The sequence below is a fragment of the Salvelinus fontinalis genome, chromosome 9 (genome assembly GCF_029448725.1).
Source record: "Salvelinus fontinalis isolate EN_2023a chromosome 9, ASM2944872v1, whole genome shotgun sequence".
Taxonomy (NCBI): domain Eukaryota; kingdom Metazoa; phylum Chordata; class Actinopteri; order Salmoniformes; family Salmonidae; genus Salvelinus; species Salvelinus fontinalis.
In genome coordinates, this window is record NC_074673.1 from 60665027 (window position 1) to 60737115 (window position 72089).

Below are 72089 nucleotides of genomic sequence, written 5' to 3' on the forward strand. Positions count from 1 at the left end.
TTTCATAGTTTTGGTGTCTTCACTATTATTCTACAATGTAGAAAATAGTAAAAATTAAGAAAACCCTTAAATTAGTAGGTGTGTCCCAACTTTTGACTGGTACTGTATATAAATGATTAAGTTATTTCGGGGGGTTTATACATTTGCAAAAATTTCTAAAGACCTGTTTTTGCTTTTATCATTATGGGGTATTGTGTGTAGATCGATGAAAAAAAACGATTTAATCCATTTTAGAATAAGGCTGTAACATAACAACATGTGGAAAAAGTCAAGGGATCAGAATATTTTCTGAATGCACGGTATTGGCTACATCCTTCTATGATTGAGCTGAGTTGAGCAGTGTGTCATGTTGTTGGATGATATGAAATATGCCGCCATCAGAGGCTATTTCTTGTATAGCTTGACATTTACATTTGGTATTTACATTTGGTGAAAATTGTTTGTCGATTTCGGCGAATAGCCTATGTCACTCTGGTTGTTGGAGTTATATGTTGTATGGTGAACTTGGGCTTTGTCAAGGTTTATTCGTGAGTAAATCTGGCTTTGATAAAGTAGACAATGCCTAACCAGCCACCGACCTCACCGTACTCACTGGGTGAGACCGGGGCACCATGTACAAGCAACAGGTGGGGGAAATATCAGCCGTCCTTCATAATTATACACAATTTGGTTCTTGTCTTTTATCACTGCTCCGTGATCCCCAAATAACTCTATCTATCCATGATGCTGCACTGCAGGACATTGTGGCACACAGTGAATTAATGAAGTGGGCCATTCTTGGCATTAAACCTCGTAATTTTACTGACTTGAAAAATTAAACAGGGTTTAATTACAAAAACGAGTTGGTTAAAAAATAGGCCTACATAATGTTATATATATATATATCACGTAAGAACTGATAATTATTGCTTACCTTCCAACCTGCTGAGCTATTACTGTCTCCTTTATCCTTAAAATATGGCACGCTCTTCACCATCCAGTCATAGATCTGAGACAAGGTGAGTCGCTTCTCGGGTGAGCTCTCTATCGCCTTGGTGATGAGGTCCGCGTAGGACATATTGCCCCAGGCGTTCCGACGCGACGAGCTGCTTTTCCTCTGCACGGCTGCGGCGGCGGCCACCGAATTCGACCCGACGGGGGATGAGACCGGGGGCACCTGTTGCTGGTGCGGCAGCTGAGGACACGGGTGCTGCTGCTGATGCTGTACCTGCTGTGGATGTTGTTGCTCCTGCTGCGGGTGGATGCAGTTCCCCTGGCACTGAAAATCATTGCACAAAACGAGCGGTTTCTGATCCTCCGGGTAGTCCTCTGACTCTTCTAAAAAACTGAGGTTACTGATGTATTCGACAGGCTCCTGCTTGACTGAAGGCGCCGGTGAAGATGTGTTTGAGCAAGCCGGTTCGATGAACTCTGGTCGAGGCAGAGGCCAGGTGCATGACCGGGGCCTCGAGAGCGGCTCGAAATCCGGGTCTATATCAACCAACTGTTGCGGCAGCGGTAAATCTGCCATCTCTAAAGTAAACGGACAAATAGCTCAACTGTCACATAAAGACACTCAATGAATCGTCCCGTCCAGGCACCAAATGTAAAAGTGTAAAAAGCGTCGTCACTTCTTCATGAACTCTGATTGAAGGCACTAGTTGATAACCGGTTGTTTGCGATGATGGAATAAAAAATACAACTCACTCTGGGTGTCCTTTATCTAAAACAGCGCGGTTACAGGCAAATTGTATCTGTGTTCTGTTCGTCTATCGCGCCTGGCTGTCGTTGTCTATTGTCAATCACAGATCTATTACGTTCGTAAGTCCTACGAAGTCAACTGGTAACACCCACTAAAGACCTTGAGTGACAGTCAGCGGCCACCAATGGTATGTGTATAAGGTAAACAGGACTTGGTTTTGACATAATACCTGTTTCTGTTCTTATTCTAACGTGAACAATATTTCCCACCCTGAAAACGGGGGCCAGGGCAATTAAAACGTTTAAACATGGAAAATGTTGAAGGAAGTGCAAGCGGGTTTGAACAATGTGTTTTCGAGTTATGTCTGTCAAAACATTGTTTGCCTAATTCTTAGGGGAAAGTTGTCTGGCGTGTCAATGTTAATAAGTATAGGCCTAAGATACTTTATATAATGTTGGACAAGCCTTGGATTTATAAAAGTATGAATAAAGTCTATATACTATTAACTGTTATATTTTCTTTATTATATATAGCTTATAAATGTAATAAACATTTTATAGAATGGTATATGTACTAAACAGTTATAACACATAGCATGGCTGGTTCTATCCTTTTGGGGGCCCTAAGTGAGATTTGGTTTGGGTGGAGAGAAATACTGGCAAATTTACAACACATATTCTGCAATTCTACACATTTTGCAATGGGGTGGAGAGACGTTTTTGCCGTTTTAAAGCTAATTTCCTGAAATTCTACATATTTTGCTATGACTTATGGCAGGGGTTCTCAATGTTTTTGGGGCCGGGGACCCCTTTTGTGATAGCAAATTCATCAGGGATCCCCTAACTCGAGTGCGATAGGAATAGCATACAAGGAGTTTTACTATGACTTTGGCAGTGCATGGCCGGACGAACCAGGTCTTAAGACCAGGGAAGGAAGATTTTAAAAGCCCACCTCTTGGCTTAAGATATTTTTCTTTACAGTTTTCAAGCTAATTTCCTGAAATTCTACAAGCCTCTGTTTTAGTAAAAAGCTGAGGGATGGGCCTGGAGAAATATAAACACTCTCAAATTCATAGACAGAACTATGGATGCAAGGACTGACCATCAAACGATATCGAACTTATATTTTTAACAATGTTTTGAGCCTATACAGTGTTTGTTTACATTCAAAAGCTTACCATTTGGGTTCTGATGGGGTACAACAGTTGAACTATGCTCATGAGGCAACTCAGGATTTTAGCTTTACATTACAGTGCATTAATGTTGCCCAGGGTTAAGAACATAAACTGAAGATATAAAATATAATGCAATGTAGTAATATTTAACACCCTCTAAAGGATGAACCAGACTTCATCCCAAGGATGAACCAGACTTGTGGAGGTCTACAATTTATTTTCTGAGGTTGTCACGCCCTGGCCTTAGTTATCTTTGTTCTCTTTATTATTTTGGTTAGGTCAGGGTGTGACAAGGGTGGTTTGTGTGTTTTTGTCTCGTCTAGGGTGTTTGTACTGTCTAGGGTTTTTTTGTAGAGTTGTGGGGTTGTGTTCATTATTGGTGTTTATGTAAGTCTATGGTTGCCTAGATTGGTTCTCAATTAGAGGCAGGTGTTTATCATTGTCTCTGATTGGGAACCATATTTAGGCAGCCATGTTCTTTGGGTATTTTGTGGGTGATTGTTTCCTGTGTCAGTGTTTGTGCCACATGGGACTGTTACGGTTTGTTCACGTTTATTGTTTTGTATTGGTGTTCATAGTTCAGTTTTCTATATTAAAACATGGATACCTACCACGCTGCGTATTGGTCCGATCCTTGTTACACCTCTTCAGAGGAAGAAGAGGAAGACAGCCGTGACAGAGGTCTTGGCTGATTTTTTTTGATTTTCCCATGATGTCAAGCAAAGAGGCACTAAGTTTGCAGATAGGCCTTGAAATACATCCACAGGTACACCTCCAATTGACTCAAATTATGTCAATTAGCCTATCAGAAGCTTCTAAAGCCATGACATTTTCTGGAATTTTCCAAGCTGTTTAAAGGCACAGTCAACTTAGTGTATGTAAACTTCTGACCCACTGGAATTGTGATACAGTGAATTATAAGTGAAATCATCTGTCTGTAAACAATTGTTGGAAAAATTACTTGTGTCATGCACAAAGTAGATGTCCTAACCGACTTGCCAAAACTATAGTTTGTTAACAAGAAATTTGTGGAGTGGTTGAAAAACGAGTTTTAATGACTCCATCCTAACTGTATGTAAACTTCCGACTTCAACTGTATACAGGGCCTATAAAATGGAGGGACAGTTTGCGGGACTTTACCCGGATTGGCAGATCCCAAGTGGACAGCCATACCCTCTGCCTGAGACGATAACGGAGAGCCGGGGTCCGGTGGTGGTGCGCCTATTGTCGATGCCTGGAGGCGGTCTTGAGCAGAGCCAACCAGGCTCTCTTCCAGGTACGGTATCAGCGGCGGACGCACATCTGGGTCGAGGGTATGCTGACCTCTTCCTCTTGCTCTGGGAAGAGCGGGGGCTGATATCCCAGGGAGCACTCAAAAGGCGAGAGACCAGCGGCTGAGTCTGGGAGGTTGTTGCGTGTGTACTCTACCCACACAAGCTGCTGGCTCCAGGTGGTGGGATTGGCAGAGACCAGGTTGCGTAGAGTTGTCTCCAGGTCCAGATTGGCTCGCTCCTACTGGTCGTTAGACTGGGGGTGGAACTCGGAGGACAGACTGAGCGTGCAGAACGCCTTCCAGACTTGGGACGAGAACTGAGGACCCCAGTCAGAGACCATGTCCACCAGAAGTCTATGGATCCCGAAGATGTGCTGCAACATGAGCTGGGCCGTCTCCTTGGCTGAGGGTAGCTTGGGGAGAGGAATGAAATGGGCAGCTTTGGAAAACCGGTCCACCATACGTGTTGCCATCAGATGGGGGGAGACCAGTGACAAAGTCCAGGGATATATGTGACCAGGGATGGTGAAGGACGGGAAGTGGTTGACGGAGGCCAGCCGGAGCTTGCCGAGGAGTTTTATTCTGGGCACACACGGTGCAGGCGGCGACGAACGCAGAGACGTCAGGAACCAAGGTGGGCCACCAAAAATGTTGTTGTACAAAGGCCAGCGTCCGACGGGAGCCAGGATGGCAGGCCAGTCGAGAGGAATGTGCCCATTCCAGAACCAAGGAACGGCCGAGACCGGGACAAACATCCGGTTAGCCGGGCCCCCCACCATCGGACCCCGAACTCTGCGCCTCACGGAACCAGTTCTCTATACACCAGATGAGTGCAGCCGCAAGACAAGAGGTAGCGAGGATGGTCTCGTGGTCCGATGGTGTAGCAGTGCGGCTATATAGACGTGACGGCGCATCCGGCTTCACATTCTTTTACCCCAGGCGATACGAAATGGTGAAGTTGAATCGGGTGAACAGCGGGGCCCATCAAGCTTGCCTGAAGTTGAGATTCTTGGCGATGCGGAGATATTCCAGGTTCTTGTAATCTGTCCATACTATGAATAGGTGTTCCGCCCCCTCTAACCAGTGCCTCCACTCCTCCAATGCCATCTTCACCGCAAGTAGTTCCTTTTCGTAATTTATTTCTGTAGGGTTGAGATGATGGAAGAGGAAAGTGCAGAGATGCAGCTTTTGGTCTTGCGCTGAACGCTGTGATAGGACAGCCACTACTTCGACGTCCGAGGGGTCGACCTCTACCACTAACCTTGACCGATCCGGATGGATTAGGATGGGGGAGGTAGTGAATTGGTGCCTGGTCTGTAGCTGGAGACTACATAAACGGGACCTTGGAAGAGGTAAGCACTGACAGGGGGGAATCCCGGGGGCTGTAGCCACGGATTAACCGGGGCTCATGTCAGCTATCCTCGAGCGATCCGAGGGAAATGAAGAGGGCTGGAGCTCAAAGATGAGGGAACACTGGGAGAGAAACGCCCGGCAGGATCCGGGATCTCCAGCGTAGCGCTCCGGTGGAGGTAAGAGGGGTTCTTGGGAAGCCGGGGTAGATTGAAGAGAAATGCCGCTGGTAGTGGGGTAATTGACAGTCAAATCAAAATCAAATCGAATTTTATTAGTCATCATGCGCCGAATACAACAGGTGTAGACCTTACAGTGAAATGCTTACTTACGAGCCCCTAACCAACAATGCAGTTTTTTAAAAATCTGGATAAGAATAAGAGATAAAAGTAACAAGTAATTAAAGAGCAGCACTAAAATAACAATAGCGAAACTATATACAGGGGGGTACCGATACAGAGTCAATGTGCGGGGGCACCGGTTAGTTGAGGTAGTATGTACATGTAGGTAGAGTTATTAAAGTGACTATGCACACATAGGGGTAGAAGCTGTTAAGGAGCATGTAGGTCCTAGACTTGACGCTCCGGTACCACTTGCCGTGCGGTAGCAGTGAGAAAAGTCTATGACTTGGGTGACTGGAGTCTTTGACACCGCCTAGTCCTGCATGTCACAAAGCTTGGCCCAGTGACGTACTGGACTGTACGCACTACGCTCTGTAGCGCCTTACGGTCAGATGCCGAGCAGTTTCCATACAAGGCGGTGATGCAACCGGTCAAGATGCTCTCGATGGTGCAGCTGGAGAACTTTTTGAGGATCTGGGGACCCATGTCAGATCTTTTCAATCTCCTGAGTGAGAAAAGGTGCTGTCGTGCCCACTTCACAACTGTCTTGGTGTGACCATGACAGTTTGTTGGTGATGTGGACACCAAGAAACTTGAAACTTTCGACCCGCTCCACTTCAGTCCCGTCGATGTTAATGGGGGTCTGTTCGGCCCTCCTTTTTCTATAGTCTACGATCAGCTCCTTTGTCTTGCTCACATTGAGAGAGAGGTTGTTGTGACCTCTGACCTCCTCCCTATAGGCTGTCTTGTCGTTTTCGGTGATCAGGCCTTTCACTGTTGTGTTGTCAGCAAATGTAATAATGATGTTGGAGTCATGTTTGGCCACGCAGTCGTGGGTGAACAGAGGGTACAGGGGGGGACTAAGCACGGACCCCTAAGGAGCCCCCGTGTTGAGGATCAGCGTGGCAGATGTGTTGTTGCCTACTCTTACCACCTGGGGGCGGACAATCAGGAAATCCAGGATCCAGTTGCAGAGAGAGGTGTATAGTTCCAGGGTCCTTAGCTTAGTGATGAGCTTTGTGGGCACTATGGTGTTGAACGCTGAGCTGTAGTCAATGAACAGCATTCTCACATAGGTGTTCCTTTTGTCCAGGTGGGAAAGGGCAGTATGGAGTGTGATTGAGATTGCGTCATCTGTGGATCTGTTGGGGGGGTATGTGAATTGGAGTGGGTCTAGGGTTTCTGGCATGATGGTGTGATCAACCTTTAAAAGCATTTAATGACTACCGACGTGAGTGCTACGGGGCGGTAATCATTTAGGCCTGGTTACCTTCTCTTTCTTGGGCACAGGGACTATGGTGGTCTGTTTGAAACATGTTGGTATTACAGACTTGGCCAGGGAGAGGTTGAAAATGTCAGTAAAGACACTTGGTCCACGCATACCTCACATCGGCTAGGGAGAGCGTGATCACACAGTCATCCAGAACAGCTGATGCTCTCATGCATTTTTCAGTGTTGCTGGCCTCGAAGCGAGCATGAAAGGCATTTAGCTCATCTGGTAGGCTCGCGTCACTGGGCAGCTCTCGGCTGGGTTTCCCTGTGTATTCCATAATTGTTTTCAACCCCTGTCGCATCCGACAAGCATCAGAGCCGGTGTAGTAGGATTCAATCTTAGTCCTGTACTGACGCTTTGCCTGTTTGATTGTTTGTCTGAAGACATAGCGTGATTTCTTATAAGCGTCCGGATTAGTGTCCCGCTCTTTGAAAGTGGCAGCTTTAGCCTTTAGCCTGGTGCGGATGTTGCCTGTAATCCATGGCATCTGGTTGGGAAATGTACATACGGTCACTGAGGGGACGACGTTGTCGATGCACTTATTGATGAAGCCGGTGACTGAGGTGGTATACTCCTTAATGCCACTGGATGAATCCCGAAACATATTCCAGTCTGTGCTAGCAAAACAGTCCTGTAGCGTAGCATCTGTGTCATCTGACCACTTCTGTATTGAGCGAGTCACTGGTACTTTCGTTTTTGCTTGTAGACAGGAATCAGGAGGATAGAATTATGGTCAGATTTGCCAAATGGAGGGCGAGGGAGAGCTTTGTATAAGTCTTTGTGTGTGGAGTAAAGGTGGTCTAGAGTTTTTTTCCTCTGGTTGCACATGTGACATGCTGGTAGATATTAGGTAAAACGGATTTAAGTTTACCTTTATTAATGTCCCTGGCCACTAGGAACGCCACTTCTGGTTGAGCATTTTCTTGTTCGCTTATGGCCTTATACAGCTCGTTGAGTGCGGGCTTAGTGCCAGCATCGGTTTGTGGTGGTAAATAGACATCTACGAATAATATAGATGAGAACTTTCTTGGTAGATAGTGTGGTCTACAGCTTATCATGAGGTATTTTACCTCAGGCGAGCAATACCTTGATACTTCTTTAATAGTAGACATTGCGCACCAGCAGTTATTGACAGATAGACACACACCCTCGCCCCTCGTCTTACCAGATGTAGCTGCTCTGTCCTGCCGAAACACTGAGAAGCCAGCCAGCTCTATATTATCCGTGTTTCATTCAGCCAAGTCTCTGTGAAAACTTAAGATATTACAGTTTTTAATGTCCCGTTGGTAGGATATTCTTAATCGTAGATGGTCCAGTTTGTTTTCCAATGATTGCACGTTAGCCAATAATACCGAGGGTAGTAGTGGTTTACCGACTCATCTGCAAATTCTTACAAGGCACCCCGCCCTCCTCCCTCTTATTCTCGCTCTTTTCTTCTCGCTGATGACAGGGATTTGGGCCTTGTCTTGACAAAGCTGTATATTCTTCGCGTTGGATTCATTAATGAAAAATCTTTGTCCAGTTCGAAGTGAGTAATCGCTGTTCCGATGTCCAGAAGCTCTTTTCGGTCATAAGAGATGGTAGCAGCAACATTATGTACAAATTGAGTAACGAACAATGCGAAGAAAAAACTAACAAAATAGCACAGTTGGTTAGGAGCCCGTACAACGGCAGCCATCTCCTCCGGCGCCAGTTACCTACATAAGCACAATTGTGATAAACCAGTGGCGTGCCGTGGGCCTGGGGCCTGGGCCTTCAGTGAGGTATTACACAGTCCCACCCGAATTAATCCACCTCATTATGATGCCATGGCTCTAGACACTATACATTTAGACAGAAACGCAGTATAACCAGGCGCTGCGTCACCTTGAAATTGACAAATTGACATTTGACAAAAACATGACACAATCAATGAGTCTTTTCAATATTTCCCTTCACCTTTTCATTGTGCAGCTCCGTTGCCCTGCGCGCGTGTTCTTTGAGCTGTAGATCCACTCCGGTGTCCCCAAAAGTTTTCAAAAGCACCATTGCTTGTTAGTGCCCAGCCGTACTTTAGTGTCTCGTTGCTGCCTTGGTTAGACAACTCAAGTTTGCAAAGCCAGTGTGGCTCCAAACACCAAATCGATCACTTGCAAATAATAGGCATTCCCAGCAGTACAGTTTGCAGTGCTTCTCGGAGCCAAGGAGTCATTGACAGCGCTCACCCCATTGACAGCGCTCGTAGTTGAAACTTTGAAAGTGGCGAGCGAACGAAGCCCTTTCCCGCCTGTGACAGGCTTTGTGGCGTCGGGCAACCTCTCCTTACAATGTCTAACTTTTCTTGAAAAGTTCGTCTTGAGAATGGCGTTATAATTATATCCTCGACCAAATCGATATCTTCTCCTCCTTCCGCCATTGTGGGTTGAAAAAACAGCTTAGTAGTACGCTAATTAATTCGTTTATCAAATTCAGTTTCCTAGATCTCCATAGGACCTGCCTCTCAATATTGGTAATCCAATCAAAAGACGTGCATGCACTACGCCTGCTAGCTGGCTCCTGTGTAACACTGGAGCCAGCCAGCAGGCGTGCAATAGCCAACTCTAAAGCTGATTGGTTGACACTAAATTTTCATTTCCATTCACTATAAGCGACAAGCGCCCGCACTGTTGATTCTGAAGGCCTGAGGGCAGATTTTAGACCCCTGGCAACACATGATGGCTGAATATGATTGGATAAAAGATCTAACATAAAGACAAGCCCTCCAAATCTCAACCTGGGGCTGGAAGCAGTGCAACCAAGAGGAAAGCTATGAAATGAAGAGTATAACTCTTACTCTGGGGAATAATTTAATACATATTTGTGGGAAAATATATTTAAAAAAAAATTATATTCTGATGATGTTTAGGCCAGCAGAGAAGGCCTTGCAGGCCCTGACGGCCCACCACTGTGATAAACACTGTAAAGGTTATGAAATCAGTACCTCGATTGTCTGCGGTTATAAAGGAATTCACACATATACATTATCCTCCATACATAAATATGGTTTGCTACAGTAGAAACTATATAACACAATAGACAGAAACTATTATGATATAGTAATGAGATAACATACTTTGATGGGAATGCACATGTGTCCAAAGTTTTTTAATAAGGTAAACAGCAATGAAGGCAATGTGGGCGTCAGCTGGAAAATGCGCCAGGGGGAAAAAGTTAATGCAGGTTCAAACTGGGGGTGTGTCTGCACACTTGACCTGGGGAAACACAGGGGGACTGCTTGGGCTCGAAGAGAGAAGTTTGCCCGGCTCATCTAGCTAATCCTCGCCTGACATTAGCATAGCATGCCTCAAAAGTAAATTGGCTGCCCCGGTAAAATGGGCTACTTTTATGTGCATTAATGAGGAGGCAGAAATCCTCATTTCATACTGTTGTTTGAAAATAAAACTGTTGTTTGAAAACAACTTTAAACATAGCCTATAGATAATTAGCAGGCAGCATGCCTTGGTTTGAGGGCAGTGCAAGATAACTGTACTGTTGCGTAACAATCACATTTTGAAACAAGTGCATTCTGACATCAAGCACATAAAAAAACTCATGCTCCCAGACCATAAGAGATATTTCAAACTCGTGCGTGAAAAGGTTAAAATAATGAAGGGCAATTTCAATATGCAGTGAACAAATGGAAGATAATAAACAGTAATGACATTTACTATAACGGGTGGCCAAAAATACCTGAAAGCCACAACCCCAGTAGGCCACGCCTCCTGAAAATAACCTATGGATTACGTTGTAAAAATACCCATCTGCAGGGTCAAACCTGCATAAAAGTGAATAAATATCATACTGATGGTTAAATTAACCAAGGGGGGGGGGGGGCTTGGGATATGCATAGGCACTTAGGAACTCATACTTTTGTGTCTTATTAAAGCTATAAAAGTGTCAGTGTTCTACCTCAACATGTGTTGACATTACAACAGAACAGATTCACCGGAATGACATTTACTATCACGGGTGGTCCTCCCAAAAAACTACCTGAAAGCCACGCCCCTAATAAGCCACGCCTCCAGTCTTCTGATCTGAGCAGGGCATGGTAATGAGATGGTTGTAAGCCAACTGGCTGGGTCAAAATAACCCAACTTGTGTTCTGTCCAATATTTAACCAAATTAGGTTGTTTTTAACCCAGCATTTTTTTTAGAGCGTAGTAGTCTGGAGACACGGTTTCTTCAGTAAGACAGCAAGAGGAAGTACAGGAGAGTGAAAAAAAGGGAATACAGTTAGCCTGTTTCCAGATCTGTTTGTGCTCTTGCAAACTCCATTGCTCAAAACAATTGTTTTGGCATGACAATGAGTGACAAGGAGTTGGCATGATAACGCAAATAGACTGGCACTCAGGCTTGAATACAGGGGACTGACTCAGAGAATTCAGTAAGCATAAAATCTTTCATAAGGCCTAACATTACCACTGCCAAAGAGCAATTACCTGAGCACACTGTCTGACCACATTATCCTGTCTAGACTCTAGGTCCCAAATGGCACCCTATTCCCCACTACTTTTGATCAGATTATGGCTCTGGCCAAAAGTAGTGCACTATGTAGGGAATAAGTTGCCATTTGGGACTCAGCCTGCCATACAAGTGGTACCTGTCTGTCCTTGTGACTTCTACTGCCCTCACACAGGCAATTACACCATTGGCTAAAATAGTTAACCTGTGTCAGACATCTGAACCTGTATTTGCCTCTGGTCCTTAAACTTGCACACATACACCAATGTACAAAACATTAGGAACACCCTTTTTGCCCTCAGGGCATGGATTCTACAAGGTGTCGAAAGTGTTCCACAGGGATGCTGGCCCTTGTTGACTCCAATGCTTCCCACAGTTGTGTCAAGTTGGCTGGATGTCCTTTGGGTGGTAGACCAATCTTGGTAAACATTGGAAACTGTTGAGCGTGAAAAACCCAGCAGCGTTTCAGTTCTTGACACACTCAAACTGGTGCGCCTGGCTATGTCATGGAAAGAGCATGTGTTCCTAATATTTTGTACACTCAGTGTAGTATTTGGTCCAATCCCAAATGGACCCCTAGAGTCTACACCCTATGCACTTGTAGAGATATGAGAGGAGGTGATTGGTATAAACAATATAGTGAATCTTCAACCTAGCCTATCAGAAGACAAGATGGAGCTATTACCATATTGGAGGTATTACCATGCTATAAACTCTCTCCTGGCCCCTTACACTAAGTCTGAATTTGTCCTGCTAGGTGACCTAAACTGGGACATGCTTAAACCACCTGACCAAGTCCTAAAGCAATGGGACTCCCTAAATTTTTCTCAGATTATTACCAATCCCAAAAGGTATGACTCCAAACACACAGAAAAGGCTACTCTCCTCGATGTTATCCTCACAAATAATCCTGATAGGTATCAGTCTGGTGTTTTCTGTAAAGACCTTAGTGATCACTGTTTTACCGTCTGTGTTCGTAATGGCTGCTCAGTGAAGACCTGTCCTGATTTGTCATAGACTCTTGCTAAAAAACTTAAATGAGCAAGCCTTCCTTCATGAACTGGCCTCTGTAAAATGGTATAGAATCAGCTTGACCCCCTCTGTTGAAGACGCTTGGACCTACTTTTTAAGGAGCAGTTCTCTCTCTGTGGGTCTAACCCCAAACAGTTCTGGAAAATGGTTAAAGACCTGGAGAATAAACCCTCCTCCTCACAGCTGCCCTTGTCCCTTAAAGTTGATGATGTGATTGTTACTGACAAGAAGCACATGGCTGAGCTCTTTAATCACCACTTCATTAAGCCAGGATTCCTATTTGACTCAGCCATGCCTCCTTGCCCGTCCAACATTTCCTCATCTCCCACCCATTCTAACTATCCCCGATGCTTCTCCCTCTTTTTCCCCTGCCCCGCTACAAAGTTTCTCCCTGTAGGCAGTCACTGAGTCCGAGATGCTAAAGGAGCTCCTGAAACTTGACCCCAAAAAACCATCTGGGTCAGATGGTTTAGACCCTTTCTTCTTTAAGGTTGCTGCCCCTATCATCGCCAAGCATATCTCCAAACGTTTTAACCCGTCTCTCCTTTCTGGGGAGGTTCCCATTGCTTGGAAGACAGTCACGGTTCATCCTTTATTTAAAGGGGGAGATCAAGCTGATCCTAACTGTTATAGGCCTATTTCTATTTTGCCCTGTTTATCAAAAGTGTTGGAAAAACTTGTCAACCCTAACCCTAACCCTAACCCATAATCAACTGACTGGCTTTCGTGATGTCTATAGTATTCTCTCTGGTATGCAATCTGGTTTCCGCTCAGGTTATGGATGTGTCACTGCAACCTTAAAGGTCCTCAATGATGTCACCATTGCCCTTGATTCTAAGCAATGTTGTGCTGCTATTTTTATTGACTTGGCCAAGGCTTTTAATACGGTAGACCATTCAATTATTGTGGCCCGGCTAAGGAGTATTGGTGTCTCTGAGGGGTCTTTGGCTTGGTTTGCTAACTACCTCTTTCAAAGAGTGCAGTGTATAAGTCAGAAAATCTGCTGTCTCAGCTACTGCCTGTCACCAAGGGAGTACCCCAAGGCTCAATCCTAGGCCCCATGCTCTTCTCAATTTACATCAACAACATAGCTCAGGCAGTAGGAAGCTCTCTCACCCATTTATATGCAGATGATACAGTCTTATACTCAGCTGGCCCCTCCCCTGATTTTGTGTTAAATGCTCTACTACAAAGCTTTCTTAGTGTCCCACAAGCTTTCTCTGCCCTCAACCTTGTTCTGAACACCTCCAAAACAAAGATTATGTGGTTTGGTACAGAAGAATTCCCCTCTCCCCCCAGCTGCCAAACTAACCCTGATTCAGATGACCATTCTACCCATGCTAGATTACGGAGACATACTTTATAGATCGGCAGGTAAGGGTGCTCTCGAGCGGCTAGATGTTCTTTACCATTCGGCCATCGGATTTGCCACCAATGCCCCTTATAGGACACATCACTGCACTCTATACTCCTCTGTAAACTGGTCATCTCTGTGTACCCGTCGCAAGACCCACTGGTTGATGATTATTTATAAAACTCTCTTAGGCCTCACTCCCCCCTATCTGAGATATCTACTGCAGCCCTCATTCTCCACATACAACACCCGTTCTACCAGTCACATTCTGTTAAAGGTCCCCAAAGCACACATATCCCTGGGTCGCTCGTCTTTTCAGTTCGCTGCAGCTAGCAACTGGAACGAGCTGCAACGAACACTCAAACTGGACAGTTTTATCTCAATCTCTTCATTCAAAGACTCAATCATGGACGCTCTTACTGACAGTTGTGGCTGCTTTGCATGATGTATTGTTGTCTCTACCTTCTTGCCCTTTGTGCTGTTGTCTGTGCCCAATAATATTTGTATCATGTTTTGTGCTGCTACCATGTTGTGTTGCTACCATGTTGTGTTGTCATGTGTTGCTGCCTTGCTATGTTGTTGTCTTAGGTCTCTCTTTATGTAGTGTTGTGTTGTGTGTTGTGTCGCTCTTGTTGTGATGTGTGTTTTGTCCTATATTTATATGTATTTTTACATTTTAATCCCAGCCCCCGTCCCCGCAGCAGGCCTTTTGCCTTTTGGTAGGCCGTCATTGTAAATAAGAATTTGTTCTTAACTGACGTGCCTAGTTAAATAAAGGTTAAATAAAAATATTGAATGCACCTGTCAAATCCTCTCAGATTTGTGCATAGGGTGTAGGGCAGGCCTGGGCAATACGGCCTGCGGATAATGGCCCGCGGAATCATGCTCAGATGACATAAAGAATTTGTGATAGTAAAGTTTTGAAAAATGTATTTGTTATTCAAATTAAAAGCCCACTGAATACTCGCCTTTGTGTAATGATTTAACTCCCAGCGGTTGTGGGACATTTATTTTGAAGGCACGTATAAATAACAACTGTACGAGGACAGACACTTCTAGACGAAGCACGCAGAGAAATATAGGAATATGTCTTCTGAGCAGAGGGCAAGTGCATCGAAAGAGTTGCTTTCTCAGTTGCAAAAGCAGCAGGGACTTTTCACAAAACTGCATTCAGCAAACGACGGAATTGCGAGAGCTAGCTATGTACTGTCCCACAAAATTGCTAAACATAGCAAGCCATTCGCTGAGGGCGAATTCGTTCAAGAATGTTTAATTGACTCTGCAGCAATACCTTGCCCCTGACAAGTAAAAGCTGTTTGAAAATGTTTCCCTGTCAAGACGAACAGTGACATGTTGAGGACGTCGCAGAGAATATGGAACAACAGTTGAAAGACAAGGTGAAGGATTTCACCTATTTCTCCTTGGCCCTAGATGAGAGCAGTGATGCACCTGACAGGGCACAGTTGTTGATATTCTTACGAGGTATTACCCCAGACTTTGAAATTACAGAGGAGCTTGCTTCAGTGCAGTCAATGAAGAGCACAACCGCAGGGAAAGATTTATTGGAGGAGATTAATACGTGTGTTGCAAAAGTTATCGAGTGTGACCAATGATGGGTGCTCAAACTTGACAGGAAAAAACGTTGTCCTTTTGAGCTGAGCTGAAACCAGATCAGAATTTTTTTTTCCTGCATTGCATTATTCATCAAGGGGTGCTCTGTAAATGTGTTCTGAAAATGAGCCATGTTGTGGATACAGTCACTAAAGTGGTAAACTTCATAAGAGCAAAATCTTGAAACCACAGGCAGTTTGTCTCACTGTTGAAAGAGACAGAGTCGGGTCATGCAGATCTCCCCTACCACACAAACGTGAGATGGCGGAGTTTGGCGAAGGTGGGTGCGGGACCTGGGGTGCGGGACCTGAATTTGGAGATTGCTGAGTTTTTGCAAATAAAAGGGAAATATGTGGATTTCCCTCAACTGCAAGATAAAGCAAGGTTGGCTGATTTTGCCTTCACCGTGGACTTCATGTCCCTCCTGAATGAACTGAATTCCAAACTACAAGGGACAGGCCTTTTTGCTTATCAGATGTACAGCCTTGTCAAAGCCAAGGGGAAATTACTCCTCCTGACCTGCCAAGTAGAAGCCAACAATCTCACCAACCTTCCGACACTACTAGTCTGTTCCCTATCAGATGACCAGCGGGAGAAGTATACATCGCTGCTGCGTGCTTTGAACGGTGAGTTTTCTCGTTGTTTTGAGGATTTCAAAGTGTTGGAAAATGACATGCTGTTGGTTTCCTCTCCTTTCACCTTCAATGTGGATAATGCTACCACTGACCTACAACTTGAGCTTATCGATCTTCAATCTAATGCTGTGATTGGAGAACTATTCAAAACAATGACACTGAGAGGTTCTATGCATCTCTCGATGAACAAAACTTTCCAAAGATTAGGAGTCATGCTCAGAAGTTGTTTGTACTGTTTGGGTCAACCTATGTATGTGAACAGACATTTTAAGTGATGAAATATAACAAGTCAAGGCACAGATAATTTCTTACTGACTCTCAACTCTCAGCAATCCTGCGCATAGCGACATCAGAAACTATACCTGACTTCATTGCTCAAGTCAATGCCCATCAGAGACTTCACTCCTCACACTGATTGAGTAGTTTAAATGTAATGTTGAGCTCTCTTTCCTGTGTTTTTGTGCATACCCATTAACAAGAGTTCTGTCCGTGGTGCTGAATGCACAGTGTACTTTTCCCTCTGTGTAGTTCATTGCATGTTTAATAATGAAACTACCTACCAAAAGGAGAACATGGATGTGGTTTATTTCTGTGCATGTTAAAAAAGTAAAATAAGTAGCATATCTGGATGTGATTTACGGTAGATATATCTGTCAACACAGTCATACACATGATGTATAATCCTGTAATATGATTCTGGCCCGCGATGGCAAAAATATATTCTAATGGAAAATAATTGCCCAGGTCTGGCGTAGGGTCTAGGGTTCCATTTGGGACTGGGCCTCTGTCTTTCATGGAAAATTGAGCACAAGTAGAAACGGGATAATGTGCTGTAGTGACTGAGCAGTGGATGACAGAGAGCAGAGCAGTCACTTCAATAGGGAAAATACTGCCACCCTGTGGGCAATTCACAGATTACCTTTTGTGATCGAAACTGAATGGCATAATTATTGTACCCGCAAAACACCAGTCTCAACGTCAACAGTGAAATTTTGAGCCTGCAATCGAACCCACAAATGCTGATGCTCCAGATACTCAACTAGTCTAAAGAAGGCCAGTTTAATTGCTTCTTTAGTCAGGACAAGTTTTCAGCTGTGCTAACATAATTGCAAAAGGGTTTTCTAATGATCAATTAGCCTTTTAAAATGATACATTTGGATTAGCTAACACAACATGCCATTGGAACACAGGAGTGATGGTTGCTGATAATGGGCCTATGTAGATATTCCATAAAAAGTCAGTCATTTCCAGCTACAATAGTCATTTACAACATTAACAATGTCTAAACTGTGTTTCTGATCAATTTTATGTTATTTTAATACACAAAAAATGTATTTTTCTTCCAAAAACAACAACATTTCTAAGTGACCCCAAACTTTTGAACGGTAGTATATATGTTTACATGACTTATTTTATTGATTTCCCACCGTTTTATAAGTCAGAAGACAGCAATCCAGTCCTCTGTCGAATAAACTTGTATTTGACTCCCTCTGGTGATTGGGTACATCATTACATTGATAAATATCACTTCAATGCAACATTACGTCAAAGGGCCTATATGTAACGGATGCGAAATGGCTAGCTAGTTAGCGGTGGTGCGCGCTAATAGCCTTTCAATCGGTGACGTCACCTGCTCTGAGACCTTGAAGTAGTGGTTCCCCTTGCTCTGCAAGCTCCGCAGCTTTTGTGGAGCGATGGGTAACGATGCTTCGTGGGTGACTGTTGTTGATGTGTGCAGAGGGTCCCTGGTTCGCGCCCGGGTCGGGGCGAGGGGACTGACTAAAGTTATACTGTTACATATACTTAGAAGAAATATGTATCCAGCTCGACTGCTACATGGCACAGACATGGCAAAGCAATCACTGAGTTTGTCTCGAGCAGGCGGATCTAAATACATAACTATCATAGCTTTACGATAAAGAATGTGACCTACATACTTTCTCAAACCTAAAATAAGTAAAGAAGTCATTTTGTGCTGAAGTCAAACATTTGTTTAATGTCAGAGGCAGACACATTGCAAATGCTCAGAATGACTAAATCTAGCATTTTACTTTTCTCCCCTTGTCTATAGGAGGGACGCACAATGTTAAAATGGCCCAAATGTTCACAAGTTCACACATTTAACAGCTTTTAACTATCATTAATGTCATGATATGTTTGGTATAGTAATATAGAATCAAATCAAATTTTATTTGTCACATACGCATGGTTAGCAGATGTTAATGCGAGTGTAGCGAAATGCTTGCGCTTCTAGTTCCGACAATGCAGTAATAACCAACAAGTAATCTAACCTAACAATTCCACAACTACTACCTTATACACACAAGTGTAAAGGGATAAAGAATATGTACATAAAGATATATGAATGAGTTATGGTACAGAACGGCATAGGCAAGATGCAGTAGATGGTATAGAGTACAGTATATACATATGAGATGAGTAATGTAGGGTATGTAAACATAAAGTGGCATAGTTTAAAGTGGCTAGTGATACATGTATTACATAAAGATGGCAAGATGCAGTAGATGATATAGAGTACAGTATATACATATACATATGAGATGAGTAATGTAGGGTATGTAAACATTATATTAAGTGGCATTGTTTAAAGTGGCTAGTGGTACATTTTTACATAATTTCCATCAATTCCCATTATTAAAGTGGCTGGAGTTGAGTCAGTATGTTGGCAGCGGCCACTAAATGTTAGTGGTGGCTGTTTAACAGTCTGATGGCCTTGAGATAGAAGCTGTTTTTCAGTCTCTCGGTCACTGCTTTGATGCACCTGTACTGACCTCGCCTTCTGGATGATAGCGGGGTGAACAGGCAGTGGCTTGTGTGGTTGTTGTTTTTGATGATCTTTATGGCCTTCCTGTGACAACGGGTGGTGTAGGTGTCCTGGAGGGCAGGTAGTGAAGGTGAAATATTCTGGGTAGATGTTCCTAAAACAGATCATAACTATATATGGACATATTATAAAGTATGAAAAGGCTTATTCATTCACTTTTAAAAAAATCATATCATCATATTTGTACAGTATATGTTTTATTATACTTTTATTGGGTACTAGATCATATAGCTTGAAAAGTGTTTTTTTTCTCAGACATAAAGAAACAATTCCAGGTGAAAGCCAGTCATAGCTTTCAAGGGGGGGGACACTACTACATTAATAAAATATTGCCCTCTTGCTAGATTGATGACTAAAGCCACAGCGAAACAGTGCAAACGGCTGTCAGCTCAACTAGTTATTAAAAAAAAAAATTTAACCTTTATTTAACTAGGCAAGTCAGTTAAGAACAAATTCTTATTTTACAATGACGGCCTGCTCCAGCCAACCAGACCCCCCCCCCCCCCCCCCCCCCTAACCCGGACAATGCTGGGCCAATTGTGTGCCGCCCAATCATGGCCGGTTGTGATACAGCCCAGGATCGAACCAGGGTCTTTAATGTTGCCTCTAGTACTGAGATGCAGTGCCTTAGCCCCCCTGAAATTATTAAGTTATAGAACGGTGCCATTGTATCGCCAATATTAGAGGACACTACCTTTAGCTAGCAAATTATCTAAGTATCTAGTTAGCTAACATTGTCACAGAAAACCAAACTAGCCAAGTTCTCGCTATCTGAATAGCTATTTACAGACTTGCGACATTCGTAAACGCGACACCGTTAACCTGTCTAGGACTGGGGTGCCGCTAGCGGCACTCCTCCCATATTCCACTGAAAAGGCAGAGAGCGAAAAATATATATATATTTTTTTTTTTAAATATTTAACTTTCACACATTAACAAGTCCAATACAGCTAATGAAAGACACAGATCCTGTGAATCCAGCCAACATGTCCGATTTTTAAAATGTTTTACAGGGAAGACACAATATGTAAATCTATTAGCTAAACACCTTAGCATAAGACACCATCTTTTCTTTGTCCACCAACACCAGTAGCTATCACCAATTCGGCTAAACTAAGATATTGATAGCCACTAACCAAGAAAAAACCTCATCAGATGACAGTCTGATAACATATTTATGGTATAGGATAGGTTTTGTTAGAAAAATGTGCATATTTCAGGTAGATATCATAGTTTACAATTGCACCCACCGTCACAAATGGACTAGAATAAATACATTTTTTTATTTTATTTTACTGTTATTTTACCAGGTAAGTTGACTGAGAACACGTTCTCATTTGCAGCAACGACTTGGGGAATAGTTACAGGGGAGAGGAGGGGGATGAATGAGCCAATTGTAAACTGGGGATTATTAGGTGACCATGATGGTTTGAGGGCCAGATTGGGAAATTTAGCCAGGACACCGGGGTTAACACCCCTACTCTTACGATAAGTGCCATGGGATCTTTAATGACCTCAGAGAGTCAGGACACCCGTTTAACGTCCCATCCGAAAGACGGCACCCTACACATAGAGCAACGTGTAGTACCTAATTACTAATCATCAAACATTTCGTAAAAATACACAGCATACACTAATCGAAAGACACAGATCCTGTGAATACAGACAATATTTCAGATTTTCTAAGTGTCTTACAGCGAAAACACAATAAATCGTTATATTAGCATACCACATGTGCAAACATTACCAGAGCATTGATTCTAGCCATAGAGAGCGATAACGTAAACATCGCCAAAATATATTAATTTTTTCACTAACCTTCTCAGAATTCTTCAGATGACACTCCTGTAACATCATATTACAACATACATATACAGTTTGTTTGAAAATGTGCATATTTAGCCACCAAAATCATGGTTAGACAATGACAAAAGTTGCCCAGCTGGTCAGACAATGTCGTGCGCCATATTAGACAGTGATCTAGTCGTATACATAAATACTCATAAACGTGACTAAAAAATGTAGGGTGGACAGCGATTGATAGACAATTTAATTCTTAATACAATCGCTGATTTACATTTTTTAAATTATCCTTACTTTTCAATACAATTTGCGCCAAGCGAAGCTACGTCTAACAAAATGGCGTCATAAGCGATTAATATTTTTCGACAGAAACACGATTTATCATAATAAATTGTTCTTACTTTGAGTTGTTCTTCCATCAGAATCTTGGGCAAAGAATCCTTTCTTGGGTCTAATCGTCTTTTGGTCGAAAGCTGTCCTCTTGCCATGTGGAAATGCCCATTGCGTTCGGCATGAACTGGAAACGTGCCCAGAGATTCAAAGTGTCTCAGAAATAAATGTCCCAAAATCGCACTAAACGGATATAGATTGCTATAAAACGGTTTAAATTAACTACCTTATGATGTTTTTAACTCCTATAACGAGTAAAAACATGACCGGAGAAATATTACTGGCTACACTAATGCTTGGAAAAAGAGCAGGTCGGTGTCCACCGCGCGTCCGGCGCAGCTGGAAAAGAGTTCCTACCTACACGTTTTTTTGTTTTATAGTGGCTGTGATTGCGCAATCGACACCATTCAAAGCGTCATCACGTAAAGGCATCCAGGGGAAGACGTAAGCAGTGTCTGTATCCTCATAGCATTCACAGTGGCCTTTAAACTGACTCCAGATCAGGGGCCAAAATATGTGAAATCTGACTCCATGTCAGGGAAATTGCTGTAGAATGAGTTCTGTTCCACTCAGAGACAAAATTTCAACGGCTATAGAAACTAGAGACTGTTTTCTATCCAATAATAATAATATGCATATTGTACGAGCAAGAATTGAGTAGGAAGCCGTTTAAAAATTACACGATTTCCAGAAAAAGTGACAACAGCACCCCTAGCCTAAAGAGGTTTTAACTAGCTACAGGCTTGCTTGTTAGCGTTGCATTCCCCCTGCTAGTGTCACGCCCTGGCCTTAGTATTCTTTGTTTTCTTTATTATTTTAGTTAGGTCAGGGTGTGACATGGGGAATGTTTGTGTTTTGTTGGTTTTGGGTGTTTCTATGGTAAAGGGGTTGTTGGGTGTATGGATATGGGTTTGTGTTGAGTACATGTGTCTAGCGTTGCCTATGTATGTTTAGTTGTCTAGGAGAGTCTATGGTTACCTGAATGAGTTCCCAATTAGAGACAGCTGATTTCGGTTGTCTCTGATTGGGAGCCTTATTTAGGGTAGCCATAGGCTTTCATTTGTTGTGAGTAGTTGTCTATGTGATACGTTTGTAGCCAGTGTGTGCACATCGTTGTTTAGCTTCACGATCGTTTTCTTGTTTTGTTTAGTGTTTAAGTGTTTTTGTTTCGTTTGCCTTCTTCACCAATAAAAGGAGATGGCTTATTTTCCTAAAGCTGCGTTTTGGTCCGTCAATCCACCACCCGATCGTGACAGAACTACTCACCATTACAGGACCAAGCGGCATGGAAAGCGGCAACAGGACCCACCTACACAGGATTCGTGGACATGGGAGGAGATACTGGATGGTAAGGGGCCGTGGGCACAACCGGGAGAATATCGCCTTCCTCGTGAAGAGCTGGAGGCAGCTAAAGCCGAGAGGAGGCGATATGAGGAGGCAGCACGGAGACAAGGCTGGAAGCCCGTGAGTACAACCCAAAAATTTCTTGGGGGGGGCCTTAAAGGGAGTGTGGCGAAGTCAGGTAGGAAACCTGCGCCTACTCCCTGTACTTACCGTGGAGAGCGAGAGTACGGGCAGACACCGTGTTACGCAGTAGAGCGCACGGTGTCTCCTGTACGCGTGCATAGCCCGGTTCGGTACATTCCAGCTCCTCGTATCGGCCGGGCTAGACTGAGCGTTGAGCCGTATGTCATGAAGCCGGCCCAACGCATCTGGTCACCATTGCGTCTCCTCGGGCCGGCGTACATGGCACCAGCCTTACGCATGGTGTCCCCGGTTCGCCTACATAGGCCGGTGCGGGTTATTCCACCTCCCCGCACTGGTCAGGCGACGGGGAGCATACAACCAGGTAAGGTTGGGCAGGCTCGGCGCTCAAGGGAGCCAGTACGCCTGCACGGTCCGGTATTTCCGGCGCCACCTCTCCGCCCCAACCCAGTACCACCAGTGCCTCCTCCACGCACTAGCTATATGGTGCGTGTCTCCAGCCCTTTACCACCAGTGCCTAAACCACGCACCAAGCCTCCTGTGTGTCCCCAGAGTCCTGTGCGTCCTGTTGCTGCTCCCCGCACTAGCCCTGAGATGCGTGTCCCCAGCCCGGTGCCACCAGTCCCGGCACCACGCACCAGGCCTACAGTGCGCCTCAGCCGGCAGGAGTCTGCCGTCTGCACAGCGATGCCTGAACGGCCCGTCTGCCAAGCGCCATCTGAGCCATCCGTCTCCCCAGCGCCATCTGAGCCATCCGTCTCCCCAGCGCCATCTGAGCCATCCGTCTCCCCAGCGCCATCTGAGCCATCCGTCTCCCCAGCGCCATCTGAGCCATCCGTCTGCCATGAGCCTGCAAAGCCGCCCGTCTGCCATGAGCCTGCAAAGCCGCCCGTCTGCCATGAGCCTACTGAGCCGTCCGCCAGACAGGAGCCGCTAGAGCCGCCAGCCAGACAGGAGCCGCTAGAGCCGTCCGTCAGACAGGATCTGCCAGAGCCGCCAACCAGACAGGATCTGCCAGAGCCGCCAACCAGACAGGATCTGCCAGAGCCGCCAACCAGACAGGATCTGCCAGAGCCGCCAACCAGACAGGATCTGCCAGAGCCGCCAACCAGACAGGATCTGCCAGAGCCGCCAACCAGACAGGATCTGCCAGAGCCGCCAACCAGACAGGATCTGCCAGAGCCGCCAACCAGACAGGAGCAGCCAGATCCGTCAGCCAGCCATGAGCAGCCAGATCCGTCAGCCAGCCATGAGCAGCCAGATCCGTCAGCTAGCCATGAGCAGCCAGATCCGTCAGCTAGCCATGAGCAGCCAGATCCGTCAGCCAGCCATGAGCAGCCAGATCCGTCAGCCAGCCATGAGCAGCCAGATCCGTCAGCCAGCCATGAGCAGCCAGATCCGTCAGCTAGCCATGAGCAGCCAGATCCGTCAGCTAGCCATGAGCAGCCAGATCCGTCAGCTAGCCATGAGCAGCCAGATCCGTCAGCTAGCCATGAGCAGCCAGATCCGTCAGCTAGCCATGAGCAGCCAGATCCGTCAGCCAGCCATGAGCAGCCAGATCCGTCAGCCAGCCATGAGCAGCCAGATCCGTCAGCCAGCCATGAGCAGCCAGATCCGTCAGCCAGCCATGAGCAGCCAGATCCGTCAGCTAGCCATGAGCAGCCAGATCCGTCAGCCAGCCATGGGTCGTCCCTCAGTCCGGAGCTGCAGTCCCTCAGTCCGGAGCTGCAGTCCCTCAGTCCGGAGCTGCCGTTCCTCAGTCCGGAGCTGCCCCTTACCCTGGTACTGCTCCTTACCCTGGTACTGCTCCTTACCCTGGTACTGCCCCTTAGTTCGGAGCTGCCCCTGACCCTGGTACTGCCCCTTACCCTGGTACTGCCCCTTAGTCCGGAGCTGCCCCTTAGTCCGGAACTGCCCCTTAATGCTATGGGGTTAATGTGGAGGGGGGTCATTTGGAGGAAGCTAAGGAGGCGGTTAGGGACTGTGGTGACGTGGGGACCAAAACCAGAGCCGGAGCCGCCACCGTGGATGGAAGCCCACCCAGACCCTCCCCTAGACTGTGTAATGGTGCGCCCGGAGTTCGCACCTTAAGGGGGGGGTTATGTCACGCCCTGGCCTTAGTATTCTTTGTTTTCTTTATTATTTTAGTTAGGTCAGGGTGTGACATGGGGAATGTTTGTGTTTTGTTGGTTTTGGGTGTTTCTATGGTAAAGGGGTTGTTGGGTGTAGGATATGGGTTTGTGTTGAGTACATGTGTCTAGCGTTGTCTATGTATGTTTAGTTGTCTAGGAGAGTCTATGGTTACCTGAATGAGTTCCCAATTAGAGACAGCTGATTTCGGTTGTCTCTGATTGGGAGCCTTATTTAGGGTAGCCATAGGCTTTCATTTGTTGTGAGTAGTTGTCTATGTGATACGTTTGTAGCCAGTGTGTGCACATCGTTGTTTAGCTTCACGATCGTTTTCTTGTTTTGTTTAGTGTTTAAGTGTTTTTGTTTCGTTTGCCTTCTTCACCAATAAAAGGAGATGGCTTATTTTCCTAAAGCTGCGTTTTGGTCCGTCAATCCACCACACGATCGTGACAGCTAGTATCCTCTTCATTCCGGGAGACCTGTACACCTTGGATATACAATTGACATGACGTTAGCTACCTAGCCAGTTATTTAGCAAGCTAGCCATTTATAATTATGCCAGAAATACTCATATCTGACTATACATTTCTTTGACCCAGCTAGTTAACGTTATCAACCGAAGAGACATTCAAGTCTTAGCTACGATTCCTAGCTGGTTGTCTAATGCTAGCTGTAAACAGCTGAGTTGACAGCCAATCTGCTTGTGCATGTCCTGATTGAGTATGTCCAACAAAGAAGTCCATCTGCCATGGCGGTGGGTAAGTTAAAATGTCTTTCTTTTCTGGCTAGGTAGCAAGCTTTTTTCTTATTTATAATATGTTTTTGGAAGCTATTGTCCAAATCACTGTTAATATGAGTTTTCTACAAGTGTAACTCTAACGTTGTAGTCTGATGCTATCCTCCATTTATTCAATTCCAGGCATTATAATGAGCCTGTCCTCCTATAGCTCCTCCCACCAGCCTCCACTGGTATGGAGCCAAAGCTAGCTAGCGTAATCATTAGAAAAGGAGTCATTCACTTGCTAAGACCTAGCAACTGACATAAATCCAATGATTTATTGATCACCCATTTAGATCTGGAGTTTTAGTAGAAGCATGACTGAAGGTACATTTTTTTAACCTTTTACATAGGATTCTGTGAATATGTACTGGCCTTTGGTTAATGTAAAGCCCTATCTGAACTATTTACAATTGTCTGTCCCCACTCTCCAGGCTGCCATACACTCCCAGTTAGACAAGGTACGTACAGGCCTCATTCAGCTCCATAATGCCCTGGGGGATGAGAAGGACATCCAGAACCCCCTGGCAGATGTCAGCAATGTCTGGAGGCAAAGCATCAACACCATTGAGAACTTGAAGGATATCTCTTCAGGTCACCTCATACAGAACCAATCAGTCGATATAGTCAAGATTTTTGGCATGGTGTCATTTCTTATTTTGGGTGCTAAGCTGCGTCTCTTTTCTCTGGCTGCATCTTAATTCTCCAGGATTCTTCCAAAGTAGTACACCTTCTCCCATGAATTTAAACTTCCACTAGCCAATGGTTACAGCATTTCTATACTAAATACTAGCCAATGGTTACAGTATTTCTATACTAAATCCATAACAAGGAGTGTGCATGTGCACACTTCTGAAAAAGGGTAGAGAATCAGGATGCAGCCTATGTCCTTAAGCCTGAAGTGTGCTCTTGATCATTCACATGAATTCATCTTAAATAAAATGACTGGTGCATTATGGGGGAAAATCCCCCTATCCCTTTGTTTACACCAGTCAAATGAAATGACAATTGGGATGAAAGGAACAGATAGACAAAGCTATTACCTAATGTGGCTTATGTAGATAGACTAGGACAGTGGTTCCCAATCAGGAACCAATATTTGGAAGTGGGTACTTAGAAAGACTCATTTCATATGCCTACATGTAAAATGCACATGAGGGGTGTGTTCTGAGGGCACTCTGGGCGGGGCAAGATGTAATGGGGCGCTACAATGGCCAAAAAAGGTTGAGAACCACTGGACCAGGCTAGTATTACGTAGTGCATTCTAACAATTCCAACAATAATCATCCATTAGACTAGATGCCCAATATATTCCTGTTCCATACTTGAATCCCAAGGATGACATCACCTGTCTCTGAAGCCATTGCAGACTACTTATGTCAATGTGAAGCACAACTTGCTACCGATAACTGTCTTTAGATTCCCTATAAGAAAACAATTAAGTGTAAGCAACGTACCTCCACTAGTCATGCATTATGATTGATAATTGTGTCCCATGTATCAGTTAATTTAAATGTAATATTCTGCATTTAGAATAAATCAAACATACATCGGAACTCGGAAGATTACATACACTTTGGTTGGAGTCATTAAAACTAGTTTTTCAACCACTCCACAAATTTCTTGTTAACAAACTATAGTTTTGGCAAGTCGGTTAGGACATCTACTTTGTGCATGACACAAGGAATTTTTCCAACAATTGTTTACAGACAGATTATTTCACTTAACATTCACCGTATCACAATTCCAGTGGGTCAGAAGTTTACATACACTATGTTGACTGTGCCTTTAAACAGCTTGGAAAATTCCAGAAAATTATGTCATGGCTTTAGAAGCTTCTGATAGGCTAATTGACATAATTTGAGTCAATTGGAGGTGTACCTGTGGATGTATTTCAAGGACTACCTTCAAACTTAGTGCCTCTTTGCTTGACATCATGGGAAAATCCAAAGAAATCAGCCAAGACCTCAGAAGAAAAATTGTAGACCTCCACAAGTCTGGTTCATCCTTGTGAGCAATTTCCAAACGCCTGAAGCTACCAAGTTCATCTGTACAAACAATAGTACGCAAGAATAAACATCATAGGACCACGCAGCCATCATACCGCTCAGGAAGGAGACGCGTTCTGTCTCCTAGAGATGAACATACTTTGGTGAGAAAAGTGCAAATAAATCCCAGAACAACAGCAAAGGACCTTGTGAAGATGCTGGAGGAAACAGGTACAAAAGTATCTATATCCACTGAAGAACACCATCCCAACCGTGAAGCACAGGGGTGGCAGCATCATGTTGTGAGTGTGCTTTGCTGCAGGAGGGACTGGTGCACTTAACAAAATAGATGGCATCATTAGGTAGGAAAATGATGTGGATATGTTGAAGCAACATCTCAAGACATCAGTCAGGAAGTTAAAGCTTGGTCGCAAATGGGTCTTCCAAATGGACAATGACCCCAAGCATACTTCCAAAGTTGTGTGCAACATGGCTTAACAACAACAAAGTCAAGGTATTGGAGTGGCCATCACAAAGCCCTGACCTCAATCCTATAGAAAATTTGTGGGCAGAATTGAAAAAGTGTGTGTGAGCAAGGAGGCCTCCAAAACTGACTCAGTTACACCAGCTCTGTCAGGAGGAATGGGCCAAAATTCACCCAACTTATTGTGGGAAGCTTGTGGAAGGCTACCCGAAACATTTGATCCAAGTTAAGCAATTTAAAGGCAATGCTACCAAATACTAATTGAGTGTATGTAAACTTCTGACCCACTGGGAGTGTGATGAAAGAAATAAAAGCTGAAATAAATCAATATCTCTACTATTATTCTGACATTTCACATTCTTAAAATAAAGTGGTGATCCTAACTGACCGAAGACAGAGAATTTTAACTAGGATTAAATGTCAGGAATTGTGTAAACTGAGATTAAATGTATTTGGCTAAAGTGTATGTAAACTTCTGACTACAACTGTACACAACCCGATGTCACAGGAAGGCTAAAAAGATCATCAAGGACAACAACCACCCGAGCCACTGCCTGTTCACCCCTCTATCATCCAGAAGGTGAGGTCAGTACAGGTGCATCAATGCTGGGACCGATTGACTGAAAAACAGCTTTTATCTCAAGACCATCAGACTGTTAAACAGCCATCACTAACATTGAGTGGCTGCTGCCAACATAATGACTCAAATCTCTAGCCACTTTAATAATAAAAAATTGGATGAAATAAATGTATCACTAGTCACTTTAAACAATGCCACTTTATGTAATGTTTACATACCCTACATTACTCATCTCATATGTATATAATGTACTCTATACCATCTACTGCATCTTGCCTATGCCGCACGGCCATCGCTCATCCATATATTTATATGTACACATTCTTATTCATTCCTTTACACTTGTGTGTATAAGGTAGTTGTTGTGAAATTGGTAGATTACTTTCACGGTCGGAACTAGAAGCACAAGCATTTCACTACACTCACATTAACATCTGCTAACCATGTGTATGTGACCAATAAAATTTGATTTGATTTGATTTAGTAAATGTAAAAATAAAAAAAAACACTAAATGAATAATTGACAGTTATATATTCCGGGGAAACGCTACAGCTAAATAGTAGGTAGTTGTTTTCTCCCCCACTTACCATTCCCATCTTACCGACACACACCATCTTGCCATGTAGCTAGATCATTCGTTTTTCTGGGCTGTGCTTCATATGAAAGACAACTTGGCCAGCGAGATAATTATATTCTGACCTCCTATCCAGTTGGCTGAAGTATAGTGTGTTACATTTTATTTGACCTAATAACTAAACAAAGGTTCTTATTGACGCCAAATTTAGCTAATCCCAGTTTGCTAGATAGGCCTACATTTGTATCCCTTGATCACGACTCTCAGTTTTTATTACATTACACATAAGTAATTGGAGGAATACGTCTTCTTTAGGGGAATTATGTTAAGAGCCGCGACACTCGTTCTGAACATTAGCACGCATCACTTGCAGTACGGTTTTGGAAGCATAAGGATCATATCTTTATTGGCGGGAAAAAATTGTTAAAAAACTAAAACTTAACATAAATCCTTCTATCATATCACATCAAAATAATTTCATAAATGCAAAATACACACTTACTCTACAGTGTTTTAAACAGTTGCAGCCAACAGTATTTTTCAGTGACAACACGTTTCTGGCATCTGTCTTCCGTTGTGAACACACATTTATAAGGTTAGGCTCCCACAAGGCCATATATCCATGTTACAGCGCTTGTTTACATAAAACAGACGGAAGACCTGTTCTAGCTATAAGCGTCTCCGAACACCAGTGTATAAACGGAAGATAGACGCCACAAACGTGTTGTCACTGAAAAATATTGTCGGCTGCAATTGTGTTAAACCCGGTTTAAACACTACATTAAGTGTGTATTTTGCATTTGTGAAATCATTTTGATGTGGTATGATAGTAGAACCGTACCGCAATTGAGAATCGATTCACGTTTAGAATATTTGGATGTTTTGGCTTCCAGAGCCAATTCACACTCTTAAGGATTAGCCCTTTTTTCCCCAATTTTCGCCCAAAATGACATAACCAAATCTAACTGCCTGTAGCTCAGGCCCTGAAGCAAGGATATGCATATTCTTGGTACCATTTGAAAGGAAACACTTTGAAGTTTATGGAAATGTGAAAGGAATGTAGTAGAATATTACACAATAGATCTGGTAAAAGATAATAAAGAACCATTCTTTTGAAAAAAAATTGTACCATCATCTTTGAAATGCAAGAGAAAGGCCATAATGTATTATTCCAGCCCAGGTGCAATTTAGATTTTGGCCACTAGATGGCATCAGTGTATGTGCAAAGTTTCAGACTGATCCAATGAACCATTGCATGTTCAAAATTTTGTGTCAAGACTGCCCAAATGTGCCTAATTTGTTTATTAATAACTTTTCATGTTCAAAATTGTGCACTCTCCTCAAACAATAGCATGGTATTCTTTCACTGTAATAGCAGTACAGTGTAGTTAGATTAACAAGAATTTAAGCTTTCTGACAATATCAGATATGTCTATGTCCTGGGAAATGTTCTTGTTACTTACAACCTCATGCTAATCGCATTAGCCTACGTTAGCTCAACCGTCCGGTGGAAGGGACACCGATCCCGAAGAAGCTTTAGAACATGTAAGGTCCTTGGACTAAGGAGTAACATCAGGCTCCTTTGGTGCATTATTGGGCTAGATACATTTGCAGTCTTGTAGAAATTATTGTATTTTCGTTCCTGGATTTATTTGTATACATTTTATGAAACATGGTTTCTAATTGTCTATCCTGTGATAAGGTAATGGCTAGTGGAGTTCAAATAGTGTATTGTATTATGCCTCATAATCAACAAATGAAATGAAAGCACTGTTTGTTATGTTGGTTCTAATCATAGAATTAGTCATTTATTAGGGTCTCTGCTTCCAATGGTGTTGTTGCTGGGGAGGAACCAAATGTCGAGTCCTCCTTTTCGCTCCTATTATGGTCAAATAAAGGCGGAGACCATACGTTTAGTGACTTCTTAGATAGCCAATAATATGTCACAATGGGTTTAAACATATGACTCTGGGTGTTGCCAATATTGAATGATAGTCCCCTTCAGCAATCAAAACTTGAGCTTTCCAAACCACGTTGTGGTATATAAAACATTTTCGCGGCGTATTCGCCCTTTGTGATAATGTCGGCAGATTATGAAGAGAGGTAAAGAATCCTGCAAATTGTTCCATTATTTTATTATAACCAGATACACATGGCTAGATGAAATAACGCGGTCAGCCCCGCAATTCCTTTATAAAATGAAACATGAATGGTTTCCTTGTGCTGTCGCTTTAGTGCTAACTAACGTTAGCAACTGTAAACTGGCTAGTGGTAGCCGTGTTGGAGCCACTAGCTAGCTGGCCAGGTCTAACTGCAAGACCGTAGTACATTTTCACGTTATACCATGTTAGCTAGGTAGTTGGCTCATATTGTGCCCTGTATTATTGTAAACACTGATTTGCTGGCCAGCCCACGAACGTTAATTGAGTAATGCTCGGTGAAGGCGAACTGCTAACATTGGTTAAGATGGCTAACTAGTTCTAATTTGGCAGGCGAACACCAGACAGAGGTTGCGGGAAAATGGTGGCCTGTCTCACCAGCGAGCCTCGCCATGGTGCAGAAATTCGTTTCTGCCCAGCGGTGTCTTTGGTCACGTTTCGCTACGTTAGCTAACAGTCGTGAACTATTAACACCAACTCCAGGTAGCTAGTGTCTCGCTAGCTACAGTTCTTATCCGACATAATATGCGTACGAGCTTGCTGGGTCGCTTGTTCTTTTGGTGGAGGAACCCTTTCAGCTAACCTTGTGCGCTACGAGCACATGCTTTTCGGTTAAAGGGTTGCCAGGCCTGGTGGCGGTGCGTTATATGTATTTTTTTCTTTATTACAAAATTGAGGTATTTTTTTCTTTATTACAAAATTGAGGTATTTTCTATCGGATGGGCTATCCTGTTGAGTGACTGCTACTTCCAATTAGTGTGGTTAGCTATCCCTGTTGAATGTGTCGTTTTGCTTCTTAGTTAGCCAAAGTTAGTAGTTATAGCATTTACGTTTACCCTCGGGCCTAGCTAGCTAGCGAACCCCCACCAATGTGTTATCCACCATGAGCACTCGGGCCTAACCAGCCAGAGAAGCACCACCAATGTATCCACCATGACCATTATTCTATTCAAAATCTCTCTGAGTGCTAGTAACTGCGTGGGCGTGTTCGAGTCGTCTGCATTGAGAAGACTTAATGAAATATATATATATTTTGAAATTGAATAGCGTCACATTTAGTTGTGTGTGTGTGTGCCCCAACTTCTGCAACGTTGGTCGCCAACACCAGTATCTTATGCGAGTTTATTATACATGGGGGGGGCTTCGTTGCAGTCAATGGCACTCCATGTCATGCCCATTACAATCACTCTCTCTGGCATTAGACCCCTGATACATTTCTGGTTAGAAATGTTTTTGTTCATGATATCATTAGAATTTGCTAATGTGTTATGAAACAAATGTATCATCTAATATTGACATGTGGACGTTTCCCTCCAGAGACCTCTCCAACAGAGACAATGGCCCTGAGGGCATGGAGCCAGATGGCATCATTGAGGTAAAGTTAAATGTTTTGTTTGTGTCAGGCAAGTTTGTCAAAAGTTGGGTGAAGGACCAGTTAAATTGTTGAATATTTGAACGGCATTGTAGTCCAATGGGGTGGAGGCGAAGATGCATACATCTCATGCCCACAATCAGGGTCTTGCTTGGTTTTCCATCTCCTCTGGCAGTAAAACAGTACTGGGAGTCTGTAAGGAGTATAGTATCTGAGTACTATATACACTAACCGTGGTTTGGCATTTTTCTCTCTCCACAGAGTAACTGGAATGAGATTGTGGACAGCTTCGATGAGATGGCCCTGCGTGAGACTCTCCTGAGAGGAATCTATGCCTATGGTTTTGAGAAACCATCTGCCATTCAGCAGAGGGCCATCCTCCCTTGTATCAAGGGTAAGTTCAAGTTTCCTAAAATCAACTCCCACACACAGGATGTTGTGTGTGGGCGACCTCTGCATGTATGTTCGTTTCCATCAACTTATCAAGAATGGGTATACCAATAGTGTTGATGTTTGTTGTGGTCTTTTTCTGTCAATATCTAGCCTAAGTTGTCGCTGACGGAAGTTGCTTCTATACTTAATTAATCCTCTTCATTCCTATGTGGAACATTAGGTTTCCTTGATCATAGTACACTGGCTTTTATTTATTCCATCGCATCCGACGTGTCAGGTTTGGAGACTTTCTCAATCATGAGTCTAAACAGTGAACCAAATGCCTATAAAACTTATCCATGGTCATATTCACTAGGAACCAACTGGGCGGGACCGGTCTGAATTTGTCCAATAAGAAACATTAGATTTTTTTTCTGTTAGTGTTTTGTTATGGTGTCCACTAATGAATACCAGCCTTCCTTCCCCACCAGGTTATGATGTCATTGCACAGGCCCAGTCCGGCACAGGGAAGACTGCCACGTTCGCCATCTCCATCCTCCAGCAGATTGATATCGAGCTGAAGGGCACCCAGGCCCTGGTCCTCGCCCCCACCCGAGAGCTGGCTCAGCAGGCAGGTTACACACACTTAAATTGCCCTAAAAACAGTCCACATTTAAGTGCAACTTCTGTACCCTTTACACACTCTCGTTCCAACTCAAACATACCATGCTGGATCTGATATTTTAATATCGCGTGGGCCTTTCAGCAGTGTTCTAGCAGCCTATGGTGGATGAATAGCCAGCACAGTACAGCTTGACTCTGCTCTATAGTGTGAATCAAACCCTGTAGCCTGATGCTGTGATGTGCCACCCCTGTCACTGGGCAAGGCGGTGTGTTTGAGTCTTGTATCTGTCAGGATGAGAGAGAGAGATTCTTCCCAACTGCCTGTGCAGCGAGCAACAGGTTCATGGTTCATGTTAAGGGCACAAACTCATGAGTTACAAAAGTATTGTTGCTTGTCTGATGACGACTAACAAACTAATGAACATGTATGCTAAAATTATCTTGAACATGGAAGTACTTAAAATGTGACTTAGATTAGGGAAGTCAAATGTTCAGGCTACTGCACTGACACTATGGAGGCTCTAGAGCGCCTGGTTAAATTGTTTGAGAGCATTTTCAAAGGGATTCTTTGGGATTTTGGCAGTGAAGCGCTTTATCAACTTCCCCAGAGTCAGGTGAACTCGTGGATTCCATTTTTATGTCTTTGCATCCAGTATGAAGAATATTATAGGTAGTTTAGTGAGCCAATGCCAGCTAGTGTTACCATAGCGCAATGACTTGAAGTCTATCTACTAGTACTATCACGCTAGTAGGTAGCATAGACTTCCAAACATTGCGCTAGTTAGCATCTTCCTTCAAACTGCATGCAGAGACACAGAAATGGTATCCATGAGTTCATCTTACTCTGAAAAATCTTGAAGTGTCCTTTTAAACTCTCTGAATGGTTCAGTTTGTGATCAATAGAGCGGGCAACAAAACATCTTTAATTGACATTTGAATTATTTTATATTGCGCTAATCTCCCTAATGTGGACAGATTTTACTGCCTTACACAAGCTTGCATTTTCACTCCATAAAATGTAGTGGAAATCCACATCCTTTTTTTGCGCAGATTGGTGGTGATAGTATAAAACTTTAGTCATCACAGTGACATAAGATCAATTGGTGACATAAGATCAATTGCTTAAAACAGATCATTAACTTCACATAATCAAAACCAATGAGGTGCGCAGGACATTTGGTTCTGAGTTCATTTTCAAACTCTCATAAGACGCAAACAATTAGGGACATTCTCTCTATAAAAGTCACTGGCCACACACCAATACACGGATGTGACAGAAAAATTAGCACTTAAGCCGGGGGTACATTACACGATTTTGGCCATGATGTAGCTGTCCCAGAAGTTTTTGAGATCGGAGAAACAAAATCCCCATGTCGTTACCTCCTTGGGGGGTGTAGCTGTCACCGACGCTCGTTTAATGTGAACAGGTCAGACACAATCTGAGGGCTACCAATCTAGTCTTTGAGCAGTCCCAGACATCCTGATATTTTCAAACATGTTTGATTTTTATCGGCACAATTTGCAATGCTCTTTTAGTGTGAGATGTGCAAGGACACGTTTTGAGAATGGTCATCAGCAATAACCAATGAGAGCTCGCCAGGGAGTTGATGTTTCGCGTCACCCAGAATGTGTACTCTCGAGCAGGTGCAATGACTACTACTAGTATGCATTTGTAGTTGTCTTTAGCCAAAGCCAATTTGTCATTGTTACAGCTCTGAAGTTCACAAGCAATGTTGTTCAATTGACAATGTTGGCTAGATATTTCAACTCTGTATGGGACGCGTGAATGTCTGACTGAAAACGTTTGAGGCTACTTTGAGCCACAGCTCGTTGTAGCTATGTTAAATCTAATCCCATTATTGTTTTCGTGAGACGGCGTGGTGTCGAGAATTCTCACAACCAGGTGAAGAATCTTGTAGTTTGTGACCCCCACCTGTGCCACGTTGTTTAGTGTGCACCACTACGTTGGCTAAACACTACAGGAAAGACGGTAGTTTTCAATGTGAGAGGCTCAGCGGTGTCAGGGTTTTGAAAGTCATGTAGCGTACACCTGGCTTTAAATGGCAGCCAACGGTTGTCACTGTTGATATCCTCTGCCGCGTCATGATTAGTCGAAGCTACCAGAAAAAGTGATTTGTTCACTTTTCCATGATGGCAGTCTCCCGAAAGAAACATCCAACGTTCTAAAACACAGATTTTAAGCCTTCTACAAGTTCCCATCTAACCAACCATTTTATAAGTTATTATTCCAGGTTTCCGTGTGACCGTTGAATGGTATTAGTTTAAATTGCTCCACACGCCAAATGTTTGCCCCAGTTCTATTGATTTCAGCGTGATATCGATGAAAGTGATAACATAAAAAGTGTTGCGCTACTTACTTACTTACTTACTTAAATCAAAATGCAACACTTCAAAATGTAGCTAGCAGTCTTCTACCGATTGTTCTCTAACCAGTGACGGAAACATTATTGCCAGATTCTTCAGGTTTTTGAGCTGTTCGTTTTAACAGAATGTGTAACCTCATCTCCCCCCTCTCGCACAATTGATTTCAACGTGATAATCGATTTGAGTGATTGGCGGTGTTGCTTTTCTGTTTCGGTGACCCCCGTCTCAAAATGTAGCCGGCTGTGTTCTGCTGATTGTCCTCCAACCTGTGATGTGAAAATATCCCCAGTTTTTGTGGTAGTTTCCTCAGCGCATAGCCCTCCCTCATCGATTAGTTATTTATTGCCACTTGTCAAAACAAGTGTTTTTTTTGTGTGTGTGCAGTTTTATAAAGTGATCGTCAGAAGAAGAGAGAAATGCAAGTAATATCACTATTGTTGCACATGTATGTGTAGATAGTACATTTAGTTTTTCACACCTTATTGAACAGTTTTGACTGAAGATGCACACGCATGACAACATATGCTCTAAACACGTACATATGGATTTTGTGTGGTGGTAGAGTAGTTGCCTGAGGGCACACACTTAATGTGTTGTGAAATATATTTATTTGAAACATTACAATACATACCTGCCTTAATTTGCGGAAACAGTTTGTGATATACTCGTGTTTATTATGGAGCCCCGTAATTTTGCGGTTGTCACAAAGTGCTGTTACAGTAACACAGCCTAAACTAGGGAGCAGGCGTAAGCACAGTGGCCAAGGAATGCTTCCTTTGGCACATATTTGACTAAGTTTACATGTCCATGGCATCATAGTAGGCAGGGCAAACCCAATTTGGGGATTTTTGGTATCATCAAAATCAACCACAGCATGTTTTTGGACTCATTCAGGGGATCCATAATAAATACAAATATCACACTGTTTCTGCATATTGGTTATTGATTTGGACACTTTCACGCTGTGATTTGACATTGGGCTATTTTATCAATGTTTTATCAGGAAGCAGCGACAGCATCATTTTCAACGTTAGTTTTATAAATATAAATTGAACTTTCAACATGTTGTATTGTTCTTAATCAGGTGCTAACTGCTGAATGAGTCCAAACGCATGCTGTGGTTGATTTGAATGATATACCAAAAATCACCAAAATGGGTTTGACCTACCTACTAAGAGACCATGGACATGTAAACAAATACGTGCCAAAGGAAGCTTTCCCTGGCCACTGTGCTTCTGCTTGCTCCCTAGTCTAGGCTGTGTTACTGTAAAAGTACTTTGTGACAACTGCTGGCTTTGAGTTTGATTGACATCCCCCTCTTCAACAGATCCAGAAGGTGATCCTGGCCCTCGGCGACTACATGGGAGCCTCGTGCCATGCCTGTATCGGCGGAACCAACGTCCGCAACGAGGTGACAAAGCTCCAGGCTGAGGCTCCCAACATAGTGGTTGGAACACCAGGCCGCGTGTTCGACATGTTGAACCGCAAGTTCCTCTGTGAGTGATGTCCGTGCGTTTCTTTTTGTTCAGATAACAACTGTTAAACTTTTCTCAACATTGTTTACAGCTGTATGTTTTCATTTACTGCAGATTATTGACAAGTCATTTTTTTTGTTCCAAGTTTTGTCTAAACCAAGTGCTCATCTTCCCCCTCAGCTGCTAAGTACATCAAGATGTTTGTCCTGGACGAGGCTGATGAGATGTTGAGCCGGGGTTTCAAGGACCAGATCTACGAGATTTTCCAGAAGCTTGGCACTAGCACACAGGTATGAAGACAGATTGTGTCTAACAGTACCTTAGGAAGTTATGCTCTACCTGAAGCCTCTGCAATTTCTATTTACTTTTATTTATTCAATGAAGCCCAATTGAGACCAGTGTCATGTCTCATTTGCAACAAAAATATAAACTACAAGACAGCTATACATTACATCAGGTTATTAGAAGTTATAATGGTCAATTGAAACAATTGCACACTTCATTAAACAGTTTTAAACTACCCCATCGGCACCAGGGAATCCAGGTGTGATTTGTTTTGTAAGGTATTCCATAACTGTGGTGGGTTAAAACTAAAGAGGATTTACCTAACTTTGTGGAGACAAGTGGGAACTCAAGAGTTCCAACACTGTGAATGAGTGGGGTAGCTCATATTTTTGTATTTCAACAGTGAAGTGGGTTATGTTGGAAGCTTGTGGAGAAGAGCTTTGCAAACAAGAAGGGAGTAATGAAGTGATCTACAGAACTTTAGTGAGGTCCAGCTGACCTTCTGATAAAGGATGCCGTGATGAATATTAAAACTGTCACCTGTAATAAAGCAAAGGGCGCTATGGTAGACTGCATCCATTGGTTTGAGAGTAGTTGCTGCTGCATTCTGGTAAATGGTGTCACCATAGTCAAGAACTATCAGGAAAGTTGACTGCACAATCTGCTACCTGCTGTTAATGGAGAAGCAAGATCTAAAAAAAAAAATAATAATAATAATAATAAATAAATAAAAAATTACATTTTAGCTTTTTAACTAGGTCATCAGTATATTTTGTTAAACGTTACATTTATCAATCCAAACAGACAGATATTTATAGGCAGGAACCCGCTCAATGAGAGCTATCCAATGAAAGACTGTAGCTCGTCTGAGAAAGTTCTGTGAATTAGAGAACATGTATTTAGTTTTGCCTGCATTAAGTACAAGTTTTAAATCAAGGGCTTTCTGTAATGCAACAAAATCCGATTGCAGCTCTAACATAGCTTGGTTAACAGTCGGTGCAATGGCATACAAAAATGTATTGCATACAGATTAATATTACAGGATTTGATACATAGACCAATATTATTTATATAAACAGTAAAGAGAACAGGTCTCAATACCAACCCCTGCAGTACACCTTTCGTAATATCGAGGAAACTAGACTTGACATCATCAGGAAGCATACATTGAACCCTGTCGGTCAGATGGCTCTTCAACCATTTGCAAGACTCCTTGTCCATGCCCGTTTCAGACAGTTTTAAATGAGTAGCATGTCTAAAACAAGAATAGTGGCTGAAACCGTATGAGGCCTCTGGTATGTCTTGTGGGGTATGTATGGGTGACAGCTGTGTCCTAGTAGTTTAACTTCTTCTGGCTGCAAGCCCGAGGCCGGCCACAATATGACAACAGCCACTTCAAGTGCAGGGTGCGAAATTCAAAATATATTTTTTAGAAATATTTAACTTTCACACATTAACAAGTCCAATACAGCAAATGAAAGGTACACATCTTGTGAATCCAGCCAACATGTCCGATTTTTAAAATGTTTTACAGCGAAAACAGCACGTATATTTGTTAGCTCACCACCAAATACAAAAAAGGACAGACATTTTTCACAGCACAGGTAGCATGCACAAAGCCAACCTAACTAACCAAGAACCAACCAAACTAACCAACAAACAACTTCATCAGATGACAGTCTTATAACATGTTATTCAATAAATCTATGTTTTGTTAGAAAAATGTGCATATTTCAGGTATAAATCATAGTTTACAGTGCAGCTACAATCAGAAATTGCACCGAAAGCAGCCAGAATAATTACAGACACCAACGTCAAATACCTAAATACTCATCATAAAACATTTCTGAAAAATACATAGTGTACAGCAAATGAAAGACGGGCATCTTGTGATTCCAGCCAATATTTCCGATTTCTTAAGTGTTTTACAGCGAAAACACAATATAGCGTTATATTAGCTTACCACAATAGCCAGAAACACAAGCCATTTCCCAGTAGCAAAAGTTAGCGATCGTAACAAACCAGCAAAGGATATATTATTTTTGACTAACCTTGATAAGCTTCATCAGATGAGTCCTATAACATCAGGTTATACATACACTTATGTTTTGTTCGAAAATGTGCATATTTAGAGCTGAAATCAGTGGTTATACATTGTGCTAACGTAGCAGCTTTTTCCCACAACGTCCGGATATTTTTCTGACACTTTTTCTGACACACATATTCTGACCAAATAGCTATTCATAAACATAACTAAAAAAAACATGTTGTATAGGAAATGATAGATACACTAGTTCTTAATGCAATCGCTGTGTTAGAATTCTAAAAATAACTTAATTACGACATCCAGCTTAGGTATAGCGCGAGAGTACCCAAAAGCTGGGCGCAAACGACTAGTTCACATGTACGACAGATATATGAAATAACATCATAAAATGGGTCCTACTTTTGCTGATCTTTCATCAGAATGTTGTACAAGGGGTCCTTTGTCAGGAACAATCGTTGTTTGGATTTAGAACAGCCTTTTTCCCTCTCGATTTAGCAAGCACTCTTGCCAAGTGGCGCGAATCTCTCCATGTCAACAAACGGAAGAGAACGGAACACGGCAAAACTCCCGGAAAAATGTCAATAATCTGATGAAACTATATTGAAAAAACATACTTTACGATGATATTGTCACGTATCAAATAAAATCAAAGCCGGAGATATTAGTCGTCCATAACGGCAGCTTATTAGAAGGCAAATCCAGGTCCCTGCTCGCGCTCTCAAGAAAACAGGAAACTGGTGACACGTCATGCCAAGAGCTATAATTCGAGGCCAGATCAAGTTACACACTCCATTTCTTCTCTCACTCCTTGTCGACATCTAGTGGAAGACATATGAAGTGCATCTAAACTAATAAATATCAAGGACTTTAATAGGCAGCCCCTAGAAGAGAGCAACGATTTCAGATTTTCCACTTCCTGTCAGGAAGTTTGCTGCAAAAGGAGTTCTGTTTTACTCACAGATATAATTCAAACGGTTTTAGAAACTAGAGTGTTTTCTATCCATTAGTAATAATAATATGCATATTGTACGAGCAAGAATTGAGTACGAGGCCGTTTGAAATGGGCACCTTTTATCCAGGCTACTCAATACTGCCCCTGCAGCCCAAACAGGTTAAACGGACACCTCAGTGCATTCAGCATGTCAACACTTCTTACAAAACAAGTCGTGTGTAAGTCGGTCTCTTCAGCTTTGAGCCATGAGATTTACATGCATATTATTGTTATCTCTCATGTACATTTTAGGGCCGCTGCCCTGTTTTGAGCCAATTGTAATTTTCCAAGGTCCCCTTTTGTGTCACCTGACCACACGACTGAAAAGTAGGCCAGGTGCGACAACCTGGGCCTGTAGGACCTGCCTTGTTGATAGTGTTAAAAAGGCAGAGGAGCTGCTTATTATCGACAGACTTCTCCCCATCTTAGCTACTGTTGTATCAACATGTTTTGACAATGAGTTTACAATCCAGGTCTACTCTAGCAGTTTAGTCACCGCAACTTGCTCAGTTTCCACATTATTTATGACAAGATTTTAGTTGAGGTTTAGTGAATGATTTATCCCTAATACAAAGATTTTAGTTTTTGGAATATTTAGGACAAACGTATTCCTTGCCACCCATTCTGAAACTAACTGCAGCTCTGAGTGTTGCAGTGATTTACTGTAGTAGCTGATGCGTGTAGTGTTGAGTCATCCGCGCATATACACACTGGCTTTACTCAAAGCCAGTGGCATGTTTAACTTCTTGCGGCTGAGATCCTGTTAACGGGATCGACTTGACAACAGCCAGTGAAAGTACAGGGCGCCAAATTCAAACTACAAAAATCTCATAATTAAAATTTCTCAAACATACAAGTGTTTTACACCATTTTAAAGATAAACTTGTTAATCCCACCACGGTGTCCGATTTCAAAAAGTCTTTTCGATGAAAGCACACCATCTGATTATGTTAGGTCAGTAGCTAGTCACAGAAACACAGCCATTTTTCCAGCCAAAGAGAGGAGTCACAAAAAGCAGAAATAGAGATGAAGTTAACTTCTACTTGCACACAATCCCGGATCCGGGAGCACCCCCATCAGTAAAAAAGCTGACTAGCATAGCCTAGCATAGCGTCACAAGTAAATACTAGCATCTAAATATCATTAAATCACAAGTCCAAGACATCAGATGAAAGATACACATCTTGTGAATCCAGCCATCATTTCTGATTTTTAAAATGTTTTACAGGGAAGACACAATATGTAAATCTATTCGCTAACCACGATAGCAAAAGACACCACTTTTTTTGTCCACCATTTTTTTCCTGCGTAGGTAGCAATCACAATTTCGACCAAATAAAGATATAAATAGCCACTAACCAAGAAACAACTTCATCAGATGACAGTCTGATAACATATTTATTGTATAGCATATGTTTTGTTAGAGAAAATGTGCATATTTCAGGTATAAATCATAGTTTACCATTGCAGCCACCATCACAACTCTCACCAAAGCAACTAGAATAACTACAGAGACCATCGTGTATTACCTAAATACTCATCATAAAACATTTCTGAAAAATAGTGTACAGCAAATGAAAGACAAAGATCTTGTGAATCCAGCCAATATTTCAGATTTAAGTGTTTTACAGCGAAAACACAATATAGCATTATATTAGCTTACTACACTAGCCAACCACACAGCAGCATTGATTCATGCACGTTAGCGATAGCGAATAAACCAGCAAAAGATATTACATTTTTGACTAACCTTCTCAAAACTTCATCAGATGACTGTCCTATAACATCATATTACACAATACATATAGAGTTTGTTCGAAAATGTGTATATTTAGCGGCACAAATCGTGGTTATACAATGAGAATAGTAGCCAAGCTGCCAACAATATGTTGGGAGAAATCTTTTGAGGCACCTAATCTAATCAGTAACTAAATTTAAACTTGACTAAAAAATACAGGTTGGACAGCAAATGAAAGATGCATTAGTTCTTAATGCAATCGCTGTGTTAAATTTTTAAAATTAACGTTACTACGACATACAGCGTGCGTTAAAGCGAGACCGCACCGAAATTAATGGCGGAATATGAGTTTCACATTTTTCAACAGAACAACGAATTAACATCATATAGTTCTTACTTTTTGATGAGCTCCCATCAGAATCTTGGGCAAGTTGTCCTTTTTCCAAAAGAATCGTTGCTCGGTTGTAGATTGTCGCCTTCAACTTTGGAATTAGCAGTAAACATTACCAATGTGGGCCAGACGTGCCCAACTCACTAGAACGCAGCACAAATAAATACCCGAAAATCTCAATATACTGATATAAACTGCTATAACTCGGTTTAAAATAACAACATTATGATGTCTTTAACACCTATATCGAATAAAATCAGAGCCGGATATATCTAAGGGCTATAACGGGAGCTTTCTAGAACGCCATCCTGAGGTCTGTCTTGCGTCATGGCGAAGGAAAGAAAGAGAGGACCCCACGTTGCCAGCCCATTTTATAAGGCCTCAGATCTGCCTAGCAACTCCATTTCAATTCTCACTATTTGCTGACATCCAGGGGAAGGCGTATGCAGTGCATCTCAACCAATAGAAGACATGCAAATTAATAAACCGACCTCAGAACAGCCTGCAGATTTCAGATTTCTCACTTCCTCATCGGAAAATTGCTCCAACTCGAGTTCTGTTTTACTCACAGATATAATTCAAACGGTTTTAGAAACTAGAGAGTGTTTTCTATCCAATAGTAATAATAATATGCATGTTGTACGAGCAAGAATTGAGTACGAGGCAGTTTAATTTGGGAACGAAATTATTACAAAGTTTAAACAGCACCCCCTATTGAGAAAAGGTTAATTACTAACCTTTGATCTTCATCAGATGACACTCATAGGACTTCATGTTACACAATACATGTATGTTTTGTTCGATAAAGTTCATTTATATCCCCCAAAAATTTGTTTACATTGGTGCGTAATGTTCAGTAATGTTTTGCCTCCAAAACATCCGGTGATTTTGCAGAGAGCCACATCAATTTACAGAAATACTCATAATAAACATAGATAAAAGATACAAGTGTTTCACATGGAACTTTAGATAAACTTTTCCTTAATGCAACCGCTGTGTCAGATTTCAAAAACTTTACGGCAAGTAAAACGAGCCATACAGGTACCCGCCATGTTGTGGAGTCAACAGAAGTCAGAAATAGCATAATAAATATTCACTTACCTTTGATCTTCATCAGAATGCACTCCCAGGAATCCCAGTTCCTCAATAAATGTTTCTATTTTGTTCGATAAAGTCCATAATTTATGTCCAAACACCTCCTTTTTGTTCACGTGTTTAGTTCAAAAATCCAAATTGATGATGCGCAGGCCAGGCGAAAAGTAAAAAAGTTCCATTAACGTTCGTAGAAACATGTCAAACGATGTATAGAATTAATCTTTAGGATGTTTTTAACATAAATCTTCAATAATGTTTCAACCGGAGAATTCCTTTGTCTTTAGAAATGCAATGGAACGCAGCTACCTCTCACGGGGGCGCGCCTAAGTGAGCTCGTGGCACTCTGCCAGACCCCTGACTCAATCAGCTCTCATCCTTCACAGTAGAAGCATCAAACAAGGTTCTAAAGACTGTTGACATCTAGTGGAAGCCTTAGGAAGTGCAATGACCCCATAGACACTGTATATTGGATAGGCAAACCTCAGATTTCCCACTTCCTGGTTGGATTTTTTTCTCAGGTTTTTGCCTGCCATATGAGTTCTGTTATACTCACAGACATCATTCAAAAGGATATCGACAGCTGTTTCTGACAATTTGGAACCGTGTAAACGACACTAAATCCATTCTAATACCATATTGGCTGTTCTATTTTACAGTGACGTGCTAACCCGGCCAAACCATCACGACACTGAGCAAATTGTGCGCCGCTCTGAGACTCCCGATCACGGCCAATTGTAGTACAGCCTGGGATCGAACCAGGGTCTATAGTGACACCTCTAGCCTTGAGATGCAGTGCCTTAGACCACTGTGCCACTTGGGAGCCCTCTGGAGAGCGTGTGGTTGCGTGAGGCTAGATGCTCACAAAATCAGGCTATTACACAAACAGGCAACAGAATAAGGATCTGTCTTATTTATGTAGATATATATATATATATATATATATATATATATATATATATATATATATATATATATATATATATATATATATATATGGATGATTTATAAAGCCAGGCACATTTTAGAAGTTAGGCTATTGATTATTGACCTAATTAAATTGGTTTCCTCTCTCCTCACTTTTCTTGGACAATTAAGGCAAGCTATTTTCTCGTCTCCTAACTCTGCTGCTGCCTCCACTGCATCGTTCTCCACACCAATATGCTGATTAACTTTTGCTGTTATGCACATAGCAACATAGTCTAGGAAAAGGCGCAAATTCAACAGTTCACCGCTTCAACAGTTCACCGCTGTCCAACGCGGGAGAAAGCGCCTTTTATAAAATAGTATTTTTATTGGTGTTGCACCATTGTTCTTATGTAATATAACCATATACTATTTCAGTAGCACGTGTCTTAATGATGGACTGTGCCATCCACAAGGCCTCCACAATGGATCAGTCCACTCAGACAGGCGACTAAAGACATCTCGGTCGACCAACAGCCTATTGACTGACCAGTCGTCTAAACGGGGTCAGCCCTACAGCAAATGTTAGTGCATCAATTAATTTCTCTAATCCAGGGATGGGCAACTTTGATGGGGTGGGGGCCACAATCTGAACTCATGAGGCAGCAATGGCATGCAGGTCTGTAGACCTACAGGGTGCAGAGAAAATATTAGCTTTTTTTTATGGTATCTGAGTGACTATCAAAATTGACGGGGGGCCACCGGTTGGTAATTCAACAATGTTTACTACAATTTTAGATAACTGCCCATTAGACTAATTTGCAAATAAAATAAAAACTACATTTCACATTGTGTATTCTACTCGTCTAACGCTCAACAGTAAGTTCAGACCCTGACTGAGTAAAAAATAAAGAGATTGATCCGGGGCCGCCAGATCCCTGTTCTAATGAAACGGAGTAGTTTCAAAATACAAACGTATTGGATCCCATGCATCTACACTGAATACAAATATAAATGCAACATTCAACAATTTTGCTGAATTACTGTTCATGTAAGGAAATGAGACCATTTAAATTAATTCATTAGGCTCTAATCTCTGGATTTCACATGACTAGGCAGGGGCGCTGCAGGCCCACCCAATCAGAACAAGTTTTTTTTTTTTTTTCACCAAAGGGCTTTATTACAGAGAGACATACTCCTCAGCACTCCCCTCAGACGATCCCACCGGTGTAGAAGCAGGATGTGTAAGTCCTGGGCTGGCGTGATTACACGTGGTCTGAGGTTGTGAGGCTGGTTGGACGTACTGCCAAATTCTCTAAAACGATGAAGGCGGTTTATTGTAAAGAAATTAACATTTAAATTCTCTGGCAACCGCTTTGGTGGACATTCCTGCAGTTGGCATGCTAATTGCAGGCTCCCTCAACTTGAGACATCTGTGTCATTGTCTTGTGTGACAAAACTGCACATTTTAGAGTGGCGTTTTATTGTCCCCAGCACAAGGTGCGCCTGTGTAATGATCATACTGTTTTTAAAATTTGTGCCCAAAATTTGAGAGAAATGATTTTTGTGCGTATGAAGCATTTCTGGGATATTTTATTTTACCTTAAAACATGGGACTAACACTTTACATGTTGCGTTTTATTTTTTTGTTCAGTATAGATGCGTATCGAATCGTCTTGAAAGGGAAAGATGCACATCCCTACAGACTACCCCTTGCTAATCAGGAAACTCTTGGGTATGTTGTGAATTGTCATTGCAATTGCTTTGTAGTGTAGCTAGTCACTGAAATAATTCTGAATTCACTAGTGCTCTCATCGTATCCTGATGTGTACAGAAGATGGGAGTTGTTTTCATAACATTGCTAACTTAGCTAGCTAACACATTTCGAGAAGAAGTTGTATTACGTGCCTAGCTAGCGCTAGCAAGTTTTGGTGTTTAATGAGACCGAGTCTAGACAGCTGAGCTAGCAAATATTGTAACAAAAGTTTTTAATTTTGGATTAGAAAAAGGGAAAGGAGGATACCTAGTCAGTTGTACAACTGAATGTATTCAACTGAAATGTCTTCCGCATTCAACCCTCTCTGAATCAGAGAGGTGCCGGGGGGCTGCCTTAATGGACATCCACGTCATCGGTGCCCGGGGAACAATGGGTTAACTGCCTTGCTCGGGGGCAGAACGACAGATTTTTACGAGCTCGGGGATTTAATCCAACAACCTTTCGGGTTACTGGCCCAGCGCTCCTACCTGCCCAACATGCTCTGCATTTCAGGAATCACAGTAGCAAGTACTTCTGCTGCAGTGTTCAATTATTTAGCCATTTAAACAATACATTTTTTGAAGAACTATTTTTGCCGCTGGCATTCATGCGACTTAAACGTGATCTTGTTCCAAGTGTCAGACTCGACGGCATTTGCTATCCATTGGAGCGTTGCGATTGGTTCCCCACATTCTGGGGCGGGGCATAGCAAAGGGTCAATTAAGCATAATCTATGGGAATATAGAATCAAAAATAAATTCAGGTAGAATGTACTGTGCTTTTCTCAATCTTAGCTAGTACTTGTCCCAACCCTCCTCCCTGGTAGTGCTCCTAGAGAAAGAAAGAGTTAGCAAGAGGGAGATGAACAGCTGAGCACACCATAGTAATCTTCAATGACCCATGTATTCCTTTGTCAAGTGATTGCTCTATAGAGCTAATACCTTTCAACCCTGTTTCCCAGGTGGTGCTCCTGTCTGCCACTATGCCTCAGGATGTGCTGGAGGTCACCAAGAAGTTCATGCGTGAGCCCATCCGTATCTTGGTGAAGAAGGAAGAGCTCACCCTGGAGGGTATTCGCCAGTTCTACATCAACGTGGAGAAAGAGGTATTGCTGTAATGGAGGCATGTTATAGCGTGTGTGTGTGTGTGTGTGTGTGTGTACACACACGTATAATGAATGTATTGTTCTTTTTATATGCTCGTTATTACAATCTTGTGAGGCCCTTTGCTCTACTAACAGGAATAGGTCAAGTCATGAAGTAGCCCCATTTGGTCAATACAACACAGTAACTGTCCTGTTAACATGGAATGATAATCAATGAGACATTTAAAAATGGCCTTTCCTTTCTTAAAATTGTAGTATTTGATTATGAAGATGGTTGCTTTTGTATGAAAAGAGCTTGCTACAGTGACTCTAATGGTGAGTTTAGCTATATCCTCTTGAGCACTTTGGAAATGTTGTTGGGGTCCCAAGTTCCCTCTGCGTCTCCAGATCTGTATATAATGAAGAGATGCTCATGTCTCCGCCCTAACAATGGGAGTCGTCCCGAAGGCGGGCGACAAGAAACACATTGGCCTTATTTTGGACAGATGTAGACTAGAGTGAAACCTCTCACTTGGCCTCTTTATGGCGTCTCCCAAGCTGTTGGAGGAACAATGTTCTTTGACAGAGGAAGTCGACTGCTCTCCACTATGGCTGGCCTCTTTGTCCCTCTCCACAACTTTAACTTAGAAGCAACCTCATGCTCTTCATAATTTTGACGTTTGCTAATACTGTAATATCAATTTTTTGTGTAGTGTACCCCTTTCACACTACTGCGCTGAGGCTATTTACTGCATTAGCCAGGTTACTAGCTTGTAACTGTGCTGTATAAGGAAAATGTGAAAACAGTCCTATCAAAACAAAATATCCTAGCATGGATGGTGTAATTTGGGTTGGCACGATAGCTTGAAATAGGTGTTCTTGACCCAGTCTTAGGCTTGCAGTTTTCCCATGTCTTCAGACTCAATTCAACCCCCTTTGTTAGGAGTGGAAGCTGGACACCTTGTGTGATCTGTATGAGACCCTGACCATCACCCAAGCTGTGATCTTCATCAACACCCGCCGAAAGGTGGACTGGCTGACTGAGAAGATGCACGCCAGGGACTTCACAGTCTCTGCCCTGGTAAGAGCTCCTGCACTTCCAGCTCGCTGTCCATGTCCCACAGTGTTGTCTTACCGATAGATGCTAATTGGTTATCCACTGAAAATACAGTTGACTAGTCATGCTTATCGGTCTATATGTTAATTTGCATAATTTTGTGGAATTCAGTTGTCGCTTGTATTTCTGTTCGTCGGCATGCATTTTATTTATCACACACGCACAGCATATAGAGCCTAGTTTGAGAAGCGGAATAGCCTACCTACCATCTGTCAAGACGGCGGGAGAGTAGGTCCTCAAAAAGCCTGTAGGCTACTGGAGGGAAACCTGCTTTTGTAAGCCCAGTCATTGCGAAACAAATAACAATTCTAAACACAATCGTGTGTTCACTTTAGTGGCCACAATTTAAAAAGGAGCTATTTTTATTTCTCAACTTGTAAAGCGCGCTTTCCATTCGGCTGCGTAGACTAGCCTGCCTACTGTTGACCTTCAGTGTCCCCCCCCCCCCCCCCCCCCCCCCCCCACCACCACTTTGGGAGCTTGAGGCAGTATAATTGTTTAAAACCTAAATGTTTTACTTCAAATAATGATATCTTATATTGCTTTCAAAGTAGCCTTGCAAAAATCCATCCATAGAAACGTGGAGGCAAAGATTTTATCATGCTCTGCTGACACATTGTAGAACAGATGTCAACAGGCAGAAAGTGTACAGTGTAATAATGTGCAGTGTAGCCCGAAGATATTGCTTTTGTTGTGTTGAACTTGACAGTAACACTTGAGTGAGGGGGGATTATTTAATGTTTTACTCTGTGAATGTTATTTCTGCGCAGGTAGCCTTGTGCACTTGATCGATGTCTGCTATAGTGGCCACTAACTAAGTTTGTTTCATTCTGTTTCTACTTTAAGAGTATTTTTTCCCAAGTGCAATATTTAGATGTGTGTGTGTGTGGTCAGAAGCGTTCTATTATGAAGGCTTTCTAGGCTAACTGCATTATTAGTGTATTGTTTTTTTCTCAAGACTTTGGTGTCATTTGCAGTGAAGTCTAGGCAACAAATAACATTGGAAACATATACATTTTTTAGCTGTGAGTTAGGTTCACATTGACCACTTATTTTACACAGACTGATCATGTAGATAATATTCTCTGTTTAATTAGGTAAAACCTGCATTTCAAGAAGGGATCCAGCCTAAATCACTAGAAATTAGGATTTTAAAGCTGATATTTTCGAATTTATTTTTTATCCCCCCCCCAGCAGGGATATTTTTTGCATGTTTCGGTGTTAAAGTGTCACCTTTTTGGGCCCTCACCAGTTTGCATCCCTGGTTCTATTGGTTTTCATATCAACATGATTTAATTGTCCAGAAGCCAAAGGCACAATCCTAGTCATACTAGAAACCCATCATAGTAGTTGCTACTGGATTACCGTTTAAGTTAACAGATTTTCATCTCGGGTCACATATGGAGCTGCTCGCATTTAGGTGTGCCGTTTAGAACCGTTTTGAACTAATTGCATTTGGGCAAATGTTTGAAAATGACGTTTTAGTAGCTGCTTCATTACGGGAGTTGCATGTTCAATAATAGGCTATAGCCTTTTGACTGGAAGACGATAGGCTTGCTATTGTTGCATGTTTTCATTAAGAGCTTAATAGACAATATTGGGTCCTTGTAGGTATGCATGCATAGTATCAGAGGAAGAGGGAAAAAAGCGATGTTTCACTCTCGCCAAAATCTGCCCAATGCATTTCTATGGGCTTATTTTGGGCCTATGCTTGTCGCCTGCCTTTCCGCCTTGGGACGACTCCCATTTTGGGGGGGGAAGAAACATAAGCATCTCGTCATTATATACAGATCTCTGATAGTGTTTTCTGTTGGCCATGTCATTTTACTGTTTAGAACAAATGTAACTGTTTGTTGACCGGTTAATGAGGGTCATTTAGTTTCAGGCAAAATTGACCAAAATTTGCCTCCTTTATATACTTAAAGAAAATATAAACGCAACAATTTCAAAGATTTTACTGAGTTATTATTCATATGAGAATCAGTCAATTGAAATATATTCACTTTGGCCCTAATATATGGATTACGCATCTGTTGGTTACAGATACCTTTAAAAAAAAATGTGCCTCAGGATCTCATGGTATTTTTGTGCGTTCAAATTGCCAATCGATAAAATGCAATTTGTTGTCTGTAGCTTATGCCTGCCCATACGATAACCCCACCACCGTGGGGCACTCTGTTCACAATATTGACATCAGCAAACCGCTCTCCCATACAATGCCATCCACAAGGTCTGCGGTTGTGAGGCCTGTTGGACGTATGGCCAAATTCTCTCAAACTACGTTATGGTAAAGAAATGAACATTAATTTCCCTGCCAACAGCTCTGGTCGACATCCCGGCAGTCAGCATGCCAGTTGCACGCTCCCTCAACTTGCGACATCGGTGGCATTGTGTTTTGTGACAAAACTGCACATTTTCTAGTTACTGAGAAGGTTTTTGGGAAAGCATTTTTCCGTCAACCAGAAGTCTTATCCTTAGCATCGCTAAAAGTCATAGTCGTAGACATGCATGCACTGCACACATACAGATGACACTGCATAGATGGCCTGTAGAGTTTTGTCATACTATCCAGGTCTGTGCCCAAACAATTTGAGCTTCTACTTTTAAAAATCCACCTTTCCAAAAACAAGTCTCTCACCGTTGCCGCTTGTTATAGACCCCCTTCAGCCCCCAGCTGTGCCCTGGACAACATATGTGAATTGATCGCCCCCCCATCTATCTTCAGAGTTCGTACTGTTAGGTGACCTAAACTGGGACATGCTTAACACTCCTGCAATCTAAGATAGATGCCCTCAATCTCACACAAATCATCAAGGAACCTACCAGTTACAACCCTAAATCCGTAACCATGGGCACACTCTTAGATATCATCCTGACCATCTTCCCCTCTAAATACACCGCTGCTGTTTTCAACCAGGATCTCAGCGATCACTGCCTCATTGCCTGCATGCGTTATGGGTCTGCGGTCAAACGACCACCCCTCATCACTGTCAAACGCTCCCTAAAACACTTCAGTGAGCAGGCCTTTCTAATCGACCTGGCCCGGGTATCCTGGAAGGATATTGACCTCATCCCATCAGTAGAGGATGCCTGGTTGCTCTTTAAAAGTGCTTTCCTCGCCATCTTAAATAAGCATGCCCCATTCAAAAATAAATTAGAACTAAGAGCAGATATAGCCCTTGGCTCACCCCGGACCTGACTGCCCTTGACCTGCAAAAAAACATCCTGTGGCGTTCTGCATTAGCATCAAATAGCCCCCGCGATATGCAACTTTTCAGGAAAGTCTGGAACCAATATACTCGGTCAGGATAGTTATGGCTTGCTTTTTTTTCCTTTTTCCTAATTGGTTTATTGATACATTTAAGTTCTTAACTGTGCTCTCAAACAATAGCATGGTATTCTTTCACTGTAATAGCTACCGTAAATTGGACAGTGCAGTTAGGTTAACAAGAATTTAATCTTTCTGGCCATATCAGATATGTCTATGTCCTGGGAAATGTTCTTGTTACTTACAACCTCATACTAATCACATTAGCACACGTTAGCTCAACTGTCCTGTGGGGGGTTTCACCGATCCTGTAGAGGTCATACGTTTTATTGAGGTGTCAGCATTCATTTACATTATCTGCAGAATCCCCCCAAGTTCCCCCATTGCTTCTTAGTGCTCTATTTGTGTGGAAAACATCCTGTCCATCTGGTTAGATCAGCATTTCTTGGTTTTTGATTTCCATAATGTGAAATTAAGTGCTTGTGGTGTTCACAGATCCAGGCTTGACTTGTTTGACTATAAGTGGGTCTGCGTAAGAGTAGTAAATGTAAAATGTGTGACACCTTCCTTCCTCCCAGCACGGTGACATGGACCAGAAGGAGAGGGACCTGATCATGAGGGAGTTCCGCTCTGGCTCCAGCCGTGTCCTCATCACCACAGATCTGCTGGTGAGTTGAGTTCAGGAGACGCAGGAGCACCCTACTACCTGGGCAGAGCCTTATTATGTTAATCAACTTGGCAAACCCTTTTATTCAAAGTTACTTCCTTTACAGTGAAATTAAATGTGTAAGTGACCTCTATGACCTATTGAATTGGCCTATTCTCAGTAATACCAAAGTTTTAGTCAAGTGGCACATTTTTTTGTATGTTATCTCTGGAATCGAACCCATAACCTTTGGCGTTGCTGGCGCTACACGTTTCCCAACTGATTCACATGGAACCAAGCTAGCCTGCACCAGGGTTCAGGGTAATAAAGCAATGGCAGCTAGAGGTCAGGCATGGCAAAGGGTGCTGATCATGTTGCTGCTTTCAGGCCCGAGGAATTGATGTCCAGCAGGTGTCTCTGGTTATCAACTATGACCTGCCAACCAATCGTGAGAACTACATTCACAGGTAGGAGGGACCCTGAGATATTAAAAACAGAGCTCCATAGGAATAAATTAAATTAAATGTAAATGTAATGTAAATGAATAACTTATGTCATCAACATGGTTCATATTGGGGTGTGAATTTTCCAGAAGTTCCTGCTTTTCTGACATCCTCCATTTCATACATCTTTGCAATTTAACTAGCTAACCACCAACCAGTATCCTACTTTTTCTGACTTGTTCAATAATGTCCTGGTCTCATTCCTCCTGGTTTGTTCATTCATTTCGTATTTATTTCGCTACCGTTTTGTTTCTAAATTCCGATCGGCAGGGTTCGAATTAATCTGGTCTTTTAATTGTTGTGTGCCAGGATCGGGCGAGGAGGCCGTTTCGGCAGGAAGGGTGTCGCCATCAACATGGTGACTGAAGAGGACAAGCGCACACTCCGGGACATTGAGACGTTCTACAACACCACAGTAGAAGAGATGCCAATGAATGTGGCTGACCTGATCTAGACTCCCCCTGGCACCCTGCCTGCTGGTGGTACCTTAACACACTCTACGGACCATCATCATCCCAAAATCCCCCCCCCCCCCCCCCCTCAATTCCTCATTCTCTAACATCTCCCGTTTCCTACCTATCACCCACCTAACCAAGCCTCCCATGTATCCCAATTTTGCGCTCTTAAATGGGGTAGGGGAACTCCTGTTTTCCTCCTCTTCCATGCCCTCTGCGGTCCCTCAGCTCGGCCCCACTCATTTGGTTTTCTATGGATCGCCTTGCTTAATAAAAATCTCGAATTGTATTTTACTTGGCCAACAGACGATGTTTGTATTAGCAGCAGACTTGATTTCCTTGTGGTCTACTTGGACCCTTGCGACTCCGTTTCAATAGGAAATGGTGACTTCTTGAGGGGATGGGGATTGCATCATTCAGTTCCATTCTTTATTTGCAATCGAAGTTCTATTGTGTCACTATCCATTGCTGATATGCAGTAGTTTTTCTGCAGGAGTGTTTTTAAACAGAAGCAAGGAATGACATTGTTAATCTGTTTATTTTTTGGTTTGTTCCATGTGCCCCCTTGGAAGTACAGCAATTATTTGAATACTCTGAGTGGTGTTCCAAACATGTTGGTAGATATTTCTAGTGTGTGTAGTCGACATTTCACACGGGACGGCATTGACCCCTTGTTCTAAACGTTCATTGACATTTTTGGGGGAGAGCATGACGGTGTACAGAGGGGGGTATTGGGAGTTTTTTTTTGGGTGCAAAGATATTTGGACTCGACAAACACTCTAGGCAAATCAAAATCCAGTACAAATTATTTATTTTCCACCCCTTTTTTATTCATTAGTTTGGTTTCATTTTACAAATTGGGGGAGGGGGGTGACTTCAATAAAGTTACCAAATAAAATCCTGAGTTTGTTTTGCCAGTTATTTCTCTCCTATTGTACTCAGTGTTTCTCATCAGTGCTGAGTTGGTATGTGGGTCTGTCTGTTCCAGAATGCAAGATCATTGAGTTGGTCAGATGACCCTGAGATGATGAATTCATATTTTTGAGCAATACAGATGTGTAAAATGTGCATGGTATGGGTTATTTGACAACCAAAACCCATATTCAAGTTCAGCTTTATAAATGAACCAGATGGATATAATGATCCTGTTTTCTGGAACAGTCCAGTGGTCCTGCAGGGGGTTTCAATGCATTCATAGTGTGACCATGAAAGGATTGCATGCTTGTCTTGTATTAGCCCATATATTTAGTTTTCATATGAATTATTGGATTGTCTCCTAGGACTAGACAAATGTATACAGTGCGTTGTGGAAAGAATTCAGACCCCTTCTCCACATTGTTACGTTACAGCCTTATTCTAAAATGGATTCAATATTTTTTCCCCTCCATCTACATACTATCCCATGACGATAGCAAAACAGGTTCAGAAATTTCTGCAAATGTATTACAAAAAAAAATAACACTAACATAAGTATTCAGACCCTTAACTCAGTACTTTGTTGAAGCATCTTTGGCAGCGATTACAGCCTTGAGTCGTCTTGGGTACGATGCTACAAGCCTGGCATGCCTGTATTTGGGGAGTTTCTCGTTCTACTCTGCATATCCTCTCAAGCTCTGTCCGGGTTGGATGGGGAGTGTCGCTGCACAGCTATTTTCAGTTCTCCAGAGATGTTCGATTGGGTTCAAGTCCGGGCTCTGGCTGGGCCACTCAAGCACATTGAGGCTTGTCCCGAAGCCGCTCATGCATTGTCTTGGCTGTGTACTTAGGGTCGTTGTCCTGTTGGAAGGTCGACCTTCGCCCCCGTCAGGTCCTGAACAGGATCTTTGTACTTTGCTTCGTTCCATCTTTCCCTCGATCCTGATTAGTCTCCCAGTCACTGCTGCTGAAAAACATCCCCACAACATGATGCTGGCACCACCATGCTTCACCGTAGGGATGGTGCCAGGTTTCCTCCAGACGTGATGCTTAGCATTCAGGCCAAAAAGTTCAATCTTGGTTTCATCAGACCAGAAAATCATTGAGTTCTTTAGGTGCCTTTTGGCCAAGTCCAAGCGGGCTGTCATGCCTTTTACTGAAGAGTGGCTTCTGTCTGGCCTCTACCATAACGTTCTGATTGGTGGAGTGCTGCAGAGATGGTTGTCCTTCTGGAAGGATCTAACATTTCCAAAGAGGAAGTCTGGAGCTCTGTCAGAGTGACCATCGGGTTCTTGGTCACCTCCCTGACCAAGGCCCTTCTCCCCCGATTGTTCAAATCAAATGTATTTAAATAGCCCTTCTTAAATCAGCTGATATCTCAAAGTGCTGTACAGAAACCCAGCCTAAAACCCCAAACAGCAAGCAATGCAGGTGTAGAAGCACGGTGGCTAGGAAAAACTCCCTAGAAAGGCCAAAACCTAGGAAGAAACCTAGAGGAACCAGGCTATGAGGGGTGGCCAGTCCTCTTCTGGCTGTGCCGGGTGGAGATTATAACAGAACATTCCAAGATGTTCAAATGTTCATAAATGACCAGCACGGTCAAATAATAATCACAGTAGTTGTCGAGGGTGCAACAAGTCAGCACCTCAGGAGTAAATGTCAGTTGGCTTTTCATAGCCGATCATTCAGAGTATCTCTACCGCTCCTGCTGTCTCTAGAGAGTTGAAAACAGCAGGTCTGAGATAGGTAGCACGTCCGGTGAACAGGTCAGGGTTCCATAGTCGCAGGCAGAACAGTTGTAACTGGAGCAGCAGCACGGCCAGGTAGACTGGGGTCAGCAAGGAGGAGTCATGCCAGGTAGTCCTGAGGCATGGTCCTAGGGCTCAGGTCCTCTGAGAGAGAATTAGAGAGAGCATACTTAAATTCACACAGGACACCGGATAAGACAGGAGAAATACTCCAGATATAACAGACTGACCCTAGCCCCCCGACACAAACTACTGCAGCATAAATACTGGAGGCTGAGACAGGAGGGGTCAGGAGACATTGTGGCCCCATCCGATGATACCCCCGGGCAGGGCCAAACAGGCAGGATATAACCCCACCCACTTTGCCAAAGCACAGCCCCCACACCACTAGAGGGATATCTTCAATCACCAACTTACCATCCCGAGACAAGGCCGAGTATAGCCCGCAAAGATCTCCGCCACAGCACAACCCAAGGGGTGGAGCCAACCCTGACAGGAAGATCACGTCAGTGACTCAACCCACTCAAGTGATGCACCCCTCCTAGGGACGGCATGGAAGAGCACCAGTGACTCAGCCCCTGTAGTGACCCCTGATTGTTCAGTTTGGTCAGGTAGCCAGCTCTCGGAAGAGTCTTGGTGGTTCCAAACTTCTTCCATTTAAGAAGGATGGAGGCCACTATGTTTTGGGGGACCTTCAATGCTGTAGAAATGATTTGGTACCCTTCCCCAGATCTGTACCTCGACACAATCCTCTCTTGGAACTCTACGTACAATTCCTTCAGTCTCATGGATTGGTTTTTACTCTGACATGCACTCTCAGGTGTGTGCCTTTCCAAATCATGTCCAATCAATTGAATTTACCACAGCTGGACACCAAGTTGTGGAAACATCTCAAGGATGATCATTGGAAACAGGATGTTCCTGAGCTTAATTGTGAGTCTCATAGCAGAGTCTGAATACTTATGTAAATAAGGTGTTTCTGTTTTTTATTTTTAATACATTTGCAATAATTTCTAAAAACCTGTTTTTTCTTTGTCATGATGGGGTATTGTTTGTAGATAAATTAAATGTTATTAAATGAATACTTTACCAATGTACTGTATGTATACTGTGAGCAACTTTATCATGCAAACAGTTGTCTGCTGCTCAAACATAATTAAACATTGACGTTGTAGACTAGCTGAATTTTGTATCAATATGTTTTAACATGAACAATGTAAGCTTTTATACATTGGATGCTGCTCTATGTAAGTCTGGATGTCTTTGATTTAATACCGTCTGACTGCTTCTTGGAGAAACAACTTTGGATATCTGCAGTTGATTGTAGTTAGAGTTGAGCATAGTACAGAGTACAACTTTTGTGTAAATTGAACATGTATTGTTGAGGTTTGGCAAATGGGTTATGCTTGACCAGTCCCATTTTAGGAGTAGAAAGTTACAGCTTGACATTTCCTGTCAGAGGAAAAACGAATATATTACATTAAACTGGGTTGTTATACCATTATCTACCACCAGATGGATTCCAAATACTCTCCAGTCTTGGGTGCCTTCCATCCAGTGCTGCTGCTTGACTCAGCAATCCTATACTTCTGACATTTAGATTTTAAGAAATACAGATCACTTTTGGTTTAAATGCACCCACAAGAGATAGAAGATAACTCAAAAGTCTTGAACTCAAGTGTCATATTGATAAACCAACCAATTTTTGTACAATGTCTACATTGTTTTACTAGTTACTGTGGAGGCATGAAGTGGATCAAGTGAAAAATAATCCCATGTAATCATGTTTTTCAGATATGCTATTGGAGTACATTTCAGTAATTTATATTCTCTTTATGTTTAGTTTATTAGGATCCCCATTAGCTGTTGCACATGCAGCAGCTACTTTTCCTGTGTCCTGAAATAACTACTCTTTAGGCTATAGCCCCCTCTAAAGATCTCTGTGTGTCAGTAGGTCTTAAAGGAATCAGTTATCAGGAAATACATGCATCTCGACGTCCTATTTCTTTCTCAGTCAGAAACAAATCGTCACCCTCAACTTTTTTACACTTGAGAATGACATCAAACAGCCTCTTGAATTTCTCACACTGTTTCTTTTGTAATTTTCATTACATTTCCTTATGTTATTAAACACAGCCAACCCTAAACCAATGTACGCTTCTTGTGTTGGTGGCCATTCCTCTCATTTCTCTCCCCTCCGGTATCCATCCTCCAGTATTTCTCTCACCAGGATTGGCCTCCCAACCGTGACCGCCCACCCCCCACTGGCACCCCAATTGTTGGCAGGGCAATTGTGTGTGCGGGAGGCTCGTAAAGGGCACTGCCTGGGTTCCTCTGCCCTGTGACGGATAGCTGGGAGACCGCAGGGCTATTTACATGAGAAGAGCCGGAGGAGAGAGCGATGAATAGAGCGGCTTTCAATCTGCTTGTCTCTGAGGACTTTCTCTCCTAGCCACCAACCCCCCATCACCAACCCTTTCTTTGTGCAACTCTGTTTTTTTTTGGCCTCCCTCTTTCTTCCCTCTTTCTTCTCCTCAACCTCGTCACTTCATTTTCCTTTGCCTCATTGCCTCAAATCTGTCATTGCCAATCATTTTTTCCCCCTTATGTATTTAATGCTTGAGGCTTTTAAACCTCCCTGTCTGTCTTTTAATTGTCCACTTTGATGCTGAGTTGATTGTCACCATCACAACACCAGGAGACATAAATGTGTTTCCTCTACTTCCCCTATGTTATGCTCACAATAAGAATGACCCTGGCACAATAGGAGACGGACACTCACTCCATAAGTACAAATAAAGTCAAATGAATTGGATAATGGCTGTATTGTCTTGGTCATTGGAATCAGTCCAGATAAGTTGCATAATGGCTGTATTGCTGTGGCGATTGGAACTATTCCTATTCCAAAATCAATCAAATTGATTTATAAAGCCCTTTTTTACATCAGCTGATGTCACAAAGGGTTATACAGAAACGCAGCCTAAAACCCCCAAACAACAAGCAACGCAGATGTAGAAGCACGGTGGCTAGGAAAATAATGTGTATATTATTGTGGACTTTTAGACAAGTCCAAATCAACAGATTGACCTCTCAACCAACCACATTTCCGTGAAGCTGAGGGGGACTGGGATTATTGTGCACATTGTGGTCTAATTTTAGCTATTGCAATCAACCTACTTGCTTATACCACTCAATTCCGTTTGAAGTGAACTGAAATAGGTGCCAGTTAGGACTCATTTATGATGCCGGCCCAGTAGTCTTATTATTCAGGTGTCCGTACTCATCACATTGTATTGCCTATATTCTATAAGAGTCGCCGGTACACCTTTGGGCACTGGCCCAACTCAAGCACTGACTCTTAGCATGATCCTGCAAAGCATCATTAATTAGCTATTTACTGATGGATGGCTATGGGTGAACACCTAACCAACAATGGAGGTGTAAAGTGATGACCAATATAAACTAGAAAAGGGTGTCAATGGGTAGCTACTAGTAATATCCCACCTAGCCTTATTTTAGAACAGCAGGGAGCTGCTACTGGATAGAGGGGGCATGGATCATGGGCTACATTGGGCAATGGATCCTGTTTTGTTGACATCCGTTCTCTCTGAAAACATAGGTCTACCAGGCACTCGACAATAGAATGCAATGGAATGTATATTGTCATATATTAGGTCATTCAAATACACTACGGATTTCATTCTTATATGACATTTATTTGAAAAGCCTAAACTTGGGATTACTGTCAACAAGTGGCATTACTGTGGCGGTCAATATTAGGCCCCAGAACAATCTCAAACATAATGTTTCTATGTCTTCAGTAAAATAAAAATGATGAATCTGAACATTTAAAATAGTTTCAAAGTTTTTATTGGAGAGAGACTTGGGTGATCCTTCCCTCCTACCTCCCTTGCCTAAAACATGTCTCTGTGGTGGCCAATGTTATGGAAAGAAGCCTGAAACAAAAGTATTATTTATATGAAATAAACATGAACTATATATACATGTAACAAACTAAAGTTTGTCTTTGCTATTGGAAAGAGAGGGGGGCGGGGGACCCCCCTCCTTCCCTCCCTCAGCGATTCCTCCTCTTTTCATATTCACTCAAGTGCATTCCAAATTCACCGCACCCCTTCTATAGTGATGTAAATGAGTAGGGTGGAGGAAGGGAGGGAAGTTAAGAGCGGATTTACCGGAGAATACGTTTTATAATCACCAAGCTGCCAGTGAGAGAGGGAGTTTTGATTTCAAGAAGGAACTCTACAGCAGTATCTCTAGATCTCAATTCTCAGAGTAGCCGAAAGGTCTGCATCTGAATAGTGAGTTGGTAGCAGGATGTTTTCGCTACGACTTTATTTACATCTCTGACATTTTTAATTGTATTGTCTTCAACTAATGCTTGGGATGCTTGGTTGACATTTTCTCCGACTTTTTTATTTTTTTTATTACCAAGGAAGGTTGGTCAACCACTGCGAGGACAGCAGGCGTAATTTTAAAACTTTGTTCACAAATTGTATATTTCGTTTATGGTAAATATGTATAACATTATGGAGCACCAACTCAAGTCCTCTGGTCCCTCGCATCATCTTGGAACAGGGATGCCACCTGCGAATGGAGGAGGGGGGCACGGGGGCGGCCACACAGGATCCAAACCACCGGCAATCCAACCTGACCCGATGGACAAAGTCAAGCGGCCCATGAATGCCTTCATGGTATGGTCTCGCGGCGAGCGACGGAAAATGGCCCAGGAGAATCCCAAAATGCACAATTCTGAGATATCCAAAAGACTGGGTGTCGCGTGGAAATCTCTGACAGACGCAGAGAAAAGGCCCTTCATTGACGAGGCCAAGCGCCTCCGCGCGGTGCACATGAAGGATTATCCAGACTATAAATACAAACCCCGTCGTAAAACCAAACTAATGCCGAAGAACAATACTCTAGCCGCGCAGTATCAGATGTCGGCTGGTAACCACCTGCTGAGTGCGTCCACGGCTCAGGGACAAGGTGGAAACCCCAGAATCGACAGTTATGGCTGGGGCCACACCGGGGGCTACACGGCGGCGATGCAGAGCGAGGCCCTCGGCTACAGCCAGCAACTTCACCGCTATGACCTGTCAGCACTTCAGTATCAGTCCAGCGTGGCCCAGGCCCAGGCCTACATGAATGGTGCCAACGCATACAGGTGAATTTAGATGGTTTCCATTTGTCAGTGAATGGAATTGCTGTGTATTCAGCTATATTTCCTTTCCAATGGGAGTTATATGCCTAAACTGTTGCTAATCAACATTCATTGAGATGTTGGAACAACCAAACCAATGGCCAGGTCGTTTTAAGGATGCTGGTAGCCTATTCCCACCTTGTTAATGTAGGTTTTAGGTTTGTTTTCTGTTATTTTGTGACTTTTTCAAGTCCAATAGTTCCTCTCATTTATTTGCCTCACTTGATTTGTAACTCACTCTCCAATCTCTGTCATCCAGCCCCATGTCCTACAGCAGCAGCACCCAGCAGGTCAGCCCAGTGATGTCTATGGTGAAGCAGCAGTCTGATGGCCACAGCATGTCCCCCTCCCCTACGGGGACCCACAACCACCACCAGGCCCAGCGTGGTCTCCAGGTTCAGGGGGACCATCTCAGAGACATGATCAGCATGTACATGCCCGGGGGGGATGCCTCAGATGCCCAGAGGGGGTACTCTGCATCCGCAGCTAACATCCAGCAGCATTACCTGGGAGGGTCAGCTCCACTCACCCACCTTTGAATTCACTCTTACCCACAACCTGATCTCACTTGATCTGCTGGGATTGACTGGTGGCAGACTGATGTGGTTAGTAAATGTGTAGGGACTGAAGAAAGAAAAACTTCATTTTAATACAAAGATGCGATCAGTCACTGACACAAACACTATTTGGTGGCAAGATGATGTCATTGATTGGTTTCAGTGTACATTTTAGTTGGAACGCCTCAATGGTTATGAGTTATTGCGAACATCAGATATTGTCCCATTCTGGCCTTTCTCTAAACCCACTCATATGAAAATAGTTTTTAGGACTGCAACGGGATCTCAAAAAGTTGAACTGGACTTTATTTTCATTATGAACAAAATGGTTTCGACGCTGACAATCCCAAGTTTTTCTCCCAGACTGCCAATTCTGTCTGTTCAGAAAAACGAATGTACATCTAAATGAGTCGACACACTTTGATTTATATTCAAGTTAACAGCAGTTGGTTTTTATTTCACAGCTTTTTGAAACAAAACTGAACAAATGTTTGAGGATTTGGTTATTGTTTAGTTTAAACCAATGCTGCTTTTCTAAGGTGCAGGCCTTATTTAGAGTTTTGAAATGTATTGAAATGTTTTTATTAATGCCCTTATAGTAAGGGCATTGTTATTTCAAGTCACTTGACGATAATAATGTAAAAATAAAAGAAATAAAGATTTGTTTTATAATTTTTCTATTTTCTACCGTCACAATTTGTCTATGATAAATTCCTAAACAAACACCATTTACATCAAATGTAGCTAAGCTTTAGGATTAACATTGAGACAGATTTTCAGATACATTCTTTATTTATTTTATTTGTAGCTTGAGAAAATCTGGTTCTAAGTAAAAGTCCTATATAGGTCTACATCCACCGATAATATCTCGCTTTGAGTTTGAGTTTATTTTTATTTTTACCGGGACAGTGCACATTAATCAACGCTTTCTCCAGACCTTTGCCCGCTTCTTTCCCAACAGAAAAGGAGAGTGGACTTCAGAGCATAATTGCCCGTTTCGGTAAATCTCATTGTTCCCTCACTGCTTTTAGAGCATGCAGGTGCACACAGTATACCGTGGTTCTCAGCATGTCTTATGCTGGGCTTTGTCCTCTTTTCTTGGTGTGTCCCACGGGGCAGAAAATTAGCGTTGCATTGAATGACTATTCTTCCTTATCCCACAGTCCAGGCTTAACCCTTTCCCTGCCCCTCGCCATTCTCATGGAAATAAGGTCTGCTATCACTGACTGACTAGTCAAGCTAGGCTAGGGAATGTCATAGGGCAGGACTGATGGATATTTACGGAACCTCAACAAACGTTTCTGCCTGAACTATTTCGCAAAGTTCATAATGTTTTGGGGGGGGGGGGGGGGGGGGGGGGTCCTTTTCTGATTAGGGCAACTCGGAACATGTAAACTAATGGATAGAGTGAGAGTACCTGCATTTGTAAGCTATAATCTCCTTTGGAGGAAGGAAGGGGGGATCCACTTTTCTGGTTGAAGAAATCTCTTAGCAAAAGGCTGTCTTCCACGTGTTGTTGTTGCCAAGGGATACCCCTGTCAAGCTAACTAACCCCTCCAGTTAAATGACTAAGACACTGTCTTCTTGCATCTCAACAAAAACACCTTCATCTCACCCAATAGTCTTTTGTAGATGTCAAATTAGAGGCCTACGCAGCACAATTCAACAATTTTATTATAGGCAATTGATAGTTTAGCATTGATCTGTGAGCCTCTCAAACTGATGCTAAAGCACAACCTAATGTGTGTGCGGGATGTACGGTTGAGAACTAGACAGCCCTTACGAAGATGTACAATGGGGAAAAAATACCATGGACCTTTCATATTTTTCATGGTGCAAATGCCATAGTATGTTCCTGCCATGCTAGTGACCAAAAAGCCATTTATTTTGTTGATTGTACTACCACAGGTGGAGTGACTATATATGGTTTAGTACTAGCAGCATGTAAACAGTAAAGCATGGTAGTTGTTTACAATGTATTATTACCATGATACTATGGTCTTTGTACCACCCTTTTTGGGTTGAAGTGACCAATAAAGTCATGCTTTATGGTACTGACATAATGCAACCGAGCTTCAACAATCTCAAGAATCACACAAACTTAAGCGAGCATGTGCGCACGCAAAACATACCCCAAAAAACGTAATCAAAATCCGCCGTGCATATGAATTTTTTTTTTTTGAAAAAATGGAAAAGGTATATTCCCTGATAAAAGGTGTGGAATTTCCGAAGGAATGGGGATAAAATGAGAAAAAGAGAATGCGAGAGAATAGAGAAAGTTAGAAATGGGATAAAGAGAATGGAGGTAGAGGGGAAAGAGAGGTGAGAAATAAGGGGGGAAAGAGAGATGAAGAAATTGAGAGAAGGATAGAGAGAAAGGTAGAGCGAGAGAGGAGAAACAATACAAAAAGAGGATGAAAAAGAAAGTGAAAAAGGATTGAAAGAGAGAAAATGGATGGACAGAAAGTGGGACAGAGGGGAAAGTGAGAGGATAAAGACAGAGAAGAGAGCAAGGGGAAAAGATAGAAACGCTGAGAAAAAGTGAACATAAGGATAAAAAGAAAATGATAGGCTAGAGATAGAGCAAAAAGAGAGAAGAAAAAAATAACATTTATGACCAGTATTAGTGGCTGATGAGTAGGGATCTGTTCAAACAAAGTCATTACCAGACTTCCCAATAAATAATAATCTTCCAGCACAATGAGAACGCATATAGACGCTGTATATGAAACTGGTAACATGAGGTAAAATGAATGAAAATGTTATCGGGGACGGCCTCCACAATGTAATCGTCCAGCTTCTCCTTGCGTACATTTCCTTATGCTGAATGGTTGGTTGCTGCTCGCCAGCACAGCTCTCGGCAGAAGGGCCACCAACAAGTCAGCCACCAGTTTTGATCTTACTTGTGGCAGCACATCTCCAACTTGGGCTTGTTGATGCTCACCTTGCCAGTCAGCTGAATTAGTGGCCTGTAATAATTAGGTGTGCAAAGCACAACTTTATGAACTGTTCATACTTCATAATAATATTATTCTGCGGTCAAAACCGCAAAAGTTACCAACACCAAAACAACTGTCAAATGTCCGGGAATACCACTGGTCAGTGTGCTTCAATGTTTTTTGATACTACTAATAATACTTTTCACACTACTACGATATTTGCATGAATCCCAATGCATTTCAGGAGCCAAAGACTAGAATAGGAAAATTCTGGTCACTACAAAGTCTTCAACCATTTTAGCTAGAAGAGCAATTGAAACTGTAAAACAGGCAGACCGGTCTGGAATGGTGTTCTTGTATACTGACAATAACCACGCAACTGCTGAACAACGCAACTGCTGAACCACACAAATACTGACCACAAAACTACTTAAATACAGAACTACTGCCCACAACCACACAACTACTGCCCACAACCACACAACTACTGCCCACAACCACACAACTACTGCCCACAACCACACAACTACTGCCCACACAACTACTGCCCACACAACTACTGCCCACAACCACACAACTACTGCCCACAACCACACAACCACTGACCACAACCACACAACTACTGAACCACAGAACCACTGAACCACACAGCTACTGACCACAACCACACAACCACTGACCACAACCACACAACTACTGAACCACACAACTACTGAACCACAACCACACAACTACTGCTCACAACCACACAACTACTGACCAAAACCACACAACTACTGAACCACACAACTACTGACCAAAACCACACAACTACTGAACCACACAACTACTGAACAAAACCACACAACTACTGAAACACACAACTACTGCCCATAACCACACAACTACTGCTCACAACCACACAACTACTGCTCACAAGCACACAACTACTGCTCATAACCACACAACTACTGCTCACAACCACACAACTACTGCTCACAACCACACAACTACTGCCCACAACCACTGCCCACAACCACACAACTACTGCCCACAACCACACAACTACTGCCCACAACCACACAACTACTGCCCACAACCACACAACTACTGCCCACAACCACACAACTACTGCCCACACCCACACAACTACTGCCCACACAACTACTGCCCACAACCACACAACTACTGCCCACAACCACACAACCACTGACCACAACCACACAACTACTGAACCACAGAACCACTGAACCACACAGCTACTGAACCACACAGCTACTGACCACAACCACACAACCACTGCCCACAACCACACAACCACTGACCACAACCACACAACTACTGAACCACACAACTACTGAACCACAACCACACAACTACTGCTCACAACCACACAACTACTGACCAAAACCACACAACTACTGAACCACACAACTACTGACCAAAACCACACAACTACTGAACCACACAACTACTGAACAAAACCACACAACTACTGAAACACACAACTACTGCCCATAACCACACAACTACTGCTCACAACCACTGCTCACAAGCACACAACTACTGCTCATAACCACACAACTACTGCCCACAACCACACAACTACTGCCCACAACCACACAACTACTGCCCACAACCACACAACTACTGACCACAACCACACAGCTACTGAACCACACAACTATTGAACCACACAACTACTGAACCACATAACTACTGACCACAACCACACAAGTACTGAACAACACAACTACTGACCATGTCCATACTGTAGGGCCCAGAAAAGTAGCATCAGAACCACCCAAATACTGACCACAACTACTGACCAAAACCACACAACTACTGCCCACAACCACTGACCACAACCACACAACTACTGAACCACACAACTACTGAAACACACAACTACTGACCAAAACCACACAACTACTGAACCACACAACTACTGAACAAAACCACACAACTACTGAACCACACAACTACTGAACCACATAACTACTGACCACAACCACACAAGTACTGAACAACACAACTACTGACCATGTCCATACTGTAGGGCCCAGAAAAGTAGCATCAGAACCACCCAAATACTGACCACAACTACTGACCAAAACCACACAACTACTGAACCACACAACTACTGCCCACAACCACACAACCACAACCACATAACTATTGAACCACACAACTACTGAACCACACAACTACTGACCAAAACCACACAACTACTGAACCACATAACTACTGCCCATAACCACACAACTACTGCTCACAACCACACAACTACTGACCAAAACCACACAACTACTGAACCACACAACTACTGCCCACAACCACACAACCACAACCACATAACTATTGAACCACACAACTACTGAACCACACAACTACTGACCAAAACCACACAACTACTGAACCACATAACTACTGCCCATAACCACACAACTACTGCTCACAACCACACAACTACTGACCAAAACCACACAACTACTGAACCACACAACTACTGAACAAAACCACACAACTACTGAAACACACAACTACTGCCCATAACCACACAACTACTGCTCACAACTACTGCTCACAACCACACAACTACTGCTCACAAGCACACAACTACTGCCCATAACCACACAATTACTGCTCACAACCACACAATTACTGCTCACAACCACACAATTACTGCTCACAACCACACAATTACTGCTCACAACCACACAATTACTGCTCACAACCACACAACTACTGCTCACAACCACACAACTACTGCTCACAACCACACAACTACTGCCCACAACCACTGCCCACAACCACACAACTACTGCCCACAAGCACACAACTACTGCTCACAACCACACACCTACTGCTCACAACCACACAACTACTGCCCACAACCCACAACCACACAACTACTGCCCACAACCACTGCCCATAACCACAAAACCACTGACCACAACCACACAACTATTGAACCACACAACTATTGAACCACATAACTACTGACCACAACCACACAACTACTGCCCACAACCACACAACTACTGCCCACAACCACTGACCACAACCACACAACTACTGAACCACACAACTACTGAAACACACAACTACTGACCACAACCACACAACTACTGAACCACACAACTACTGAACAAAACCACACAACTACTGAACCACACAACTACTGAACCACACAACTACTGACCACAACCACACAAGTACTGAACAACACAACTACTGACCATGTCCATACTGTAGGGCCCAGAAAAGTAGCATCAGAACCACCCAAATACTGACCACAACTACTGACCAAAACCACACAACTACTGAACCACACAACTACTGACCACAACCACACAACTACTGAACCACACAACTACTGAACCACACAACTACTGGACCACACAACTACTGACCACAACCACACAACTACTGAACCACACAACTACTGACCACAACCACACAATGACTGAACCACACAACTACTGAACCGCAAACCTACTGAACTACACAAAACTATTGAACCACACAAAACTACTGAACCACACAAAACTACTGACCACAAAACTACTGACCACACAACTACTGACCACACAACTACTGACCACACAACTACTTCAATCAAATTTCAATCAAATGTATTTATAAGGCCCTTCTTACATCAGCTGATGTCACAAAGTGCTGTACAGAAACCCAGCCTAAAACCCCAAACAGCAAACAATGCAGACGTAACTAGGAAAAACTCCCTAGAAAGGCCAGAACCTAGGAAGAAACATATGGAGGAACCAGGCTATGAGGGGTGACCAGTCCTCTTCTGGCTGTGCCGGGTGGAGATTATAACAGAACATAGCCAAGATGTTTAAATGTTCATAAATTAACAGCAGGGTCAAATAATAATAATCACAGTGGTTGTAGAGGGTGCAACAGGCCAGCACCTCAGGAGTAAATGTCAGTTGGCTTCTCATAGCCGATCATTGAGAGTATCTCTACCGCTCCTGCGGTCTCTAGAAAATTGAAAACAGCAGGTCTGGGACAAGGTAGCACATCTGGTGAACAGGTCAGGGTTCCATAGCCGCAGGCAGAACAGTTGAAACTGGAGCAGCAGCACGACCAGGTGGACAGCAAGGTGTCATCAGGCCAGGTGGTCCTGAGGCATGGTCCTAGGGCTCAGGTCCTCTGAGAGAGAAAGAAAGAAAGAAAGAAAGAGAAAAAGAGAGGAAAAGAGAAAGAGAATTAGAGAGAGCATACTTAAATGTTACACAGAACACCAGATAAGACAGGAGAAATGCTCCAGATTTAACAGACTGACCCTAGCCCCCCGACACATAAACTACTGCAGCATAAATACTGGAGGCTGAGACAGGAGGCGTCAGGAGACACTGTGGCACCGTTCGGCGATACCCCCGGACAGGGCCAAACAGGCAGGATATAACCCCACCCACTTTGCCAAAGCACAGCCCCCATACCACTAGAGGGATATCTTCAACCACCAACTTACCATCCCGAGACAAGGCCGAGTATAGCCCACAAAGATCTCCGTCACGGCACAACCAAAGGGGGGGCGCCAACCAGCTCTCTGACCTCACTCAGGGGGTGGCTACTTACATGTACAAAATTATGTAAAACTATTATCTCTTATGGTTCCTAATATCACATTCATATCTTTAAAAAATGTGTTCCTCATTTTTTATATTTCAAACACAACGTTAAGGATGGAGACCTCATACCTGTAGTGTAAACACTTTCCAAGTTACAGTATTTCCTTTATAACCTTTTTTATGACATCACAAAATAAAAACCAATATGACATTCGTTTTTTATAGATCATCTCCGACCTTTCCCCACTTAGAAATATTGTTACAGTATTTGCCTTTTGAACTGTGTAAAGGCAGTCAATGTTGTTCTCCTCCTCAAACGAGGAGGAGCATGGATAGGACCAAGATGCGGATTGAGGGAAATAAGCCATCTTTTAATGAAAACAGCAAACAAGACACTACAAAACTACAAAACAACAAACGTGACTAACCTTCAACCGTCCATGTGTGGACACAGGAACAAACACCCACAAAACCCCAGTGAAACCCTGGCTGCCTTAGTATGACTCTCAATTAGAGACAAACGATACACACCTGTCTCTAATTGAGAATCATACCAGGCCGAACACAAAACCCAACCTAGAAATACAAAACATAGACTGCCCACCCAAAACACACGCCCTGACCATAAACACATACCAAAACAACATAAAACAGGTCAGGACCGTTACAGAACCCCCCCCTCAAGGTGCGAACGCCGGGCGCACCAGCACAAAGTCCAGGGGAGGGTCTGGGTGGGCAGTTGACCACGGTGGTGGCTCAGGCTCTGGACGCTGTCCCCACACCACCATAGTCACTCCCCGCTTCTGTCTTCCCCTCCCAATGACCACCCTAAAACTAACATCCCCTAAATGAGCAACCAGCACCGGGACAAGGGGCGGCACCGGGACAAGGGGCGGCACCGGGACAAGGGGCGGCACCGGGACAAGGGGCGGCACCGGGACAAGGGGCGGCACCGGGACAAGGGGCGGCACCGGGACAAGGGGCGGCACCGGGACAAGGGGCGGCACCGGGACAAGGGGCGGCACCGGGACAAGGGGCGGCACCGGGACAAGGGGCGGCACCGGGACAAGGGGCGGCACCGGGACAAGGGGCGGCACCGGGACAAGGGGCGGCACCGGGACAAGGGGCGGCACCGGGACAAGGGGCGGCACCGGGACAAGGGGCGGCACCGGGACAAGGGGCGGCACCGGGACAAGGGGCGGCAGGTCCTGGCTGAGGGACTCCGGCAGGTCCTGGCTGAGGGACTCCGGCAGGTCCTGGCTGAGGGACTCCGGCAGGTCCTGGCTGAGGGACTCCGGCAGGTCCTGGCTGAGGGACTCCGGCAGGTCCTGGCTGAGGGACTCCGGCAGGTCCTGGCTGAGGGACTCCGGCAGGTCCTGGCTGAGGGACTCCGGCAGGTCCGGGCTGAGGGACTCCGGCAGGTCCGGGCTGAGGGACTCCGGCAGGTCCGGGCTGGACGGCTCCGGCAGGTCCTGGCAGGACGGCTCCGGCAGGTCCTGGCAGGACGGCTCCGGCAGGTCCTGGCAGGACGGCTCCGGCTGGTCCTGGCAGGACGGCTCCGGCTGGTCCTGGCAGGACGGCTCCGGCTGGTCCTGGCAGGACGGCTCTGGCGCTAGGCAGACGGCAGACTCTGGCCGGCTGAGACGCACTATAGGCCTGGTGCGTGGTACCGGAACTGGAGGCACCGGGCCGAGGGCACGCACCTCAGGGCGAGTGCGGGGAACAGGAACTGGGCACACTGGACTCTCGTGGCGCACTCTAGGCCTGGTGCGTGGTACCGGAACTGGAGGTACCGGGCTGGAGACACGCACCATAGGGAGAGTGCGTGGAAGAGGAACAGGGCTCTGGAGATGCACTGGAAGCCTGGTGCGTGGTGTAGGCACTGGTGGTACTGAGCTGGGGTGGGAAGGTGGCGCCGGATATACCGGACCGTGAAGGAGGACACGTGCTCTTGAGCACCGAGCCTCCCCAACCTTACCAGGTTGAATGGTCCCTGTAGCCCTGCCAGTGCGGCGAGGTGGAATAGCCCGCACTGGGCTATGCAGGCGAACCGGGGACACCCCCTGTAAGGCTGGTGCCATGTACGCCGGCCCGAGGAGACGTACTGGAGACCAGATACGTTGGGCTGGCTTCATCGCACTCGGCTCGATGCCCAACCTAGCCCTCCCAGTGCGGCAAGGTGGAATAGCCCGCACTGGGCTAAGCACG

General features: G+C 43.5%; 3 protein-coding genes across 4 annotated transcripts in view; 2 read left to right on the top strand and 1 right to left on the bottom strand.

Moving 5' to 3' along the window:
* LOC129862898 (forkhead box protein O1-A-like) overlaps positions 1–1814 on the bottom strand; it is a 75284-nt gene extending 73470 nt beyond the window's left edge. The window contains exon 1 of the mRNA XM_055934984.1: positions 914–1814. Within this exon, the coding sequence (XP_055790959.1) occupies positions 914–1510 (597 nt within the window). The 5' untranslated portion in view covers positions 1511–1814. The remainder of the gene's footprint in view (positions 1–913) is intronic.
* A 29452-nt stretch (positions 1815–31266) lies between these two features.
* On the top strand, positions 31267–54825 carry LOC129862899 (eukaryotic initiation factor 4A-I-like). Of its 2 annotated transcripts, XM_055934985.1 has the most exons (11): positions 31269–31364; positions 32738–32795; positions 33054–33186; positions 33656–33795; positions 37501–37669; positions 37829–37938; positions 47816–47959; positions 48882–49019; positions 52902–52991; positions 53357–53436; positions 53782–54825. In XM_055934985.1, the coding sequence occupies exons 1-11, from the start codon at positions 31342–31344 to the stop codon at positions 53924–53926; spliced, it is 1230 nt and encodes a 409-aa protein (XP_055790960.1). In that variant the 5' UTR covers positions 31269–31341; the 3' UTR covers positions 53927–54825. The 2 variants fall into 2 exon arrangements, with proteins under 2 accessions (XP_055790962.1, XP_055790960.1); XM_055934987.1 differs by lacking the exon at positions 48882–49019 and having other exon boundaries at positions 31267–31364.
* Positions 54826–60777: 5952 nt separating this feature from the next.
* LOC129862900 (transcription factor Sox-19a-like) lies at positions 60778–63041 on the top strand. Its single transcript, XM_055934988.1, has 2 exons — positions 60778–61772; positions 62068–63041. The coding sequence occupies exons 1-2, from the start codon at positions 61117–61119 to the stop codon at positions 62345–62347; spliced, it is 936 nt and encodes a 311-aa protein (XP_055790963.1). The 5' UTR covers positions 60778–61116; the 3' UTR covers positions 62348–63041.
* Positions 63042–72089: the final 9048 nt, after the last annotated feature.

Excerpts from the sequence above, each read along its gene's own strand:
- LOC129862899 (XM_055934985.1), top strand. The coding sequence starts at position 31,342 with ATGTCGGCAGATTATGAAGAGAG. Across the intron at positions 33,187-33,655 it reads CATCCTCCCTTGTATCAAGG|GTTATGATGTCATTGCACAG; the intron begins GTAAGTTCAAGT and ends CTTCCCCACCAG. Across the intron at positions 47,960-48,881 it reads ACATCAACGTGGAGAAAGAG|GAGTGGAAGCTGGACACCTT; the intron begins GTATTGCTGTAA and ends CCCCTTTGTTAG.
- LOC129862900 (XM_055934988.1), top strand. The coding sequence starts at position 61,117 with ATGGTAAATATGTATAACATTATGGAGCACCAACTCAAGTCCTCTGGT. Across the intron at positions 61,773-62,067 it reads AATGGTGCCAACGCATACAG|CCCCATGTCCTACAGCAGCA; the intron begins GTGAATTTAGAT and ends TCTGTCATCCAG.